This window comes from Haemaphysalis longicornis, unplaced genomic scaffold, assembly GCF_048455015.1.
Source record: "Haemaphysalis longicornis isolate Haplotype H1 unplaced genomic scaffold, Haemaphysalis longicornis Haplotype H1 scaffold_3, whole genome shotgun sequence".
Lineage (NCBI taxonomy): Eukaryota > Metazoa > Arthropoda > Arachnida > Ixodida > Ixodidae > Haemaphysalis > Haemaphysalis longicornis.
The window spans coordinates 157,851,361-157,921,481 of NW_027526335.1; the positions used below are offsets into that span (position 1 = coordinate 157,851,361).

Sequence of the window (70,121 nt, forward strand, 5' to 3'; positions counted from 1 at the left end):
GCCTTCTCAAGATCAAAAAAGACAGCAAGACAGTGTTGTTTGTGTATAAATGCTTCTCGTACGGCATTTTCGAGGCGGACAAGATGGTCAGTTGTTGAGCATGCTTTTTTGAAGCCGCACTGGTAAATGTCTATAAGTTCATTTGATTGTAGGACAAAATCTAAACTTGTATTCACACCTAGTTCAAAAGTTTTGGCCAGACAGCTCGTAAGGGCTATTGGTATAAACTACTAGGGGAGGTTGGCGGCTTTCCTGGTTTTAATAAGGCTACAATAAAAGCTTTTTTCCAAGCTCCCGGCATTTTTCCCGATACCCACATTTTGTTAAAAAACTTCAGAAGTGCTTCTACAGCAGGACCAGATAGATGAGCGAGCATTTCGTAATGTATATCATCTGGCCCGGGGGTGGTCTGCTTACCAGCCAAAAAAGCCATTTTCAATTCTTGGAGTGTAATTAAAGTGTTGTATGTTTTGTTTTTGCCACCACATGTTGGCACTCGTTGTTTCTCAGCTGTGTTTTTATACTTTAAGAAAGCTTGTGTGTAGTATGCGGAACTTGATACTTTGGCGAAGTGTTCACCCAGTATATCTGCCTGTTCTTCTATGCTTCTTTGCACATCTGTTTCTGTTAAAAGGGGAAGTGTGTAGGGGGAGTACGTCCCGTTTAGCTGATGAATTTGCTCCCATAGCGTCTTTGATGTTACGGAGCTGTTTATGGACGAGACATAATTTTGCCATGAGGCTTTCTCAGCTTTCCGGCGAATGTACCTTGCTTTAGCTCTCACCTTTTTAAAATTTATGAAATTTTCCTGGGTTGGGTACCTTCTAAAGGCTCCCCATGCTTTATTTTGCTGCTTTTTTGCCTCCTTACATTCTTGGGTCCACCATACTTTGTGGTTTTGCCGCACCACTCTCAGCTTAATTAAATATTGCTTTAAATTTTCAGGATATATGCAATTTTGGCTACGTAAAATTTGTTGCTGTCTTTGTGTAGTTTACACATCAACACATAGTATTTAACAGAGGATCAGTTGTATTTTCAGTACTTGAATACACCTCTACTTGCGCTTTAATGGCCACTTAAAAGTGAACGAACAAGAGCTGGCCGATTCACTTTAGAGTTATCGGTTCTAGGCAAGGATTCGACGAAAAACAGTCCCCCGTAGAGATGCTTGTGCACTGCGAGCGTGTCTGGAAAGAAGCAAAGTGGAGGAAGTATGAAAGCCATCTCACAACTTTAAATTCGTGGGCAGTGGCAATCATGAACACAAACTTCTATTCGCGAAATTGAAATGGTGCATCAGTGTAAATGGAAGTGCTCATTTCAGGAGAGTACTGCATCAAAACCATATTGCTATTGGATGCAGAGAAAGTTCATAATGCAGAAAAGCGAAACCCTGCATACACTGGGCGTTGCCAATATTGGGCTGGTCCTAAAGGCTTATTTGTTTGTTTTAATCTCATCTATTTTATCTCATTACATTTGGATCTATTTGATGAATGTTCTTATTTCTATTCGTTCAGTTATTTATTTCAAATAAATTAAACTTATCAATTCATCTATTACTTCGTAGAAAACATTGTCGGGAAGGCTGCCATGGCTAAAGTCTGAAAACAAACAGCTTGACCATTCCCGGGAGACCGTTTCGAGGCAGCGGCAAAACACAGACATATCGTGGTACTAGACGAAGCAAGTGCTGCATGGAAAACAGAAAAAATACAGATACCTGTATAGCAACATTACAGTAATATAGAAAGTTACTTACATACCTATTACCGTACAATTTACGACATTTTGAAGACAGTATAGTACCGATCGAAAGAGCTTTTTAGATTGAAACATAAAGAAAGCAGAGCTGCACAAAAAAGAAAAAAGTGTACAATTGATAATCCGTCTAACTGCAGTTTTTGTTATACACACCGACAGGTGCAAGCAACACAAGGACATACCAAGACAGTACCAAAGAAATCCTAGGTAGCCTTACAATCACATTGTACTTACACCGTACACGCAAAAAAAGACTGAGCATGCTATAAAGTAATTCAAGTATGAGTACTGGTTCTGTTTTTGGAACAAAGCAACATAGTTATGAGAAAATGGGAAAGGAGAAAGCACGAAAAATACAACTTTAGTCTTCTATGTATGCATAACTTCGCACAAGTCGCTTCTTATTATGTCGTAGCGATATTATTAGAAACATGAAAGCAGATATACAAACACAGAAGCAGACTAATGTTAGAGCTGTATAAAACATCACTCAAATTTCTTGTGGTTGAGTCCTGAAAGTTTGGAGAATTTTTTAGATAGTATGAAATGTTTATACGCTAGGGCTTGATATTTGTAAAACGCGTGAAACGGCGAGTTAGCCCACAGGTCTTTACGTCTTGTATTCACGAGAATATTACCATGGTGTAATGAAGCCACGGCTGTTATTCGATTGAATACCAAAACAGGGGTACAAGTAGCAACTTCAGTAGGCGATATTGATTGATTGATTGATTGAATAAACTTTTATAATATTGATGAATGTTTTTGGCATTAGTAATGCGAGATAACTGGAACGAGCCTGAAGTGCTAGCTTGAGTTCCATATTTTCTATGTGACAAATAATTTCTTTGTGCAAAACTGAAAGCCTATTGAGGGTTGCCTCTGTAGTTGTCGACGATACCAAGAAACAGTAGCGCACGTGTGAGCTATATACAGCGTTATATCGGTTAATATTTAGGTTCTGCATCGACTTCAAACAAAGGCTGAACCATTGAATGGGACAAAGATTTCAATTGATCATTCACGAGTTTTTTATAGGCTGGGTTCAATCTAGACAACAGAAAAAATACTAAGAAAGATAAAAGAAAAAAGATCGTCAAGTGTGGACTACATCAGCGATTCATTCTCTTACCATTACTGTCCTTAGCGTACACTAAAAATGTCGGATGTAAGATTGCAAGAAAATGTCCGATCAAAATAGCATTTCAGTCTTCAGGTGGATATAGCTGGAAGAAACGCAGGTATAACCGCCCCGTGTTCTGTCCTGAGAAAACTATCCGACCCAGGGCTCTGGCTCAGGTTCTAACGCTTTGTCCTGCTAAGTTTAGGAGGCCGCTTTAATCGCGGCCGTGCTGGAGGCCGTACAGGAGGAGGCGATAAGGGCAAACGCCCGTGTATCGAGATTTCGGTGCACGGTAAAGATCCGCAGAAGGCCAAAATTAACGTGGAGCCCTTCACTATGACAAGCTTCATACGAACTTGTAGTTACGGTGCCTGAAACCCCACAATCAATGAAAACTATCTGAATGGTGCCGCTAATGGCGAATAGAATAAAATTTTCGACCACCAATCACGTATGTCTTTTACCCGTTCATGCAAAAAAAAAACCTGCGCTCAAGATGAGACACAATAATGGAAGCTACACACATATAGCGCTGCTATGTGTGTGTAGCCTGCTTCTGTGTGTGCAGTATTAGCTCCGTTTTTTGTATGGAGTATGCACCAACAAGCCCGAACACTTACGTTGCATCAGTTAATTTTTATCCGTGACCGATCTCCCATCCGATGTCTGCGCTGTAACACAGTAATTGTGGCAGTTTCATCACGAAAATAACTGGGCTTCGTAAAATAACTTTGTATTTTGACTCATCTTATGACGACGACGTGAAATACATTCCCGCCAAAGCATTAAAAACTAGGCCTCCTCCAACGTCGCTGAAAACTTTCGGACAAAGCTACCAAACTGCACGCCTGTGAAACTGTTATTAAACTTTCCTTCAATACACTTCTACAGTAGGCCACCCGCCCACAGCAGCCCTGACTTATAGGCTCCATGTCCTATATAAATTATGCTGCAAGAGTTTTTTCGTCATGATAACTTCGCCATAAACGTGTATAATTCTTTAATAAAAACTTGATCTCGCACCACTTGCCCTGTTCAGAGAATTTTCCTTTCTATTATTTTTCCTCAGCTGATTCACCATTCCGTGTGCGCGGTTTTAAGGCAGTACGCGGCACGCATTAGCCCTGGTAGCTTTGTCATGCAGGCTGCGTTGTGGCGGTCACGGTTCATTAGCAACAGCATGACAGTTAACAGACTCTCTTGCTAACATAAATGCAAAACACATAATCAGTGTCAAAGCTGATGCAATTATAACAACCTGTAATTCAGCATATGTGTAATGGTTGCATGTTGCAGTGTTCTCAAAAAGGTGCACCAAACAAATGCAATGCCATGTGCTTTCCCGCCACTTCATTCATCTGGCTACGTACGTTACCGCACGCTGCGACCATGCACATTAGATACAACGGATGTTCTGGTATTCTGGTACAGAGAATACCACAATTCATCCGTTGCTTTGCTTTGTAAATGGATGAGCGCAATCGTCTCCCGTATAATTGTCGCGAGCACACTGCAATCACCTGTCCACTGTTCTCTACTTAGTTCTCTTGAAGCCGAGGGGCTATTTCAGGATTGTTGAGATGTGATGCAGTAATTGGATGACTTTGGGTTCTTAGGTGCTAAAGAAACCATGCACCCGTCTGTCTAATGAAGACGATGGTTGAACGTGAAGCTTTCTGGTGAGAGTATCCTTGGTTGTTGCCTGAGTTTGGACTTTGACTCGCAGGCGGTTTGGTCTTTGACTCTTTGAGTTTTAGCTTTGACTCGTCCGCAGCTTGGGCTTTTTATCGCAGCGGCTTTTTGACTCTTTGCCAGTTGTTTTTGTGCGAAGAAAGCGTAGCGTTCAACCATCGTTGTCGTTAGAACGAGGGGTGCGTAATTTTTCTGTCTAATTTGGTTCGGCCATGCCCCCTATCCAAGTTCACCCTGCTTTTGGCATGTCGAAATGGCGCAATGGCATGGATGTCGGCTTCATAAGGCAAGGGACCTATTTTCGAATATGACCACCACTGGTGGTTTTGTTCTTTCATTTCACCCATGGCTACCATCACCTTCAGAGAACGCTGGCTTTCCTGAAGTGCGTTTTCAACGCTACATAAGCCATCAGTGAGATAAAGGAAGCTTCGAATTCATAGCAAGATTAACTGAAGTCGTTTGTATAGCTTGAGCAAAGCTGAAACATCGATAGGGGATACATTGGATAAAAGGAAGACTGGGGACACTAAACTGGACACTTGCGACCTCGTACACCGCGATAACCGTGCTTTGCGCGCTGTCCCAAAGCTCGCGCTTGCTTGATTAACAGCGGCATTGGCTGGTGGTCGCTCCTTCGGTTGTCCACTGGGATTCGCCATCCGTCCTCGTCATTCCTGTCGCCTCAATATATAAAGCTTAAAATTCACTCCCGGAGTCACAGAACCCGCCGAGATGGCCTGCAGCCAGCGCTTCGGCAGAGGCCGGTAGCGAGCTACGCTTCGTCTGGACGTCTCTATGACGAAGATGGCGGCGTATGATAGGCAACAAGAGCGCAGTTACGCGCTCTTTCCTTTTATGTTCTGTCGTCCTGCGTACCGATGGACGGGCAATCATTTTGCCGAAAGGCACCGCACTTGAATTTCGCAAAACATTATTCTAGACGAAATATTTTTCAACTATGCACTAGAGCACGCGCAACGTAAAAGGTTTGAACAAAGGCCCTTCTTGTTAAGTTGAATTGGTAAGAGACTACCCGAGCGGGCGCTTTTTCGTTATAGGGACATTACTGATTTTTGTAAATTATATTTCGTGCACACAACGTTCGCACACGAAAAAGATGTCATACCTCAAATATATTGTACAGACTAGCCCTTACATTCTGAGCATGGCTCTAAAAACGTCGGAATAAAAACTTCACCTTGGCTAGTATAACACGCATAAGAGAATGCGTACGCATTAAGAAGTAATCCACCTTCCCTCACCTGAAACTGTTTCCTTAATCCGCTTCGCAAGATCATATCTCTGCTGCTTCCTCCCTTCTTCTGAGAGTACAATGGCTGCTGCTGCAGCCTCACCGTACTCAGCATGTGGCAAACCGATGACGCATACTTCAGATATCTCATGAGTATGTTTGCGGAGCAGCAGTTCTTCCAGTTCGCCTGGCACAACCTGGTTGTCCATGCATTTAATCAGCTGCTTCAGTCGCTCAGCGAAGTATAGCCGCCCGTCTTCATCGTAGTAGCCCGCGTCACCTGCGAAATGCGGGAGCATGTGTCTAACGCATACGGCATATCCGTTCGTCTTCAAGCTATGAAGCAACACCAGTGAGCAGAAACAGTTTTGTGCTCACATTCCGTGTGACAGTGGTTCTTACCTGCTCTATACCGGTGCCGTTACGTTAAACTGTGTCCCAATGCTCATTCTAAGTGAGAGTGCGAAAGCGTTTTTTCTGGCTCGGTTTGTTACTGCTCTGCTGGGAAACTCCAGTATACCCTTCGGCCTGGACCTCGGTTTAGTCCTGCTACTTTCTTCAGAATCACTATTATAGGCTGCTGCGTCAATTTTTAGACAGAAGCTGAGGGCCAACCGACTGAGGGCGTGATATCTGAAGCATGTGCTTTTCGTTTTGTAATTTTTGTGTCGTAAGTGCATTACGCCGTGCTTCCATACATCTTGCAATATCGGCTCCTCAATTATTAGCGCACCCTGTTTGGAGAGGCAAAGCCTATAATGCAATAACGTACATTAGAAAGTAGGTGCTGAAACCTGACGTGGCAAGAGGAAAGCTGAAAAGAAATTGTCTCAAATCCATGCTGTGAAGGTGGTGGGAAAGCACAGCTGTGAACGACCCCCACAACAATTCCACATTTGACGTCACTTGAATTCACACACGTGGCTCTGGAAAGAGTGAAACCTGAGATTCTGCCAGCCGTTATCTGAAATTCGCGGGGGCGCCGTCCCGAACGCCACAGCGTCGGCCACGGCCGGGATCGATCGGCGGACACCGCCGCTGCAGACCGGCAGTTCGTCGCAAGAAAGAAAACGGAGAGGAGGGTGTTTCGAAGGGTGAGACAGCGGAACCTAGCCATCCTGATGGGCTAGCTTTGGGATACACCACCAGGCGACACAAGCGCAGCCACCGAAAGAATCGGGCCTGTGATCTTAGTGAGTGCCATTTCAACAGTTTTAAAATAAAAACAATATTTTTCGTAATTTTGAGAATTGCGAGAGAGCGGACGGAACTTTGATAATCGCTATTTATCAGAAACAGTTGCTCCATTCGTCTTTTGTAATACCTGTTAAAACACAACCGAATTGGTATTCAGCAATTTTGAAAACCCAGTCCCATGCGTGACAAGCAGTACGCAAAAGGTGGCGTTTCTCTAGCGGCCAGATGTCTGTAAGTGGTCGCTAAATTTTGTTTTCCCGCCCGGCAAACCAATCCTTAACGTATGTTTGCCGTACGACCACGTACTTCCGTCGGGTCCGGGTTACCCCGGAGGTGCTGTCGAACATGTTATTCAAGCCATGCGAAGTAAGCCCGCAATGTACGCGAAGCTGCGCCAAAAAAGGCCCAAAACCGTCGCCAAAGCCGACGGATGGGTCCCCATGACGCTCCCGTCGGTGTGAGCACGGGGAAAGCTGGGTAATAGCGCCCTATTGCCGTTCCATCTACACTGTGCTCCGTGAGTGAAAAGCGCTCTCCGCCTCCCACACTGTGTTGGATGTTCCCTGTCCCGCACGCCACGAAAGAACCACGGTTTACGCGATACTAAAGTTCCTGGATATAGCGCTCCTAGGGTAGCAGAGTTGCACGTCCATCCACCATTTGGGTTTCAATGTCGGGCGGGAAAGCCACCCGTTTTGTATTTAGGGGCCGCCGCAGAGGTTGCAGCGGCGGGGCGAAGTCGACGCGTGTGTGTGCAGCCGTAGTCGCTGACCTGCGCACAACCTGAAAAGGCGTTTGGCGCGTTGCACTGAGAGCCGGCATTTCTGGCACGGCGGAACCTGCGGCGCGGCGGGTCGTGGAAATCACACGCGTAACTCAGGCGACGCTTATACAGGACCTCTATGCAATATGTACCTATAAAAACAAGCGGCTCACTGACTGACTTACTCACGGACTGACTCATAAATGCCGAGCCAATATTGTTGGACCTGGAGACCTGAAATTCCGGTAGTATATATCTGTCACGATGAGGCCCAGAGGATTTATTAGCAGGCAGCACAAAAAGAAGGGGGATTAATGGAACCAGGAGGCGGAAGGGGCACACGAGCTGGGAAGAACGATCCAGGGAGAGGCGGCCAGGCGAACGACGATGCCTGCGAAGCCTGGGCATGAGCGGGGCGACCTCGCATCGGCTGTAGCGTCCTATTCGCACCACCAAAGTACGTATCGGAGGCCGCAGCGGCGAGGGTCGGGTACCTGTTGGCCAGCGTCCACGCTTTCTCGACTCTTGCGGCGACGGCCTCGCAAAGCTACGTTCCTCAACCTCGTTGGTAACTACGGCTGCAGCGGCTACCACAAGGGTAGCCACTGAGGAATCACCACTACCGGCTGGAACCACATCGGGACGCGCGGTGCACCGCCGTCCACAAAACGACCGCGAGCATCTACGCCCGCACTACCGAGAGACGACTACGACTACCACCGCGTCGTGTACAGCCTACCAATGTTTTAGTAATATAGCGGGAACGACGACAGATAGGCGTGTCAGCTCCTTATCACGGTGTTCACCGGCAAAATAGGCGAGGGTACGTGCACGCGCATAGAACTGTCTGTTGTGGGAGCGTGCTCCGGTGGTCTTTTCAGGGCAACGCACCGCAGATAGTCCTATCCGCGCGCGAATAATCTCGACTATTTCGCTGGTGAACACCGCGAAAAGGCGCTGACATACCGGTCGGTCGTCGCTCCCGCTATATTATTAAAACTTTGGGAGGCTGTACGTCAGGGCCGATGACCGGTTGGGCCGTTCCAATAGGGACAAGTCGCGTAGGTCTCAACTAGGGAATAGTTGTAGAGGGAGTACTTGAGATACGATGACGCGTAGGCTTCAACTATGGACTAGTTGTAGAGGGAGTACTTGAGATACGATGATTAATTAGTAAGGTGTGACCAGAGGTCCGGGGCTTGGATAGTATAGAAACTTTATTGTGGCGACTCTTGTGTTTGATTTATTATGCGTGTCGTTATATTTAGTTTGGGGTTTCATTGTTGATCTGTTTGGTGGTTTTCTTGCTAGTGTAATGTCACGAGTGGTAATAATAAATTTGTGTTTTGTTAAACCTGCCGACCGCTCTCCCGCGTTCATTTCTCTAAACTGGCCGAGACACCCACCGTCTTACGTGACAGACGGAATCCTAAAACTCTGTATCGTTTGGGGGCCCTGAGAAATGACCAACGCCTTCAGTAAGTTATCGCGGTGCTAAGCAGCCTTCGTTGAACATTAGCACAACATTAAAGGGGCCCTGAAAGGCCTTGTGAGCGCACTAAATGAACTAGCGCAATCGTCAGACTGGGTCGTCAACGTCATCAGTGCCAAGTATTACTCATTTACGCGCAGCGGAAAGCCCACACTTTCGTTGCAAAGTTTGTCGCTCTTTTCTCACCCTTCCCCGCGTGTTTTTGGACGCCGCCATCTTCCCAGATTGTTTGTCATGAGGTAGACATCCTCCTATTGGGCGGCTTTTTCACGCACTTCCGGCAAAGAGATGTGTCGTCTGCTCAGCGTCGACTCGCCGGCTGATCTGCTAGCGGAGTGCCGGAGTGCTTGGACATTTTACGCCTATTCAAACAAGTGTAAACAAACGCTTAACCGTTTATATTGAATGCAACATGGCCATAACACGACATGGATATTCTCTTACCTAAATACATTCCACAAAGAAAGCGTTGAAGCCCCGTGGCACTTATTTCGTGCAATCGCAGTGAACGCCCTGAGCCGAATGCCCGGGATTGACGCATACATTTCATTCAACTTCAAAACATTCCAGAGATGCGTTTCGAACGAACACAACGTCACAACATGCGTTGCAAGTCTGAGCCGCGATTGAGAGACGATCGGTTGGCCCCTCCTGCCCGTCGTAAATTCGGCACTCACCTCGCGCGCGGTTCCCGGGAACGAACAGCAAGTCACTTTACCCTGGCACGCAAGCCGAGAAGGCTGTTAGCTACGCAAACTGCACATACACCATGCGAGGTTGAGTCGTACGTCGCTCGAGAAAGATAATCCAGACCATGGGAAGCACTATCCACCGCAGACGTCGCGTTTCATCGCGAAATAAACGCGTCCACAACACACACACCATCGCCTCCTGTATTTTTACAATGCCAAACCCATCGCGCACTCTCCAATGGGAGTGAGTGGTACGCCTGCTGTGCCCACATGTCGCGAGGTGGGGCCCGAAGCTGAACCGGGATCACGCAACCGTAACTGACTTCGAGGGCGGTTTGTGCCTTGTTGCCAAGGCAACCGAACCTCAAAGAGGCACTCGCGCCGCGGCGGAGCATGTTTTGCCAACGTTGTCGCTCTCCGCCACGGGTCACCCCAAGCTGAACTGGTCACATGATTAAAGCGCTGGGAAGGTGCATCAAAGAGAACGAGCGCACGATCCTCCCCGTGCGGCTGCAGCGAGTTCGCCGCTGATAAAAAGTCACGTGCCGCCGATGTCAACTGAAGCAACGTACGCCGGGAAAGAGCAAGGCCAGGCCGCACACATGCGGCCAGGTCTTTCGTTCGCTTTTCCAGCCTTGAGCGGAGTGCGGGATGCACGGTGTGAACAAAGATAAAAAAGCCAAAAGATCTTGCCCGTATCAGACGGTAGTCTGCGGAGCGCAATAGCGGAAGTACGTCACCGCTGAGGAGCGCAGCATCATGGGAGGGAAGGCCTCCGCGCCGTTAACAGTTGAAAGGAGGAGGAAATGCGGCGCGACGATAATGCGCGGTTCTTCATTTACGATTTCTCAGCTAATACTCTTCGCTTTAACAAAATTCTTGCGGGAGGAGATTGCTACTACATTGCTTTATTTGGTTACATGTATATCCATGCATCGGCGGAAGGTATTTGAGAACCCCTTTAAAGGTTGCAATGTGACCATGTCCACTGCGAGGAACACGTTGCTTCGGTTCACGCTACTGTTCTGTACTAGTTCACTGCCGCCTCCGCGGCCCTCTCAGCGTGCACTGCTGCTTGTATACACATGTCGCAGACGTTCCACGTAAATCTGTGTGTTACCACTAAGAATATGTGTAAAATATTTTATCTTCGCGACTAAGTGGAATAAGCCGAAGGTTTATTCGCTGAAGTGCTTGCTGCAGGAGTGTTGTCGGTCTCGTTCCCATCAGCTGTAGTTGGATGGCGTTGATTTACACAACACTGACACTTTTTACGCAGCTTCATCGGCTTGGTGATCCTAAAGCATGTTTTTATGTTGCTTCACCATAAGCAATGTTGCAAAAAAACTCAAAGTAACCGCGCTGAACCGAACACGCGTCTAAGGCAACCGCGTTCAATAAGCCACACTTTTATTTGTTATTTATGACTTTTAGTTGTTACCAGTCTGATTTCAAAAACCTGCTAAGCACTAATAAATTGGCAGTTTCAGTTTTTAAAAAATTACTCGTGAAGAAAATAAGAGCAATTACCACCCCGGTGCGAGGTCTACCAAAGGGAGCGTGCAAGAACGTGGTTTTGAGAACCTGTCCTTCCAGGTCAGTCAAGACGCGGAAGAACATTCAGGACGGCTTGAGCATTCCAAAAAAAAAAATAAGAAAAATACAAAAGACTTTTGTGAAATTTTACCCATCTATTAACGAAGGATTACAGCAGGAACGACTTTGGTGCCTTAAAATGCGCGGAAATCTCCACCCACGGTCTATTCCGGTTTTCGACTCATTAGAAAGGCAGCCGCCGCGGCAAGGATCAAATTCGCGTGCTTGGGCTCAGCAGCACAACGCCATAGCCACTGAGCCACCAAGGGGTAATATAAAAAAATTGGCTGGTGATTACGATGCTCTCAAATGCCATATTTGGGCGCTACTGTTTAGCTGTTTTGACTGTGCACAATAAATTAAGGCAACAAATTTCAGACGGACATATTTCTATGGTTACAGAAAACGTGTATTTCCAGTGGCTGACGAGGCACGTACACTGGTTGCCTCACTCATTGTTCCGCACTCGGTCAGGGTTGTGGCGTCGGCGGTGCTGAGTCTCCGCTCTGGCAGCTTGTTTAGCTGCAGCGGCTGGCGAAGCGCATGACCGGTTGCCTCACTCGCAGTTCAGCACTCACTCCTTACGGCCGTAGTGCGCTGAGGCAGCACTCACTCTTGGGTTCTCTTTACGGCGACTATAGTGAGCCTCTGCGTCGGCGTCGCGAAGTGCGTCTCAGGAGAGGACCGCGAACTGCGTCTTAGGAGGCGAACCTACATCATCGTCACGCGCACGCCCCCGTCACGTTTTCACCAAGCACGCACCCTTCACGTTTTTTCAGTCCAACACCTCGGGCGGGCACAGCATACAGCCCTCTTCCCTTTGCACACTTTCGTAGAAGCGTCTCGCACCCCCACGCTGACCCGCACTCCTCTCCTGATTTCGCTACAGTCTCCTCCTCTGCTTTTTTCACACTTCGATCTTGCCATCGTTCGGCCGGTCACAACGACGACGGCGACGCCGCTCAGCCCAGGATCTCGCGCCAAAAGGCTGCGCCCTAAAAAGGACCCAATGAAATGCTGCATTGGAGCCATAATCTCGTAATTTCTCTTTTTCTTCAACACTGTACCAATTTTCAAGGTGTTACAGAAACGAATATTGTCATGTTTTTTTTTGTTTTTCATTATTGTAGTTGAATGCCCACAAGTGTTGCAGTAGGGAATATTATCATGTTTTCTTGCTTTTCATTAATGTAGTTGAATGCCCACAAGTATACCTCGAAATACGGCCAACCGAACTTTTCCATGGTTCAAGCCGTTTGCCTTACCTGACTTCATCCAGCCATCCTTGTCAAAGAGCTCGGCGGTCGCCTTGGGCATCTTGTAGTATCCTCTGACCATGCTAGCATTGCGGAAACATATCTCGCCCATTTGATGGGGGCCGAGCTTTTCTCGCGTCGCTATGTCGACCACCTGTAAGGAAATTAGCGAACCATGATCCTATTTCTGATGACCCAAAACACACTAAGTCTGCTGGGCCATGCATGAGCACCCAAGCGGGATGTGCTCTGTTGATGTGCGGAGTTAGTTCCGAGCCTGTCCTATGACAGGCAGAAGATACCGTAGCAGCGTAAATGTTGCGACGCCCTACCAGTGAGACAGCGCGGATGCTTCTCTGAAGCCCTGATGGTCGCTTCCCGGCACTGATTTTGCAATGTCTGCACGACATGCCTTCATACGTTTTTGCTTTCCTGGAATAAAACACGTACTTTTGACGTCTTAAACTGGAGCAACGGATCTTGCATCACAATTTTCATGTTAGTGAAGTTGTCAATTGTGTAATTTTTTTTTTTTTTTTGGCGTGAGCGGCTCAAGCACTAGAAAGTAGCAAATATCTGGAGTTGGAGACAGACTTCAACGCGCACTCGCTACACAACTCGCGTCAATATAGGCACTTCTGTGGGACACGTTCCTAAAGATGTAAGAGAACATTTTCTTAGCAGTGCTCCGCCACGGTGTCACGAAGATATAGTTATGGTGGACACGCAGTCAATTTTCCTACCAGCGCTCCGCCTTACTATCTTGAAGTATAAAATTATGGTGGAAGCGCAAACACGTGCTCCTGCAGAGCCAGAACTCTTTGGAATTGCTTGGAGCGTCGGTCGCACTTCAACCAGAAAGACGGCTAAACAGCTCGATATTTAAAAGTACTGCCAACTTGCGCTTCGCGACATCTCCACTAAACGCAGTTTCATCCTCAGCACACCTCGTAAAAATTGCTTAAGATGGTAACAAACAGCGTTAATGTCACTTCGCATTAGATTTGTGGTCACCAAGGGATTAATGGCAACGACAAATCTCGAAAGGCGGAGCACGCATTCGATCCTATCCAATCGCGTGGTCTGAGATCGCTCATATCCTAGGAAACCATGCCCGAACCGACATCTGACGCAGGACAAATACAAAAAGTGGGTAAGAACCTACGTAAGAGGGAACTGCGAGCCGCAATTTTTAATACCCGCACACGCAGCCTCCACTGCTGCCTAGGGCTGGGCAGGTGCTGCTGCACAGGCTACATTCAGGCGTTTTTCTTGCACCAAAGGTGCTCGAACGGTGGCACTGGTGCCGAAAACGACAAAGAAGGCAATCAAACCATCTGTGTCCTCCTTGATCTTCCCAACCACCAACCCAAAGCCTGCCACCCGTCAATCCAGGTCGACCTACCGAACAACTCAATTGTTCCTACTTTAGCTACACGCCTCATGGCGCCGCATCTGCACTTCGACTCTGTTCTCCCGGAAGGGAGAATATGCTCTCGTCCTACGATAACTGGATGCGGCCCGCAACAGGCTCACTGCACTCAGACAGGGTCGCTTTGGAGTTCATCCTACCTTTCGCCAAGGAGGATGGCCTCCTATAGAGGATGCATTATTCTTTCCCTTCCCGTCCCACCTTCGCTTTTAAGCTAACGTGAGTTCATTTTGCAGGAATAACAATAAAATCAGGTAGTGGAACTTCACTGCATTAGAATGGTCCACCAACACATACGTGGCTTAATGTAGACACAGCTCTGATACTGTTACCGCAAATTAGCGCAGTGTGATAGAAATTGCTGGTTAGACGGGCAGAGTAAAATACTCAATAGCTTGATGCGCGTTTACTTTGACGGGTCACGATCCTCCTGCGCAAGTACAGGCTTTCTGCGGAGGCATTTAGCCAGGATTTCCGTGAGGGCTAGAGAGCTAAGGGCAAGTCGTGCAAGCAGTTCGCTGATAAGCTGAGGGCTAAGGTGGAAGGGTGATCTACCGCAGTGGATCATTGTTAAGGCCTGGTGCTGCTGAGCCCAAGGACGCGGGTTCGATTCGCGGCCGCGGCGCTGCTTTCCTGGTGGAGGCGAAAGTGAAAACGCCTGTGTGTTCGAGATTTCGGCGCACTGTAAGGATTCCAAGGTCTTCAAAATTAATCGAGAGCCCTCCACCTCAGCGCCCTCATCGCCTGTGTAGCGTCGGTGCGTTAAACATCTCAATCAATCAATCAAAGATGGAAGCGTGGCTCAAAGAGGCAAAGACTTTCGGAGATCACGACAATGTGATTGAGTGCTTCGGTTTGGGACAGTTATACCGCCGACTACCGGAAAACGTGGACAACTCGGTGGAGGACCGGCCTGGGGTAAGCACTGTCTCGGCTAGCTGACGAGTTTGTAGCACTTCGCCGTGCGCAGATGCCGAAAGGTGGCCGAAAAGAATTCAGGCAGAGGCCTGGTAAATCCCCGCCGCAATTCATAGCTTCCCCGGACGAAGTGGAGGTAACAAGGTCGTTGACTCGGAAGGATAAATTGGCCGGGAAAGCGAGAAGGGCGTAGACGCAAAGGAGCAGCGCCGAATGAACACTTTTCAAACGAACAAACAGTGTGGGTGTTATAAGTAGCCAGACGGGGCATTTTGCTGCGAATTGCAAGAAATACAAGCTCGTCTCTCACGTGGTAAACCATAGTGGGGATAGCAGGCAGTAACTGGAGATTTACGCACGTGAGCGCGTGGTCAACGGGAAACCGTGCCGAGTTATTCGCGAACCCACGGCGACGGTAAACATGATCCACCCTTCGTACGTCGGGCCGGATCAACTGAAGGGACGGAGTGTATGATGTTTGGGTGAAACAGTCCGTATCAGCGCGGAACGTGCGCCTGCCGGTTGCTTGAGTGAGCATCAGTTTGGTGAACTCGTCAACCAGGCGGCAGTATCCTGAAAACTTCGTGAAAAGATACCTTTTATAGAACAGGTCCGATCAGGTGTTGCGCGAGGAAGATTTTATTTCCGAAGCACAGGCTATAAAAAACAGTACTGAGATCTTTGCGAAAGGCGCTGTAAAGGATATGTCGCCACCACTGAGAGGAACGGGGCGACTGAGTGAAATGAAGAAGATTGCGCATTAATGAGGGCTCACCACCGAAAGCATAAGTACAGTCAGCACGATCAGGTGCCGGCGTTCCGTTAGAAGTGCTCAGATTCACTGGATACATTGTAAACGGCTACCTACCCGAACGCGCAGAGTTCGCGAAATTAGGACGTTCTGCAGAAGCGCGCGAACGATCACGCTATCGAGTCTATGAAGATGAGGTCGCACGCGTCCGCTGAAATGGAAAGTGTTGCTTCGTGTGCGAGTTCACACTCGAGCAACGTTGTGGCCAAGGCTGCAGTCGAGATCCCACACTGTTTTCACAGGGCGGCTTTGGGGTAATGATGATGATGTCGCGTGTTAGCCAGTCGATTGCGGCCTACCACCAGCTCAGGTACTCGACGTCCAGCAACGGCCAGCGGAGCTCGTAGATATTCCGGTGTCACATGAGGCTGAGCCGTTTTGTGAGACCGGACAGAACAGATCTAGTGTAGCCCTGAGATCCGGAAAAGAAGAACGATAACAGCCTTCGGTGCTTGCCTAATAGGCCTCATACGCTGCCCAGGTGGCGCTGCGCAAGCGGCTTCCGGGCAGTATTTCCAGGTAGTACAAAGTTGTGCGGGTCTCATAGGATCCCGTGTTGACACAAGCAAAATGAGCTTGACGCTACCGATTGTTTTGCGACATGGTCACGAGCCCATCCCCGACGCGTATGATCTATTCCAGCGATCAACTTGACGTTATGGATTAGCTCTAAATACGTTTACAGCACCGACGAAGGTGCCGGGACGGGACGGTGACGGCACTCTTCCACTCGCAGTTCACCGATCGATGGCGTGTGAAAGGAAATTGGAAGTGAAACTTCTAGTTTAAATCAATACACTTGGTGACAAGGACTGCTCAACAACAGCAGACCAAAAAAGAAGAGTGACGCCATCGGGGATGATCGCGCATTAAACAGCCAGCGAGTCTGGCGGACTGCAGGCTAGTCTGCTGCGGTGCGCCGCTCTTTTGCATATCTGCGCACTATGCGTGCACAGTGCTTGTTTGCGTCGCCGTTACGAATACATGCGAAGCGCTAGCTTGCCGTTTTGTTGCGTGTCTAGGTGACAAAATGCAGCGAGCGTCAGAAGCGTTAAATCTGTTTTGCGATTCCGAGGGTAGTGGCCGTGAAGCAAAGTGGTATAGCGAACTGAGAGGCCGCTCGCTTTCCTTGTTTGCTCTCACTTTAGTTAATTACGCTCTTGCATCATATATTCCCAGTTCGCATTTAGTAGGCTAGAATAAGGGCCAGCAACGTTTTGAATTGTAGGGCCGAGTTGCATGCAGCCGACACGTCGGAGGGCTGGACGGCAAATCGGGTAGGAGGGGAAGGGAGGGCTTTGAATGCAAAGAGGAAAAATTCAGCGAAATACCAATAATATTTGGCAATAATCTGGCGATGTGTGAAGATGGGAGACAATTCAACTGAAAGCGATCAATTCTCTGTTCTTGTCTCGCTGTCTAACTCCATTTGTGGACAAAACTGGTGGGTCGGCGTTCAGATCGTAAGCGACGACCCCTGCACTGTAAGATAACCAATAGAGTCAGTGATGGTAGTCTGTAAACATTCGGGGCCGCAGGCCGTGCATGCGCCTGTGTTATGTTATGCAAATATAGAAGTACACATCTCTGCAGGCAGCGAGCGTGCGATTTGGAGCTTGTTTTGCGTCCTTTAATAACCCTTAATTTGTTTATTTGAAGCTATTGCCTCACCTACTCGCTAACATACATACCCTGCCGTTTGTAAATCGTCCGGCGTAAAACGTTACGCAAGAATCATTTTGTTTGCGAAAATACGAAACAAATTTCGACTCGGTTTCAAGGCGGTGCCAGGCCAGCAGTTTCAGCTGAGTCGGCTGCGCAATTATTGCGTTCGCTTGCATGCTGCCGTGGAAGCAACCTTTTGCAGTTACCTCAGGCGATAGGATGCGCGCGCGTTCCGTGTTTATGCTACTCGTGAACTTTCCTTTGTCAACCGCACGCAAGAAGAATGAACGATAATTGTCGTCAGGAAGTTAGACCACCCGACCTGGCGATACTCTACCACGCCGCGACGACCGCGACAGCTCGCTCAACAGAAAGCCGATAAATCGGCTTGTTTTAGCGTATATTATTTTGTTTAGCCTCTGCAGCTACTTTAAGGGCTATTTCATTCAGCATCTAGTCATTTAAACGAGCCACAAAGCGATTAAACTCAGTACAACAAACTTACACTCCTGCTTGTAATTGAAAACACATGGAGGGCGGCGAGGGTAGTTTGCTTTTGTACTACCCAGACCTGTCGGACACGAGGGGGCGCTGCATGCCGCCAAACTTCAGCGCAGGAGCCCTATGGGGTGCACGTGGCACCTTACGCAAAAGCGCGGGAAACTTGGACAGAGACAAGGCAAACAGACTCGAGCGCTCTGTCTGGTTGCTTTCTGTTTGTCAAGTTTCCCGCGCTGTTGCCTAAGGTGTAATATGTACCAAACTAGCCATACCGCAAGCCTTACTGACAGTGTCAAGGAAAAGGAAAGGGACGACCAGAAACGTACAACTTCCGGGCATACGTGCGGGATGAGTTCCAATTCGTGTATACCGACTGGCAGCGGCGTACGCTGGCTTTCCGCCAGTTCTAAGCTGACCTCAGAGCGCCTGAAAACAAATGTGCACGCTTCGCACTATTGGTGGAAATTGTCCAGTTTTTCCGCGTTCTCGAAGTGTGTCTCAGGGAATAACCGATGTCCTCTCAGCCGGCCGCAGCAGACTTCAAAGAACGGGCGCACCTAAAGTGGAATTAAAAAAAGGGGGAAAGCTCACAGAAATGCCGAGAGCTCAAGTCGTAGCTGTCAGCGCGGGAAGTGGCCTGCAGTGGCGGAAGTGGCGGAAAGTGGCCCGACCTTTTCGCTTGCCTTGTTTTTGCTGATGTAGGTTTCGCCCTTACGTTTGCATTTGTTTTCGTGTGGGATATATCCATTGACGCGAGATGTTCGCCATGTAGATATATGCGCTTGACTGAAGTACTGCTGGTTTAAAATATCAATAGTGTAGTTAGTTAATCGCGTTTTTTTGTCGCAAGCGAAAGCCTGGTAATGCTTCAGCGGGGATTGTCTTCGCACTTGCCGGCCATGCGGTTGTGGTTTCGGTGTTGTTCTCTCGACCAAGCCAAAGACACTCCCAGGAAACATTTCTTCCTCCAGTGACCGACACGGTGAATCTCAAGCGCGATGTCGTTCGACCCGGGCCTGAAGTGGAGTGTCTGTCGAGGACATCTCTTCAAGACCGCTTCTCTGAAAAATAGTGGCGCACCTTTCTCGATCGGTATCTCGGAACCCCTGGGGGAGACGCTGTTACGATTCTGCGCGCCGCTACCCGGATTGCGCGTGCTACAAGATGGTGTAGCGTGGTAAAGCACCTGCGCCTTTCGAAAAGCCGGCTTTCCTCAAACGTGTTAAGACAGGCCCCGCCTGCGGTGTCTCGAGCCGTGGCAGTAACATAATACAAAACAAACTGTTCGGCATGCCGAGACTTGAACCTGCTAGCGGACGCCGAACTGGGGAAAGTGTGTTTGTGTGCCTCTGAACTGTGTTCGGGCTGCAGGAAACGACACTAGGAGTGTTGTTTAACTGTTCGCGCTTCGGGGATATAAGTAGTCAAATGTAGATGTAAACAAACCCGGTCTTGCAAATTTTCCAATCTCAAAAACAAATTTGCATTCCCCTGCAGGTGCATATACGTATCAATGCTTTTGGAACTCTAACTAACGAAATAGTATAAGCTACATTCCCTCTTTAAGTAAGTATTTTGAGAAACAGACGCAATTAGAAAAGGAGAATTTTTTAAGTGTTTAGTCAGAACGGCTTGATGTATATTGCGCCACGTCAGAAAAGGTACACGAGCATCTAGTTTTCTTTTTATGCAGCTCTACGAGACGAGTCAGCACTCGCGTGGCCGCTGAACACGGCGTCCTGACCAAGAGGCTTCCAACAATCTTAGAGGGAGAGATTCCATCATTCATCCCACTTGGTCTGGAATTGCGTCGGCAAAAATAACATCAAGACCACTGCGCGCGAGAAGTGGGAGGAAGCCCTGTTTACCTGCTTCAAGGACATCAGTGCCAATACCTTTTGGCTCAGCGGGGAGGTGGTACAACATAACGCGATGTTTTTCACGCGTCTGCTCGGGAGAGACCACTGAACGCAAGCCCCGGCTGGGCTAATACTTTCACCGCGGACTTTTAGCGCAGTGTTTAGTTATCGGACGGCGAGTGCCACGGCCGCCGTAATTGCCATTTCCTGGTAGCGTCTTATATGCGCCTCCATTTAGCAATGAAATTTATGAAATCAACTGGTTGTGGGATGACAGTTTTGATTTTACGAAGTTCTCGATACAATGAAATAATTTGCGGTTCCCGGTTACTTGGTTAGATCGGGTATTAGCTGTACGCGGTTTTTCCAAGCGCAGACAGCATTCGATTGACAGCAACGCATCCTGTTGCCGCTTTGTTCGAAAGCCTGTTATAAGCTTGCCCGGAAGGGTGATATTCCTGCGTCGTCGCTGATCATCCCTCGCCATGCATTACACAAGTTAAGTTTTGCGTTCGGTTTTTTGTCATTATTCCCCTAAGCAGGTACATGGACGGAGGCGAGGGAGCTCGGTTCGGGGACGCCTTCGCGAATGTAACACCACCTATTCAATTGTTCATGTTGTTTTAACGCAAAGTGTTGGTGAAAAAGCGTTTGCAATGATAGCGCACATTTTTCGAAGTCACTTCGAGGAAAAGATGCAAAGGCCCATTAAGAAACCCTGAAAAATACCTTAATGCTCGTGGTTGTCATGGGAAAGCCGTTGTCACTTCCACGCTGTGAGATGTCAAGGTCCATAGGCTGAACGGCAACAAGGACGCACGCCTCTGTCGTGCCGTAAAGGGGTTGCAGTGTACGGAGGCCTCCAAAACTGGAACACGCTTGCTCGGCGAGAGTGCTCGTGAGGGCAGCGCCCGCAATACTGATGCATCGCATAGAAGGCAGCCGTCGGCCAGTTTGACGCATATTCCGCACAAGAGACTGCAGCTGGGTCGGAAATGACACCATGACAGTGACCTGCACAAAAATTTAATGTGTCGAACGAAAGGCTGAATTTTAGAAGAAGGCAAAATAAAATCGCACGCAGGCATTTTGCAATACTTCATTGTTCAAGTTGGAGATATGATTAACATGCTAACCCAGTCGGAAATTGGGGTGTTCCATCGAGACCTTCACCCATACGGTACATACGATGTTTGATTATACATCCCGCATTATACTACACTCGCTGACCGAAAACACGCTAGCCGCAGATTTCCGTAGCCACAAATGTCAGCAATTTTTAACTGGCTGCAAATCATGTCAATAATTTTCCCATTTGTTGAATGTGAGCCAATACTTCTAGTTGGTTGGTTGGTGAAAACATACACGATGCTGCTTCAGAGCTCTCTCCCACCGGGCTGTAGGTCTACTACGTCTGGACGTTGAGTCCTTGCCTCTCCGCCGCCTCGCGGGGAGAAGTCACTGCCTAAGTCTCTCCTCCTGGGAGAGAGTTAGGCCGAGACAGTTTAGCTGCAAGAGCAGAGGTACAGCGCGGTTGGACAAGGCTGTTTTCCGCGTTATTTTATATAAAGCTTTCCACTGTTTCGCTAGCCATGGCTCCTTTTGGGATCTGACAGGATAAGTTCCGGAACTGCGGTCTAATTAGAGTGAGAAGGTTATTGCATGGAAATCGAGAGGCTGCACAGTGTACGTCGGCGTACGACAATATACAGGCCCCCGTAACGCATGCTTCAGTCGCTGCTATTCTTCCTACTCCTGCACGGCCAGAGCTTGAGCAAGTAGCTCCTGAAGGGATGCCAGGTTGAGTCGTTGCGAATCGATCTCAGGCTGCAACATTTTGGTGCATTCTGACAGGTGTGAGTGTCTTGACCCGTGCGGTGACCTGTTGGTCTTTGAAGTCTCCTTTCTAGAAGCTGTGACCGCATAGGGGCTGCCCGCTGCTCAGTCCTACAAGTAGGAGGTGCGAGGGTAGTATAACTCATAGGCACCAGTAGTGTGTGTGTTATTTGAGACTGCAGCTGCGGAAAAACAGCCTCACTTGGCGTATCGTGTGGTGGCGTGTGCGTTGCTTGCTGAACCTTTGCCGCATGCTTACGTACTGTGTGTTCTATACGGTCACGCACTTGCTGCAGCCTTCTCGTTTTGGTTGATTATGTGGAGTAGCGTGCCGCTCGTTCCTTCCTACGACACAAGTGGCAGTATGACATCGTATTTAGGCAGCCGTTTTCCTTGTGGCCTCCGCACAGGTAGTGACCAACGAATGGACTGGCTGATACTATAGCCAGCTTATGCGGACACATCAATATCTTCAAGGGCTATGTTCAGCTGCATAGAACATACGTTAACCAAATCGTTTTTCTCATTGTTCATAACACTGCGTGCATTTGTTGCGCTTGTTCTCCACCCAAACTGAACAATATTGCGCCGGAACAGCACCGTTTCCCTACCCTATCCACTATTTCTCCTACTTCGCTAAACACTCAGGAGAGCGGAACCCTCTACCAAATTCACCTAAACGCCACGACAAAAAATAAAGAAAAACCATTTTGCACCGCCTGAAAATTCGTAGTTTAAGAATCGCTAATTGGGCACTTATTATTTACACTTATGTCTTGATAAAATGTTCAATATTCGTAGCGGGGTTGTCATGTCAGACGAAGTAGGAAAAAATAATTGCTTACTGCAAATAACGCATGCGATAGTCACAAACTTCCAACCCTCTAAGCTATGCAAGGCTGTACAAAACTGTCGGAATTCAAACCCCCTGACATGATATTACACGAAAAATAATCGTGTCTAAATGCCTCGAACATAAGAAGAGTTCAATGCATTCTGGAAAATCACGGATACCCCGGAATATATTTAGATGGTTGCGGAATTACCAGTTACGTATATTTCTTTACCGTGTGGCTAGTAAGGCAGGCTTGTGGCATCCATCTTGCGCTGAACAAAGTGGTAGGCAGATATAGTTTTTTTTTATTTTGGGGGCTCTAGTTCTGCTCAATATTTCAGGAATATTGAGACCAAGAAAACAAAATTATTGTTGGTGGAAGTGAAGCCACGTCTCACTTTTCTGCTTTGTACAGCTTGAAAGTGTTTTACCTTGTATTTGTCGATGGCGTTTATGACTTCTCCCGGAGTGGACTTTGAAGATAAAATTACGCTGACGGAGCCATTCAGAGCAGGCATTATTGACAGCACCATCCCGGACATATGCGTGATAGGGTTTGCCGAAAGAGCAGTTTCTCCCTCAGCCCATGGCATGTGCTCGCTGCGTGAAAATTTTCCCGTAAAGAAACTAGGGAACTACCATGAAACGTCGTTGATTTTGCTTCAAGTATCAAATAACACTTTTATTCAGCAAACACAAATTTTCAGTATGAAAGTGATGCTGCTGAATAAAAGTCGCGAACAGGATAATTGAAACGTGATATCGGAGCATTTTGTTATAATAGAAAACCATCGATGGAAATTAAATTCAAATATCTACTACATCATAAGTAGAGTTTTAAAGCCATTCACACAAATCAATTGGGGTGACTTAAGAAACCAACAATGCAGGTGGCGTAAATACAGAAAACAGAAGAAGACCTAGAACTTCTGTGCCCCTTACGAATTAAATTTATTTGAGCGTCAATTGAAAAGCAGCGGATCAAACAAGTGGGGAGTACAATACGGGCGTATTACTACTGTGGTCAGATCCAAGTGATTGATACACAGATTAACAATCAAAGGAAACACAATTGTTGCATCAGTCATATGGGATTTGCCATTGCACGTATAGAGCGCCCTAATCGGTCCGTATACCCTTTTCAGGTATCACCCCCAAACGCAAAGAAACTCAACGTGTGCTACCTGCGTCTGGTCGGCAAGCGTATATTTTCGAGCATTTCGTGGCTTCAAACCTAAATTTTTTTTTCTAGTTTTGCTTCGCAGTGAGGCGCTTTCATTTAGCGGAACCTTTTCGAGTTCAAATATGGAATTTCCTGGATGGCTTTTGCGAACTTGTGACTAAGCACCTTCGGCGGTAATTTTGTGTTTGACCGCCCCATCATTTTCGCCTAAATACGTGCCTTTCCTATTAACCGCGTTCCGGATGCACTCTTTATCTATGACTTAGGTCCCTCCATTAAAATAACACCCATTTTCGGAGCCGTGCTTTTGAGATAGCCTACATGTAGAACAATGATGTGCGTTTTAATGCAGCCTACCACTGTGAATGCTTGGGGTGGTAGATGTCACTATCTTGCAGATGCCTTTCAGTAGCTGCTGCTCGAGTACCGAAACGACCAGATATACCTCAGCATCCCCAGTATCCCAGTATCCCAGTACCCCCGTAACTATCCCCAGGTAATGAAAATATTCGAAAGCCATCCATTACGGCGCGCCTCGAAGCCAGAAGAGTAACTTCGGGGCGTTAAGCGCCGCAATCAATCAATAACACAGACAGATAGTCTCGCGCTCAATACGTGTGTACGTCCTCCCCAATAAACTTGTACAGAAAACGTGTTGAGTACCAAAGAAAGCATGACCAAAACGCACTCGGAGTGGGCAGGTACGCTGAGCGCGCGAAGGGCTGACACAAAAAAACACGATCGGCGTTATCAGTGAGGACCAAATGTAGCGCCAGATGGTGCACTGGCACACTTGATGCTTAAACCGTCACGAAAGCAACATGAATGTGTCGCATAATGCTCTCGGAGCTTAGGCTCATCGTGATACATAAATGTAGTTGTCAGTGGAGGTCAGTTGGGAATGTGATTTATCCAAAGCTTGAAATTCAAAGGTCTCGAACATTTCTCATCGGATTGCCATTGGCGAAAATGCGTTTAAAAACGAATGACACGCAATAGATCCCTGACCATACGATAACATTCCACGCGTATTGCTTGATTTTATAATGGAATGCGTTTGCTCAGGTAATAAAAATAAAAAAAACACGAGGAATTAATCTTTCATGTTTTAAGTGTTCTAATAAATAGTTGCTACGATGACACCAAAGAGGTATACTCTCACTATAATGCCAAAGAATTAACAACTAATAATTAGTAGCAGGGTAACATAACGCAATGCAAGGTCAATGACGCGCTTGAGATATCGTTGTGAATATGTCAAGGTTGTACTGGATCGCAAGCTCTTGTTCTTGGTTGTTCCAATCAAAACAAGGGATTTGAATGTCGAATTTCCACAGGATACATTTTAAAACCAGAGAGGCTAAGAGGCTAAGGCGTTGTGCATCTAAACACGAGGACGCAAGTTTGATTCCCGGCCGCGGCGGCCGCTGTTCTTATTGAGGCGAGCAGCAAAAAAAAAGGCATGTGTGCGAGATGTTGGCGCACGTTAAAGATTCCCAAGTGGTCAAAATTAGTCCGGAGCCCTCCACTACGGCGCGCCTCAACGCCTGCGTTGCGGCGGCGCGTTAAAGGGACACTGAAGTGGTATGTAAACATTGCGGGATTACAAGCGCAAATTGTAGTCCGGAGTCCCCAGGCCATGTTTCGACCACTCTGGGCGCGTTTACGCGATTTTATTTAGTAGAAAAATTAATTCGAAAATGCTGTCCTCCTCTCTTTACGCTCGCCCATTTTCTGTGGCGCTTTCGTGTGACGTCGGGAGGAGCCGAGCTCGCAATTGGCTGCGCTACTTCACGGCTCTCCGGCCTTCAGACAGAGTCAGTCGGCCCAGCGTTTCGTCCGCCGGCCGCCGACGGGTCGTCGCAATTCGTTCGCTCAGTTGAAACGAAGCCAGGACACGTTTGTGAATGGAAGAATGTGCCTTTCTTTACTTGGTAAGTTTGTACACTGTATCTAGCTCCAAGTCAAGGTCGCTTCACAAGGTCGCTTCAAGGTTGCTTCACGCCAGTAGGAAAATATAAGGCCTCTTGAAGGCGGGAGAAGAGTCAGTGAAGTCAATACAGGTACTAAGGAAATAAAATCAACTGATATATTTACCGTACAGCGTAAACCTAGGCTGCGGGAAGCACTTTTTTGCGCTGGGCGAACAGGCACAGCGGCCAGCAGCACGACTACGCATCTGCGAACGCTTTTCAGTCTAAGAAATGCAATTGCTAGACGTGAAATATTGTGGAAACTTGGGGGATGCTTACTGCACCAGCGCAAAACAAAAAATAGTCACCTAAGCTGGTTGGAATGCTAAAACTAAATAAAAGTGTAAACTGGTTATCATTATATACCTTATATTTCCAAGGCCGGCAGCTCTTGCCCGTGGCCCAGTGTTTTGGAGCGCTAGGTATGGCAGCGCAAGTCTTTTGCAAACCGTTCGAATCCCCGCAGGTACGTGCGATTTTTTTATAAGTTAACTTTTTCGTTTTCAGCCGATGTTTTCTATACTGAGTTCACCTTTTTTTGGGCCGCAACGTTCATTGCTCCACGAACTAGTTCACAGAACGCGCGCAGGCTGGCACTGGCGCGCTAGCGAGTTCTCGTTGGCGTGCTCTTGCCATAAGCACCGACTGCTTGCGGGCAGTGGGCACAGGCCAGAATCAACAGACCCTTGGCCTGGTGCGAACATGCTTTTTACGATACAAGCATGAGTGAGGCAAGCTCCAAATATGGGGGAAAAGCGCATGGCATTTGAGCGTCTGCGGGGACGCGGAGGGCGTTCATGCACTGCGTAGGCCTCGGCTAGTGAATGCTACGATTCCAAGCCGTCCTGGGAGGCTTATCTTATGCATTTTACAGCCGACAACATGGCAGAAGCGCGGTACGATGATTACTGAGATATTGAGAATGCCCATCCAACAACGCCATTGGTTGTGTTTTACAGAACCGAAACCGAAACTTGTTTGATTGCTAACCTTGGGCATCGTGCTATCACGGTGCCCCCTCCTCCCAACGTCACAGCCTTAGTTGGTGCGGCCGCCGCAAACCGCGCATGGTAGTTTTTCTTCTTTCGCGCTTTGTAAAATAATTACCGATTTGTCAACCGGATAAACGATGAAAAGTGTGCTAATTTGAGCCAGTCTACGCAGTGCAAGCAAAAACGGGAGCTTGACAAATTCACTTCAGTGTCCCTTTAAACCCTACAATAAAAATTAAGTGAAATAAAATCAAAGGAAATCAAAGGACAGGTGTGCACTGCAAAGCTGGGAGACTCTGTTAGCCTCGTTCTTGTGTTGGACACACTGAACCAAGTCAAAGAGATCTGGATTGAAAGAGTTGGTAATCCGTAGTGACAACTACTGTGCAGCGAAATTGAAGAACGGAAGGGAAGGCACACACACCAAGGAACGCAGGACGGACAACGTTCATCCTGTGCGCCTCCACTGTTGTCTTTTTTTTTTTGCTGCGCTGCAGCGGTCATGACATTCACCAATAATTTGCTGTCGTTGTTTATCCTGCGATGTATGTATAATAGTTACCTCATGACATAGAAGCAGCTGACTAAGTTGTAATGCGTGATCTCAACCCCCTTGGGCATGCCTGTGCTTCCTGACGTGTAGCAGAGGGCTAACGTAGTGCTCTTCGGGTCTGCCACAGGACACTCTTGAAAGTCACGCTCATCCAGAGACGGAAAACCGGCTGCTGACACAAAGCCGGCGGCTGTCCCCATCGCAAAAAAGCCCTGCAGAAGCATAGTTATCTATATTACGTTATTTCGCACACTCTGTCTCACAACTGCTATTAAGAAGTGCCAAGTACGTGTAGCTAAATTTTGTTTTTATTGACACACCGTGAACCTGAGACAGGGGCGCTACAAAACATTCAATAAGCATCACGTTAGGGGCCGGAAAATGCAAAGTTCTGGCGGCCCTTAAAATACCGTTTGAGTAGTCATCATCGAAAATTGATGGCACAAATAAACAAAATGAGTAGCAACGCCAAAAGCAAACTGTTCAACTTGTCGCTGTGGCTTAAACTAAACTGTATTCGTAAACATATGCGGATGCCCGAATTTTAGCATGTTTATAAAGGGAAAGGGGAAAGCGAAAAAGAAAGAGCCGGAGCATTTTCTTTCCTTCATTTTCTGACTGTTGCTGGGAGTGTAGACTGCCAAATTTGCTGTAAACCTGACACGCTCTACATAACTCCATGGGCGTAAAGGCAAGCAATAAAAATCTAACTTGTGTTTAACGAACCTTACGTGCACCAATCTTATTGCATGCCTCCTGCTGGGTGAATGAAAAGATTTGGGGAATAGAAATTCGTACATCACTGCTATGCGAACAGTAGGATTCAAAATTTTTACTTTCGTTCTGAACATTATCTTTCAGAGCGGCCAGAGACAATCATTTTTATTTTTATTTTACACCAGACGTCCGCGCTATTAGACGCAATGATCCACTGAGACTTTGTGCGCCTTTTTAGTTTGTCTAGGCACGGCCGCTCGATGGAAAGCATTTCTTTCGTGTCAGTGACAAAACCATATGACATTCAACAGGTTTCCCTACGTGGCATTCTCGTCGGTGCGCTCCAGAGAATGTCGTTGCTTCGGCCATGGCCGCTCGGTGGAAACTAGGCACAGCCGATCGGTGGAAACTAGGCGCAGCCGCTCGATGGGAATTCATCCAGCGGCCGTGGTCTAGGGGTGTTCCCCTCAGTGATCTACGCAATGCTTCCGGAATATAAAGTTAGCGAAAGTTTCTCACACGACCCTGCCCAAAGTTATTATTTGGTCCGTATAGGCTTATTTTGTTAAGCCTTACCCAGTAGGGTTTTAAGATAAAAACATATTTCTTATGAAAATTTCGACCTTTAATGTCCTGGAGCGATCGCCTTATCAAAAATGCGCCCATGACCGGTAAGTTGGAACCGGGGTTTTACTTATGACGCGTGACCTACCCGTTTCAAAGTTGCGTGCGGCCAGTTTTTGCCATTGCTACTATGTCGCTTCTCCGCCCACAGCACCACTTTTCCTACCCGCCGTTGTCGCGTGTGATGTGCTTCACATAGCAGCTTGCTGCGGGAGAGTTTTCCTCTCCCCTCTATGCTAAGTTTTTACTACCAGTGCCCGAAGGCTCAAGAGTGTGGCTACGTCATTTATAAGCCCAGCCAATCTCTTTTCCCCTACTTCAGACTCATCTCCACAGTTTTCTCGGCGGATACGCATGAGGTTGCACCGGAGGAGCTTCCTGCATACACCGCACAACCAGAATTTTAATTCTCCCAGCCATGCAAAGGGTAGCTTTAAAACCAATCTCCTAGAAAAGAAAAAAAGCGCCAGAGGCGTTCCGCAGTAGGTGGCGTTGCATAGTGCACGCTCTCATTCGGCAGAAGCAAGAGGTGGTCAGGATGGAAAGTTGGGAGAGTTGGTACGTCGACATGATGTAAAAACAGCGCGGTAGGACGCAATACAGGAGGAGAGAAACCAGACAGGACAGCGCTTGTCCTGTCTGGTTTTTTTCTTCGTGTATTTCGTCCTACCGCGCTGTTTTTACATCAAGAGGTGGTCGTTCACACGAGTACACCGAAGGTAAAGGAACTGAAGGGCAGCCGAAGGACTGACCACGCACGCAGCGAAGTCAACCAAGCTGTCTATTTTAACTGGAAAAATGTCAGCGGTAAAGTAAACTTGTACGAACGTTGGTTAAATGGTTGCTGGTAAAAGATGCAATGCTGAGTTGAAGGATACATCGATGGAGGACGTGAAAGTGTAAGACAACGTGAAGGAATGTTAAGCATGTATCTACCTTAAGTTCTTCACCACCCACTCTTTATCGGCCAATTAGTTTTAGGAATAACAAAACCGACCCTGTGAATTCCGGCGGAATTCATGGGAGTTTCGAGTTCAAACTGCCCGCATCCATAGCGGCCCATCGCTTCTTCCCTCTTATAGTTGAAAATGCCTCACAAGTTTTAGATCTTGTACTTTATATTAAAGTGCTTTCTGTTTTCTCATTCATGTATTTTTAATCGCAGCTGATCAATCGCACATGTGCAATTTTGGGAGTACAATGCACATTTCTGACGAGAACCAACTTTACCTTCAAGTTTTTCCGAAATCTTATATAGCCGCACCTGACCCCCTTAGGGCCAACAGCTTGGAGGTGTATTTTCGCAATGCAGTTGCTAGACTGGGGATTTGTTACTTTTGACCCGCATTATACCTGAGCTCTGTCGGATTGTGCACAAGAAAGTACATCATTTAAGTACTTGACGCATCAGAGTGGAGTTTCAATACGACTTTTACTGATGTATTCATTTAACAAGGACAAGTTCTAAATTGCGCCGCTAAGCGTCTTCACTGGTATGGGCGCTGCGTATTTTATTGTTATTGAAAAGAGTACCTTCATCCTCAATGAGGCTGTCGCTTTGACCACCTTTTCTGTAAATTCCACATCGGTAAGAATATGTGTGCTGTCGCTGTCTTCTGCTTGATATCGAAGGTCGTCTGAAAAAAAATCCCGCCGATTACACGCAGATACATTACTACCCAAATATTTTACCCAAACCACTTCGAAAATAAAACAGCGATGATACAATCATAGGATTCCATTGGGTCACGCTGAACGAAAAGCTCGTGTGAGCAATGTATATATCTACGACTAATACGCATGACGAGATATTTGTACGCGTGCTGCTCTACACAAAAAAAAGGAATTTAGGAAAAACAAACGGAATTTCCATGAATGGTATTCCAACACCCCCTTAGTACTACTAAGGCAACTCTTAAACCTCATACAACATTTCGGGCAATCAAAGCACCGCGCCGCAGATGTTAATGGTCCAAGAGCGACGGCAAGAACTATTTTGGTGCACTTTTTGCCGGCTTCGTGTTCTACGGAAGAGGAAGGTTTAATCATCTAGCCAATAAAAGGTTGTCGGAAATCATTTGATGCATTCCTGATGTTTAATTTCTTGTGTGCTTAGAATCTTCCATTTAAGTTTCCTGAAGCAGTTTGCGTAGAAAATATGGTGCTTAGAGAACAGACGGAAATATGGATGTGGCCAGCTTTATATAGTAGCCACAAGGACTTAGAACTATTATTCTAATATCCACAAACAATGTTATTCTGAGCGCTGCTGTGATCTAAAATACAGGCTGTTGAACAGCCTTAAAATAGCTCGGAATGTTGTATTTTAAGCTCTGTATGTTTACATCGTTAAAGATATGAATGCTGCGGTCATTTTCCCTAAAACAGTTGCGTATGTGATAAACTAGAAATTAGGAAGCACCGCGGGGTGATTCTTGTTTATAGCTACACTTATATTGCAAATAAATTTTCATGAACGCTGGTGTGCATGCCACTACACCTGCCAAGAAAATTATCCGAATGTTATCGAGTTTCGCTGTGAGCTATACGTCTGAGTTCTGCGCTTTAACTTGAAGAGGATATTTGTTGGACCAGGTGTTTTAACAGGTTGGCTTTATAGGAGAAAAACTTGACGAAGGTTGCAGTAAGCCGCGCAAGGCTTGAAACATAGCGAATATGGAGGTTGTATTTCTATATAAGCACTGAAGGACACCACCAGCACGCACTGCATCAGGCTTGAAATTGTGCATTTGCATATTCCGTCCCTGCCTTTCACTGTGGTAGTAGTCGTCATCGTCATATCGTCGTCTCCCTCATGCATGATTGGCTGCCAGGATCCATTTTGTCGGCAGGCTTTCACACTTCTCCCAGAGTGCAACGCGTCAGCATGCGCTAGAACCTGTGGCAACCGTTTTCGTGAACAGCGTCTGTATCGCGAGCTGTCTTGTGCTGTCCCCGTGGTGCGCAAAGACGCATGAACTTTTTCTTGGTATTTGTTGCAAGAGCCACTGACGCGCATAGACGACTGTGGGAGCTCCTCATGACGCGCGTCCTCCTTGGCACTGTAAATGGTGGGAGTAACTATGACCTAGTTTTCTGATGACGCCGCACGGCGTACACATTACGGCCAGCAACAATAGCTTTGCTGTAGCAATTTAGAAAATGTTATTGCGAATTCCACAGCACCGCACAGCAGCCTGGCTCACTCGTTTCATCTTCTGTGCTGGGTGGGGTCAGTGTGGGCCGTGTTTGATGGCGTATCGGTCCGGCGAATGCAGCAACTGTTAGTCCAGTACCGACTCTTGGCTCTGTACATGCCCGTGTGTTTCCCAGCAGCACGGGCATCCAATCGAGCATACATTAGAGATCTGCACAACGTTTTGCTGTGTAGCGAAGACACTGTTTTCTGTCAGCACGTTCTCAGACGCCAAATTCAAGCACGTGATAGAGGCTGTAGCCGTGAAACGCTTTTTCTGCACTTTCGTGTGCGATGCGATTTGATGACTGCCGTCTGGTGTAGTACAAAGAAAAACCAGTGGGACGTATGGATAGATCTCCGCAGCTCCCGAAAAGCTGAGAGCAGGGACAAGTTAAGCTTACCTTAAAAACACAGCACATTTGCATAATGGTGCATTGCCCGCTCCATGTGCTGGTAGAAAATACATAGGGTAATGTTCGACTTGAAGAGGTGGGCGGCACTCTAGTTATAAAAAAACTATTCCATACCACAACGCACGTTTCTGCATATTGCACGTACACCTGAGAAAGATGTGGCGGCCAAGGAGGGAGCTCCGCACATCAGCTGTCCACAAAAAATCTTTTTTCGTCTTCCTGTTTAGTTTCGCTTTCAACAAGCTGTCTCTGTGTCATCCTGCAGCGTTTCAAAATCTTACACGCTCTAGAAGATGCTGCGCCTGCAGTATTAGTGACACGAGAATTGTATGTATCCATTGTGAGCTTAAGACAGAACTTCCGTACGTTGTCTCTTCTCTGTAGTGCCTCACTTGGCAATAGAGAAGGAAAAAGTGGCTAGACACCAAAGCGGCTCTCCGCATCTATTTTTGTCATACAATAAAAAAGATGGTAGCCAGGCCGGTGGCCAGTTTATGGGTTCACTTGAAATGTGGCATATTGTATAATTTGGCGTCCTAATGAAAATGATCACAAATTACGGGAACTTTCTTTGAAATCCTTACGTTCCGCGAGGGATGTTTTGGCCATTACGATGGTTGCACCTGCGACGACGCAGCCGTACATGGCTACCATATTTTTGACAGAATCTCTCAGGTGTATGCAGACTCGGTCCCCCGGGAGCACGCCGTGACGCCGGAAGCCCACAGCATACCGCTGCAGCCGCACAAGGAGTTCACTACGGGTCAGGCTCAGCATGTCGTCAACCTGAGAGAAAGCAGTAAAGCCTGTGACTAATTCGCGACAATCAAATTGCTCGAAGGAAATATTTGAATTCTTTACCCTCAAGTACGGCCCTGTAAAAAAATCCTCAGAAGGATTGTTACCCTTTCGCTCCCCCCCCCCCCTTTAAATAAATTTGTAGCTTTGTATGGGATAGACAGATTCAGAATCATCCCCCTGAAAATATGAATGAATATACTAAAGATTTAAGGAGCTTTTTTGTAAATAGAACAGTTACAATTGCGGGGCTTTTTCACGGTTTTTTCGGAAAGGTTTTTTACCCCTGTGACTGCGTTTATACAATGAGCATTTTTTTTTGTTAACGACTTATTGCTTCTTTTCATTTTTCTGTCTCTTTGTCGTCATTGTCGTTTTGTGCTGTACAATGCTGTTGGCTGCAATATTTTACAAAATGTTTCCGTATATTTCTTATGCTTGTTTGTTTCTTGCTTTCGTGCGAGATCCATTATTCCATTTTTCGTCTGTACACATTATTGAATGTGTCTTGCACAATGCCCCGTTAGTGACTGTGACCGTTGCAGTGAATAAATAAATAAATAAATAAATAAATAAATAAATAAATAAATAAATAAATAAATAAATAAATAAATAAATAAATAAATAAATAAATAAATAAATAAATAAATAAATAAATAAATAAATAACTAAAATGATGGTGCTTATTAATATGGCACACAATATGCAGTATCCAGAAGATGCCTTCATCCTGCAGTGGTCATAAGTAGACAGATTGTACTTCGTATCATTACTTTTATTTTTTGAATAGCTTTGAAGAAAACTTGCGCTTGCCCCAGCCCAATTCTAACATTTTCAGAGGATAGAAGTAAGGTATTTGAAACAGTGCTGAAGCCGTGGTGTGGCAGCCCCTCAGTTATCCTCCGTGAGCATTAGATGGGATTTGTCGGCAGATTTTTGCGTCAGTTCGCCTAGCCGCGTTGATCTGTCAGCAGAGAGATTGAAAACACGATTTGTTTGAGAGATTGACAAAACTCAATTTCTTTCCAAAGATCACTGCACAAAGTTATTGTCGATTACGCATTGTTTCTGCGCGGTTCTCATTGGTCAACTTTTTCTTGCTCGTCCGTGACATATACGCCTGCTATAAAATATTGCCACGAACGGTGCATTGGATTTGTTTGTTTATGTTTTTGCGTTTACCGCCCGGCTACGCCAGGATTTGTTATCTGTGTCCCGAGTGAAGCGTATGTTCCATTCTTTCTTATGCCGCACGGATTGTCTCCTTGGATAGGAATTATGTTTCCCATTAATGCCACTAGCGTATAGTAGTCCTCGTTTATGTGTACTGTTCTCGATGTATTTCGAAGGTTCGACGAACAGTCCCGCGCCGAAAGATAACTGCCCACCGATCAGACGCCGCGGCTTTCGATTCGCCGACACTCTCCTGCGAGCGTCACTTTTCTGACTGCTGCTTCGCCGCCTGTGTATTCTTTGAGTTGTTAGGGGAGCACAAGCTAAAATTGTTTTTCCTTCAAGACAGCTGCATCGTCTTTGGCTACGTGACAATAGCTTTGTATGCTCTTTGATACTGACTTATCTTGGAAGACTCACTCAGCGTACATGCGGCGGAAACGTTGGTGTGCTACTTGTGGTTTGTGCAACAACATACTTTATGCGGTCTGTTTCGTTAAGGGTTGACAGTGGATGGGTGTGTTCCATACCATGGATGCACAAAGTCGATTCAATTCTGCGTTTCATGTTAACAAACATAAGCTACGATATAAGTTTTGAGCATACGAGTAATGTGTTCAAAACTTTAGGATGAACAAACACCGATCGTTTGTTATTCAAACTAATTGTTTTAAAACAATTCTGGACAAATAATTTTAAGCGTTGTAATCTCCGACGCGTAATCTCCGACCAAAAGACCCTTACTTGATTCCCCGTTGAATTACAGAATCGCTGTACTGTACTTTGTTCTGGCTGTGTTCAACCAACTCCGTGGCGATAGTTCTAGTATCAATAAAAGATACGAACAAAAGGTTTTGTTAATTGTTTGATTATTGCTTAGTGTTTGTTGACAAAACAACGTTCAATAGCGGTTTGAGAAATCGATATAAATATGCTGCCAGTTTCCCCTTTTAGGTGAATTTTCCATGTACATTTATGTACACTTAGATTGCCTGAAATTGTTGTTCGCTTATTTGCTTTCCTTTCGCCGTGAATGTTCTTAGTATGTTGGGTTTCTTTTGACGGCCAGGCTCTGCTCCTAAGCCCTACGTGGCTTTGGCAGGCCAGAAATTTGGTCTTGTTTCAATAACAAAATAAACGAACTCATCACACAAACGACAAATCTGTGCAGCCTATGTAGCTGCAATGAGCATTTCTGCACTGCACTCACCACCGCGAGTTTGTCGGGCTTGATTTGTAGCCTTTCTCTCATCAAAGAGAAGAACGAGAGTACAGGAATCTGGATGTCTGGGTAGGGAGAGTACACAACCTTGTCTTCGATGCGAGCCTTCATCTTGGATTTCAGATGGCGCCCGGTACTCTGTAGGAAAAACATTTATGATTAATTTCTCAATTACGAAGGCGGCCGGCCGCACTGTAGCCAGAAGAAAAAATCTACAATTTGCTGAGATGCAGCTAATGGGTTGAATCTCGCGTAAGGGCTTGTAGAACGGGGTTGGCGCTTATCCAGTAACAGGTAATCAGATGTTTTGTGCTTTCAGTCCCCACAAGGTCACTTTGTACATGTATTTATCATACGAAAAATCACTCTTTTCACTGAAAAATTATCTTCGGCCAAGGCAGACGTGCTATCATGCCATGCATAGTTTTTCTCACAGGTGATGCAATGACAAGCTGACAAAAATTGTCCTCGACGTCGTGCAGTGGCACTGGCAAGATAACAGGTCATTTTACTGAGAAACATAGGAGTAGTTTTTTTTTTCACAATGGAAGCATCACATTCTCAATTTCAGCTATTACTTTTCTCCCATAAATGAAACGAGAAATATCTTTGTGTTTTACGCCGGTAAATGGTGACCATCATCGCGAAGTCCAAAATATCTTTGATATATCACTAATGAACGTCCATTGCTTTTACTTTAACTTAATCTTTGGAGCAAAAAGGCGATATGTTAATTTCATGTTACACATGTTATTTTCGTCCGTGTGTTCAATTTATTTACATGCAACTTCAGTGAGCCGCCTTCATTTGCGCGTTTATATGCAAACGATTCAAGACAACACTTTACTAACCACTACGACGGAAATGGTTCTTGTTGGCGAAGATTGGTAATGGGCTCCAAAAACAGGCAACAGTGGAATTATGATACCTAACACGCTAAACTATCCGCAAGTATTTAGAGGAGGCAAGGGAATGTCGCAATACTCGCTACATTGGTTACTTGCGCGTACTGATGGGAAGATCAGTTGCAGAACATTGAGGGTTTGAAGACTTCAAGGTGTAATTTTAAACGCGATGATCGACGCCTACTGCGATTTTAAATTTTTCATGCCCCATGTAAGCTGTTCTAGATTAGGTGGATAAATCTAGATTGTACTTGAGCATGAATGCGATAGAATCCGGATCGTTATGTTTATTTGTGAAATTTCTATCCACCGAAGACCGCATTCTCAAGGAATACACAAGTGATAGAGGGGTCGCTCCTTGATGCCGAGCTTTCGCCAGTAGCAGCGCAAATTAAGTCGTATTCCCCAACCGAGCACGCAACAGTCTTTATTACAGGATGAGCAAAAACGACGAACGATGGCATATATTAGCGAGGCAGAATTCCAACTACGATATTGCTCCAGTGGCTAAGTTAAAAAATACAAAAAAAGGGATAAATAAAAATGTGTTCCAGTCTGTTTCCACAACTGTTAATAACACACACAAATTACTGTTGACTATCTACAATCAAGCAACGCTAAACAGAACGAAGCAGCATTCGAAACTGGACATTCGGGCTAGGAAGCAAACACCCTTAAAGGAGCCATGAAGAGAAAATACAACTTCGTTTAATTTGAAAGAACTAGGATTCAGTATCTCACTCAGCTCAATTAGAGCCACAAAAGATGTTTTTTTAACGAGAAAAAAGCAAGAAGTATTTAAAAACTTTCAAATTTTGCGCCACAGTGACGTGTTATGAGCAAGAATGACGTCATATGGGCCAACAATAAAACATAATTTTCAGTGCGTTAACTGCACGTTAGCATTCAAGTGATGCGGTCAAATGGAACTAGAGGCCCCATTACAGACGTCCAGTCATGTGTCGTCGCGACAGGTCAGTTAGGCGGCCGCCAATCGCACAAACAAGGTTCCGTGACGTCATAGAAAAGTTGCGGGAAATTGTCTAGGGGGTCGCCACGGCTTCACACGTTTTCTTTAATATCTCCGTTATTTGTTCGAAGATTGCGATGATATTGGTGTCATTGTTATCGGGACTAAGCAGTCTTTCTAATAAACCCAACTTGTATTTTCTCTTCATGGCTCCTTTAAAACTTAAGCAGCATGAGACATCACGGCCGCAGTGAGACAAGTGTGCTTCTTTGTATGTGGTTCCAAAAAAAGTTGCGTTTGCAGCAGTTGGCGTGTAGACACCGGTGAATCGCAGTGGGAATGGGTGGTTTGGATGGGGTTTGACAGATGGGCCTTTAGAAACAAGCATTGATGTTACGTTCTGCACAACTGGTCACCGCGCTACGAAGTAGACTATGCCAGTGCTGTAGCAGACCTCCTTGTTAGATCTTACGTCAGCAGTTTGTTCTTCTTTGTGCGCTTCCTGCATTTTACAATGGCCAGCGATTACAACCTGGTCGGTGCCTGGGTTTGCACGTGTTCATCACATGGGCTTCAAGCCTTTTGGCGTAATGAATTCGTCATCTATGTTTTCTGTTGGGAGAACGAGCAGTAGGAGTGCCACAGTAATCCTTGTGGAAATTTATTCCGACGCCCCGACCGGGTTCATTATGAACGACAAGTGTGCGGCCATGGTTTGTTCAATTCTGTTGCGTTGGCAGGTGCTTTTTTGTATTACTTCTCTCCGGATTCAGGCGTGCTTCTGCTTTCACCTTCCTTGCTAATGTTTTGGCGTCCTCAGCACGCTCTTTGGGTTGTGAATAAAGAACGTCGTAGCTCTGGAGCTAAAACAAACACTGAAATTACGCGCGATTCTATGACACGAACCTGCGGTTTTGAAATATTACCTCACCAATTCTACAATACACACTTCCACACGAGCAGAACCACTGAAGTACGGGAACACTAACCATAATATCCACAGTCGAATTATAGATACAATTTTAAATTTTGCATCAATTTTAAGTGTCCCCTGCATCTGAGATGTGCCCACGGCGGCCAGGCCTGAACCCGCATCCTTGGGACCACGAGTTCAACGCCTTACCCACTGGGCCATTCGGCTGGGCCCCAATGGAGCTGCGGATACTTCCCTTCGATGCTTATGTAAAATGTCCTTCGCATAAGAACTCAGTAAATACACAAAATACTGGCACGAAATACAAAACCTCTTCGCCATACAGGAGTGAGGTGCTTCGAAATTTTTGTTACAGTGTAGTCATCCTGAAAACGCACTAACGAGGCCTCCACGTTCTATTGGCCACGCATTGGCGCCTTTTTGAAATACGATAATCGTTTTTGGCCTACGTGAACGCGGAAATTTTGGTCTGTCTGTCTGTCTGTCTGTCTGTCTGTCTGTCTGTCTGTCTGTCTGTCTGTCTGTCTGTCTGTCTGTCTGTCTGTCTGTCTGTCTGTCTGTCTGTCTGTCTGTTACTCGATTCAGCCACCTGACCAAAGTCAAGGCAGATGCTGAACAAGACGTTATATAGACAAATACACTGCAAAATATCTAAATCAGGTGGCAGTGCCTTTATTTGTGAACATAGGCGCGTAGGAGGAAAATATGGCGCACATCTGAGGCACAACGTCAGTACATAAGTGGTATTTCACGTGCTCCGTTAATAAAAAAATATATGGATGGTAAATTAAACATGGCTGCTTCATAAATACGCCAATAAATTTAAAAAGGCGGGCGTCCGCTACACTAGCCCTTTTTTGCAGAATTATATAGAATTGTAGGGGCAGCAGTAACGAAAGTTTCTTGTAGATGCCACGTGGAACGCGCGGGGAGTGGTGGAGCCCGGGAAAATTAAATTGACTACAGCGAAACTCCACCTTGTTTATCGTGGGAGGAGCGCGGCGGGAAAGGAAGAGCATGAGAGATGAGGGGAAAGAGGATGGAGGCATTTACGTGGCAAAAGCAGCAGGCGACTATCTCTCAAGCGACATTTGCAACGAATTGAACTGATGCGAGGTTATAAGCGACATTTGCGACGAATTGAACTGATGCGGGGCCATTTTTTATTTCTCTTAGAACACTAAACTATTCTACAAAAACTTCCAGCAACGCCGGGAGAAGAACCTTTTTATATTTCTCTTTGCTCCTTCTTTTAACTCCCGCCAGCACATGCGGCCTCCCTTAGGTTTCGTGCCACACAGGCAAGGTCACCTCACCTACATGTCTGCCTGATTTGTCTACGGAGTGGCGGTTCAGACGACCATCGTGGCAGCATAAAAATAGCCGTCGAGGCGCGAGTGCGACTGGTTGTGAGGCTGAGCTTTTGATTTATAGGCTTTATGGAATGTGTAAAGCATAAAAAATTTGAGCTACAGAGAATCACAGAAAAAAATAGAAGCGCCAGCCTGACACCGCGCGCAAAAAATGGAAATGGGTGTGGTGGAGGAGGGTAGAAGGAGGGCTTTAAGATAAGACGACGCTGGGAACCTCTGCAAAGGAGGTTCGGAAGAGGGCGTTCAAAAAGGGAAGAGAACACAGTGTCAAAGGGAAACAGCAACACCAATCGGTAATTGGCCGCAGCCGCACGCGCAGTACGAGGCACTTAGAGAGGTAAACGCAGCAACGGGGGCGAATAGGCGGCATCTGGCTATGACGAGGCACCGGAGAGCTCCTTGCGTGCCGTTCACAGGGCTCTTCAAGGAGTGCCTGGAGCGCCCCAAAATCGCATACAAACGTCAGCAGCAGATCAAGAGAACGTCCACCAAGGGTTTTATCTACAGATGTTTAAAAAGGTCTGAGCATGCCCAGTAAATGTTTGGCAATAGTTCAGAACTTCCACATACAGAGATATCGGCGCAGTGAGCGGCAGTTAGTTCATTTTTAAGTATTGTAATCAACAGAAGCTAAATACAAGTTGTACGGTACCAGCTGCTCAAGAAATGGCATTGTACTTGGTATTGTGCAAGACACCGTCGCTAAAGTTGCAACCAATTCTGCTTTGCGTGCCCTTTTGATGTGCATCCACACACCTGACCGATTGATTGATTGTAGGGTTTAACGCGCGGACGCAACGCAGGCGACTAGACGCGCCGTATTGGAGGGCTCCGGAATATTTTGACCACCTGGGGATGTTTAACGGGTGCCGAAATCTCGTAGACACGGGCAGTTTTGCTTTTCGCCTCCATTAGAAAAGCGGCCGCCGCGGCCGGGAATCTAACACGCGTCCTCGTGCTCTGCAGCAAAACATACACACCCAAACAAAACAACTCCCACAAATTTTATAACAACACGAGTTTGCATGCTACTCTTTGCTTCAGAGCACCATAACTTCAGAAAACAGAACGCAAGGGCGGTTGACCAATCCCATTATTTCTTTGTAAATCGGGCGTTCTCAACAGCAGCACTGCAACCAGCGCGAAGAAATGGACTGATCGTGCATTTGTTTTTCTCAGGAGCAATATAAAATTGGTTTGCTTTAAAGTATAGAGACAATGTCAACGCCCTCAACTTTTTTTGTGTAAGGCCTTCATTTTCGTACCCTTACACCGAATACCACGTCCTTTTCGTGTGAACGGTAAAAAAGTATTATGTTTACGTAACGTAACTGGGTCATTCCATGCCAAACGTCACAGCCGTAAAGAGGCCATCACGAATTCCTTCAGTAAAAACAGAGGCTTATCCTTGCATGGCCCGCAATGATTCTTCCAAGTAACTTTTTACAATAACTTTCACTCTTTTAATAGACGCCCTTCAATGCCCAGGGTTTAAAGCAAACCCAGGTCTGTCAAAAAATTCTTAAAGGAATCGCTTTTTTAAAAACCGCCAAAATTTCTTCGTTGACACCATGTTGAGGGCCTGGACTGCCCCAGGCCGCATTTGAAAAAGATATCTGCTTTTTAGCTCTCGTTACGTCATTCAGAAGGTACACAATGTTGCGCATTTTGAAACACTTTTTGAAAATGCAAGCACACTCTCTCGGACAATTAAACATTTTTTTCTGAATTTACCCATTGTGGACGACATGCAAAAAAATATTACTCTGAAAATAAGAAAAATGTGGAAGAAAACATTTCTCAACTTTGGAAAAATCTCCTTCCCCGGCCATTGTCACCCCTAAATTACGCATTATTGTGCTCGTAGTATCAAATACAAGGGATTTAGTCATGCACATCACTCCTACTATAATTTATAAAGTGTAATCCCAACAGCTTTTGTTTTAGCAGAGGAAAACGTTTTAGGATATTTACTATTTACACCGACACTTCACCACATTATTCCACATGACATCTCAGCACGGGATGCGCCTGCCTTCATGAAAGACGCGCGGACCAGCGGCTTTGCGCTGCAAGAATTCCTTTCCCTGCAATAACCTGCTTAAGTTAACGCTCAAAGTGCAGTTCAAATGCTTTACCTGAACCATCTTTCCCTACGCTTATTCCGATATCGCTCAACAGAGCTTCTTGGCCTCCTTTTAATGAAGTCATTCATTCCATTCCCTCCAATGGTATTTCGCAGCTTCAATACTAGAAAAAGGGATAGTTCGCCTGTTGGTGGGAACAGTACAACGTGAAGCTAGTGGTGCTGGCTCATTCTACGAGTACGCGTAGACACAACAGGTGGCTGGACAACAGACGTGCATTTAAGGCATCAGTATATGTTATGCATGTTATGCATGCCTTTGTACATCGCACATTAGGAATCCAACTCCGGGCGAGTCGTCCAGTTAAATTGAATTTTTTGCATGCGCTAGTGGGAATGAGGTACAGGTGGTTGCAATGATTATGATTAGGGTGTGTGTGCTTTGTTATTGTGTGTTTCAATGATTAGGGGTGTTGCAATGAATATAGCGTCTGAGCATTTGTGATGAAAACTTGCGATTGCGTGTCGTGGTGGGATGATCGTAGGATGTATAGTTCTTCAATTATATGCTCAGTTATTAGTCCAGCGAATGTGTTGTCGTTTCTTTGACTTGTGTGTTCGTCGGTTTTTGCTGGTTTTTCCAAAGCGCCTTAAGACCACATAAGCCGAAGCAGTATTATCGCTGATAAGAGTTTTGAGCACACAAAATATTTTCAAGTGCGTAAAGGACATAAACTTGCGTTACTGCCAACTGAAATTAAATTTTCAAAACAACACATATCCGCGCAATTGCACTAACAAGGTACGAGATTTCGGCACATGTTAAAGATCCCGAGTTGGTCAAAATTAATCCGGAGCCCTCCACTACGGCGCGCCTGCGTTTGTCGGCGCGTTCAACCCAACCATCAAATCAATAGCAGTAACAAAAAAAACTAAAAAAAGTAGCAGCGAAGTGCTCAGGTGCCCATTTGTTTCTTCTTTTCCTATGTCATGCGCGCACCCAGAAAGAACAGCTCTTTCGTGGCCAAAGATAACAAGGGGATGAGGTCATGCTGACGTAATCTTCGCCCTCGCGATACATTTCAGCTGCTTCCATATTCTCGCGTCTGCACTGATTGGGTTAACAGAACACCACCGTATGTTCGTCAAACAGACGCGCGCACTTCCATCGTGGCCATGACTATCAAAGTTCCCATCTGTGCCCTTTTTCACTCGACTGGCATGTTGACCAAGATTTGATTGCTTGATTGTAGGGTTGCTTGACCGACGCAACGCAGACAATGAAGTGCGCCGTAGTGGAGGGCTCCGGATAAATTTTGATCACCTGGGCCTCTTTAAGGTGCGCCGAAATCTCGTACACACGGGCGTTTCTGCTTTTCCCCTTTATCAGAAAACCGGCCGTTGAGGCCGCGAATCGAACCCGCGTCCTCGTGCTCAGCTACACAACGCCTTAGCCACTGTACCACCGCGGCGGGTGATTTTCATGATGGCGTTCATTGAAACCCTAACCCGTTTGCGCCGCGTAATCCCTATGGCACGACAGTGTAAGCCCATACACGATTCCCTCAATGCATCCACGATGGCGGCACAGCAGCGACAACGGTGCTGCTGCACCGGTATTGGGGTGCCACTGGTACTTAGAACTCCGGTTGCTAGTACTCGTAAAAAAAATGTGTTCGGAGAATTTCTGGAAATAGAGGGAAAAAACTTCCAACTGGAACCTATTCGTTGAAAAGCAGCTCGGGAAAATTGTCATCTTCAGCCAGGCGGTGCGAGGAAGTTTTTATTTATTTATTTATTTGTATTTTCATTTATTTATATATTTATATCTTTATTTTTTAAGATAGCTTACAGGCTCGTGGTAGGACATAGAGTTGGGGGGGGGGGCGCACACAATTACAGAGTTATTCCTGAAATAGCAAAAAGAAATAAATGTGAAAAAGTACCATAATGCAGGAAATAAGACACAAGGAGGCAAAATGCGGTGAAAACAACGAGAAAAAGACAAAAACTCCCTAGTCGATTACTTTGAAATGAAGTAACAAGTCATGGTTTACAACGGTGGTAAGTATGTGGGTGTATCACAAAGTAAATGAAGCCTCAAAAGACACAGTGACCCCGCATGTGCAGTTCAAAGATGGCGCCTATCACCAAACGCCAGAATCAGGATAGAAATAACAAGTTCATAAACAGCGAAGCTGAGCGACAGATGGCGCTGCATATGATACGAGGCGTGGAAAAGTTTCATCACATGCGAGAAATGCGATGTCGTCGGGGTGGTCATTTCAAAAGGGTATGGCACGTGGGAGGGCCGATGAGGTGAAAGCTTGAGTGGAACCATAAATGCGGGAGTAGCTGTACGGTTTGTACAGGATATGTGGCATGGTAAATGGGTGTCGAAGATTGAACGGGTTGAAGTCGAAGGGTAAACACACTTATGAAATCGGTATAAGAGTGACAAAGTGGGACATGTGTGCAGGTTTGGCAAAAACTGTTCCCGTTTATTCTGCGTGATGCCTGCGCTACGGATGTAATTAATAGGTATGCAACGGGCTTGTCGATTTTGAATCGATTCGATAATGTCAATACGATAGTTTTGATGAGGAGACCATATGAAGAAGCAAATTTTAGTTAGGGGAGAACGAATCTTAGAAAAGCAAGCTTGCGAACACTAGAAGGAGAATCCCATAGGTTGCGTCGCAAATAACCCAGTGATCGGGATGCTTTTGGGGAAATTCTAGATATGTGGTCCGACCAAGGTATATAAGGACTGAAAATGACGCCTAGGTATTTGTACGACGATGTTCGAAATAGTAAGTGATCTTTTTAAGTATACGGAAAACTCGGGTTAAGCTGTTAGCGGTTAAAAGCCATGACTTTATTTTTATCTAAATTCAGTGACATCAGCCAGATGTCCCACCAAGTTGAAATGGCATCAAGATTTTTTGACGGGTGAGATGATCGTCAGAAGTAGTAATGTTTCGGTAAATAATGTAAACAACAGCAAATGATCTTCTCTTGATGTGAGATTATTTCCCAAATCACTGATGTATATTAGAGAAAAAGCAGAGGACCTAATACGCTGCGTTGTGGCACTCCAGAAGTTACGTCCGGAAGGCTAGAAAAAATGGCAGCATCTCCACTCCGTGGATGTTGACGACGGTGTGGAGTATGCGGACTAGAAACGACATCCAAGTTGCGCCCCGATTGGCATCCGTTTTGCGCCCCGACCGTCATTCGGTTTGAGCCAGAAGTTGCACCTTGATTACTCCATACATGAAACTGCAATCACGGCTCAAATCGAACTTCGCTTGATTTTCGCTTGATGGTGGTGTGCGCACGGATGGACGCGGACGGACATTGAGAGGTCCTAAGGTACTCCTCACCATTACAGGTGAGGGAGTAAGCCGTTTGACTCTGATACCAAATCACGGTCGTAGCCCGATGGGTAAGGAGACTGACACTAACTCTGTCTGGTCTACCAGACACAGGCTCGAATCTTGGCGATGCCTGTGTGATTTTTTGCGATTGTAAATGCTATGCGCACGGATGTGGACGGACACTGTGCGGTCATAAGGTACTCCGTGCCAAATAACTGAGTGTCGCACGATAGACCTTTACAGAAACCATATTGCTCACCAACGTAAAATTGGTTGATTTAAGAAGGCTGAAAATGTGTGATGCAGTTATATATTGGAGCATTTGTTGCGTACGCAGGGTAAAAAATGGGGTGATAGTTGTTAGGCGTGCCTTGTTCGCCCATTTTATGAACTGGTATTATCTTATCTATTTTTTACTGTGATGTTAACTGACCTGATGCTCAATTTGGCGAACCATAAGGTAGAGGTATTAGCTTGCATGAAACGCGGTGCACTATAGTAACTTTGCATTGATATTGTCAATGCATGCCAATATAGAAACTTTACGTCTTTTTATAACATGTTCAATGCCACCAAGAGTGACTTCTCTGTATTGCACATATGCCCAATCACGTTTAGAAACATCGGAGATGCTGTTGTAACTTTCCAGCGTTAATACGGAAGAGAAAAATTTGTTAAACACAGTGGGTGACTCTGAATCGAATACCGAAGCAAGGGGGTCTTTTTTCCAAGGGATCTTATTTGCAACACGTGAGGGGCATATTTAGTGCCGAACTTCTCAGGATTTCATATGTGTAAGGCCGGGTTCAGACCGTTGCTGAAACTGTCGTAATAACTTAAAAGACTGCCGTCATTTCCCGTCTTAGTATACCGAACTGCGTGACACGCTGTTTTTTTTACGTCCATAGATCGCGATGTGGCTTTTGCGTCGGTAGTCTGAACAATGCCTAAGGAAGGGAGGTCATGAGAAGGGTATACACTTCTAGCGGCCGTTATCTCTGAGCAGTATGTGTTCAAGAAACTTTTGTATTCCTGCCGTGCCTCGTCTGCGCCAAACCGCTTCCCATAGTTTTAAAAAGGCCTTTTCGGCTGCGCCGCTTCCGAAGCGACTTCGTGAGCCAAGAATTGGAATTGTCATTTTCCATCGTAATTATTCGAATATGTTCACTTACAAAGCCTGTTACTTAATTTTTGAAGATTAGCCAATTTTCTTCAATGTTTCGAAACTCAAAAGACTGCATAAATGTTAGATGAAACAGTATTTTTAATTCCGCTATAATAAGGTCAAAATTCTCTGTATTGTAACCACGAATTGCTTTGGTGTGGATGCCGGTGATCGGTAAAGGCACTTGGAATTCAAGTTGGAGCATGTTGTGGTTAGTTCGACCGCCTAAATTTGATACTGAGGTAATGCTTTTCGGGGCCGATGTAAGAATTTAATATAAAATGTTTGGATCACGGGTAGGCTTATTGAATATTTGAGTGAAGCTGAGCTTAAAGAAAGGTTGATGTATTCGATGTAAGTTTAGCAAGGGGATGAGAGCAAAGCCGAATCAACGTTCGGCAAGTTAAAATCGCCATGGAGGTAAATGTAAAAGGAAGGGAACAGCATGATTGCTTCAGAAATACTACTTTTAAAATTAGCTAGAAATAAATCATCGCAAACAGGTGGTCGTCCACCTTTTTCGTACGGTAGTACCTGATTGAATTAAATTACAATGGCCACTGTGGAAAAAAATTACAAAATTTGAGATGTAACAAACAAGATCCCAAACTTCAAATATATGCTCCCTTGCGGGTAATCATAAGTTATTGACTGCTGTGTGAAAAGCGACTTGAGGTATAAAAGTTTTCAAACAATATATAAATTGTTTGAATAAACAATATATAAATTGATTCATTACGATGAATCAAAACCAACTAGCCCAACTGTCAATTTTATTGAACATATAAAGCCCTAGACGGGGTGTTGTTGCACACTGTTTTTAACCCCTTTAACTACCTACTTGCATTCCGCGATTATCATATTGTCACGTAGGAAAAGAGGAGGCAACTGTCTTAAAAGAAAACCAAGTTTATTGGAGCGAACTTGTGCTCCCCTAACATTTCAAACAATACACAGGCGGCGACGCAGCAGTCAGCAAAGTGACGTGCGTGGGCGAGTCTCGGCGAATCGAATGCCACGGCGCCTGCTCCGCTTGAATTTATCCGTGGGCGCGAGTGTTTGTGGAACCGTCGAATTACATGCACAACAAAGAAGGTATTCTAGGCGGTTCACGTTAGTTCGGAACGCTCTCCCTAGCAGAAGAGATAACACATGCGGCATAGAAAAAAAGAATGGAACACGCGCTTCCCTTGGCACACAGTAACCCAGATAACACAGACCGGCGCAGCCGGGCGGTAAAAGCAAAACATAAGTAAACAAACCAAATGCATGGCGCGCGGCAATATGCCGTCATTCCCACTTCGGGACCCTCCTCCGACAACCTCAAGCACCCCGGAAATGCCGAGTTATCCCATTTTATACCAACGGCGTCACTTGAAGGCTCTGCCGTGATTCTTCAGGCCTGTATAACAGATAGCAACGCAATCAAATTTCAATTCCTGTTTTGAGTGCAACGTTTTCTTGGGATCAAGGCCACACCCCAGACAACTTCCTAGACGCTTGCTCTATTTAGATCTTAGCTCCGTCGGAAAGGCTGAAACATACTTATATACCATCAAGGCACTTTATTGTTCGGTGACACAAGGGGTTGAGCATCTGAAAATTCGACAATACCCAATGCTGATAGCCTAGTGACTCCGCAGAAATGTTGGCCACCACGCACCCTTAATATCGCCAGTTTTAGGAAAAATCGCCAAAGCTGGCGATCGTGGTCGATAGTAACGCAGCGGTAGGCGGCGGCACGAATCTGAGCTTTCGGTGACTGACAAATGAAGCAGTCATCAGCCTGGTCAACAACTCAAGATATAATGCTGCAACCGCCAGGTTATGCCGTGGTGGTGGAGTCACTGACAAATCTGTCACTAACTCCCTAGATCCTACACGTTTTAGTTTTCCCACTCGGGGTGACATTACGAGCAAACGATCACGACCCTAACATAAAACTAGCAAAGGGGCTAATTAAACAAGATAAGCCCACGCCAAAAAGTACTCACGTATATCGAAAGCCGTTCACGATGACTACATCTTAAACGTGACAAAAACGTAACGCCAAAATGTCGAAAAAAAAAACATGGGAGGGGCATATCAGCAATAAAAAAAAAACTGACAAACCCTGTACCAAGGACACATCATGGTTCTCGGGCAAATCATCCCTTCGAAATACGCTGCATTCACCCTTGGCATCAAACCAGAGTTATGTATCCGGCATAACACCAGTAAAATTAGTTAAAAGTAAGACAACCAGACAACACATTAAGCCGCAGTCTCAACGAAGAAACTCCCACAATGCCATACTTCCAACAAGGGGCTTGCTTCCAGAAGCCAAAAATTAACACCGAAAATCACAGCCACACTTACGTTGCAAGCCGTAGAGAGCGAACTATGGCGTGTGGGCTAAAAAGAATAGTATTGGGTAGCCACGAGTCGTGCATTTGTGGTCCTTTCGGTGCGCCAAAGACCCAGCCCTGCTGCAGTTGGGGCTGAAATTATCTTTTAACTTACGTTGTTATTGTAGTCGCTCTACACACCGACGCATCAGAGTCCTACCTTGGCGTTCCGCAAATGCAGGTTTACATTGTGCCCTTGTTTTTTTGCCATACCGCCCACCTTGATGCCTTGATCAGCGACCGCGCGTGTGGAGGTCGAGTAAATTTCCACAAGTGCTGCATCTAAAACCACAATCTGGTGAAGTGAAAACACACGCGAGTACTGACGCGCTTTCCGTGAACCGCACGCAGCGCAAACTGCTTCCGGTGGAATACAGATAGGCCGTCACAGCTGTCTACATCCGTTCGTGCACAACGTGCAGCTTGCGGATATCCATGCGGCCTAACTGTTTCGCTTTTGGGAATGCAACTAGCGCTTTTTGTGAGAGGGGTGTTCATAAGCCTTCAGCATCAAGGTATCAGATGTGTGATTATGTAGGCCCAGCATCCAGCCCGAATAACTATTTTCTGACATACTAAGAAGCAGCACGCTTTCGTCGAACAAGATGTTCGAGCAGTCCCCACCCTCGGCATTCATCAGGGCTCGGCTTATTAATGCCGCCCCCATAGAAAATGTGCAGGTGTGCCGAGCGGATAAGCATATGGGGACTGCACACGCGAATCCAGCCTAACCTCATCCATATGAACGGTCTACGTTCCAGTCCAAGCAATGGCCCAGAAAGGAAAATGGTTCGGAGTGGGGAAAAAAAAAACAAAAAAAAAACTGACCGCGTATCTGCTTACTTCGCTGCCTAGTGAAAATGCTGTTGTCTAGTGCCGCTGCAACTGCCACGTAAACGCCTATGTTCTATCCCTCGCACGTGTTATGCTTTCTGTTCCCGTCTCTCTCTCCCAGAATTGCTAGCGTCAATTCGCTTTTAGCGCATTCCACTGGTCGTGCGCCATCCGCTGGAACCTTTAGTTACTGTGTGACTGTCGGACTGCCGCCACAGGGCACAAGCCGCAGGCGCTGGCGCTTTTTGCATTTTTGAGAAAAACATTTCTCCCGACGCCTGTCTTCAAGCGAAGCTTTCAACGCCTTGGTGACGTCGTTTGATGTCTCTACATAACGGACTGCAGGAAAGCCGAATTAACATAATGGATTTCCTAAAACGATAATGGTGAAACGCGAAGGTACATCAAGAAAATATCTAGAGAAATTCAAAGATTGTTCACTTATCCGTAGCATTCTTATGCCGTTTGCCTATATTGTGATATCATTGCAGCCACATTTGGGCAATAGTATCCAGGCACATCGGGTTATTTTATTGTTTAAGTTTTCTTTTGTCTACTTTTCTATATTCACCAATTATGGAAATGTACACAATTATAACGACTAAATTTGTTACTTCCTCCAGTTATGCATTTTTGTGGAAATGCTGAACCTTACACTCGTTGCCCATTGTTCACCATCATCAAGAGCCTGCTCATGTCCACAGCAAAAAAAAAGAGGCCTCTTCCATTGACCTCCAATTGCTCATATCCCGAGCTGCTCGATTGCATTCTTTCCTCCCCGTTTTCTTACTTCGTCCTTCCATCGAGGTATGGGCCTTCCCCTTCTCATAGTCCTGACTCTCGGTATCCAATATGTTACCCTGGTGGGCCATCAGATGTCCCTACATGGCCAGCCCAAGTACGTTTGTGCAATATCAACTAATCGAGTTTCTCCCTTATCTAGGAAACCCGCTTCCTGCCTTTAAGGATTACCCCTATCATTCTTCGTTCCATGGCCTTTTGGGACGGCCTCTGTTGGCATTTCAGTTGTGTAGTTAGACGCCATGTTTCCGCTCCGTACGTCATTACTGGGTGGGCTCATTGGTTGCATATTTAACTTTTCAGTGATAGAGGTAGCTTACCGCTCCTTATTTGGGAGTGCTTACCGAGTGCACCCCAGCTCATGCCGATAGAGCGCCAGATTTTCATCTAGTGGTTTGGATCCACACTGACAACCCTTCCTGGGTAGTTATATTCCTCTACTTGTTTATGGGTTCCGTTTACTAAGCTGAACTGGGTGCTTAGGCATGTATATTTACGACCGCTTTTGATTTCTCCGTATTTTATTTTTGCCCCACGACCTTGTTTTGTTATTTTAGATCTTCACGTATTCTTTTCATGTGTTCTACCGACTCGATAAGCAAGATAATGGCGTCTCAAACTTCAAATAGCTGAAGTATTCTCTGTTTATCCGTAATCGTGCGTCTCCATAGTGGAGCTTTCTAACGGTCCCCTCCAGATACCCTGTGAACAGTTTTGCTGAGAGAGTATCGCCCTCTCGCACACCCTTCCTGATCAGAATATTTTGTTTTTTCTGTGGAAGTACATCTTTTCTTTACAAGTACATCCTCATATGTGTATGTTTTCTAAGAGTTTTTCCTAGGTATCCTCAATTTCCGCGCCTTTCAATACTTCAACACAGCTGCGGTGTTTACGAAGTCAAACGTTTTTCGTCATGTACAAATGTCATGCAAAGGGGCTTACCAAACTCCGCCATTTTTTTCTTACATGAATGACGACATGGATGTGGTCCACGGTTGAATATCCTTTCCTAGATCCAGCCTTCTCTCTGGGTTGTTGGGAATGTAGGCTGTCATTTAAAAGGTTAACTATTGCTTTGCTAAACAGTTCGCATCCAACAGATGCTGATGATTGGTCTGTCCATCTTAAGGCCTGCGGTATGTCACATGCTGTTAATCATAATTATGGTGTTTTTCCATCCTGTGGACACTTTTAGAGTGCTTAAGCATTCCAAGAATAGTGCAGCAAGCTTTTACTGTACAATATTTCTTCTTTCGTTTAATATATACTTTGTTAGGCCACCTTCACCTCCCTCCTTTTCATTTTCATGCCTTTGAGAGCCTTTAAACTTTTTCTTTATAATTAGTGAGACATCGCAAGCTAAGTTTGTACGCTGAGTAGTTTCCCTAGAACTAACGTTTTTGGCGTGGAACCCCTAGTAGGATCATTTTTCTATGTTAATTATATACTCCATGCTGTGCGCAATTATGCCCTGCTCGCCACTGAATGCGAAATTCTGCTTTTGCTGCTAGCTATCTTCCCCTTTGTTGCATTTAACCTTCCTCCTATATAAAGCATTTCCTTCATCGGTGGCGTATTCTACGCACGAATGTCATTAGTTTTATCACAGTTAATCAGTTTCGACAGCTCTGCTAATTCTATTTAATTCGCCGTACAAGAAACTTTCATGATCTTAGGTTTCGCAATTATTTCCTTGGTTTTCTGAGTTATATTTCCAGTTCGTTTCCTACATGATGTTTCTGCCACGGCTGCAGCTGATTCTGTTATTCCCGATCACCCGCGTAAACTATCCTGCTTATCCTCGTTTAGGAGCGCATATTTGTTTCGGATGATTATTTTGAATTCCTGCGTTCTGTGTTTCAGTGATCTTATGCTGGTTTTTTTACTGCTCACAAGGTTTCTTCTTTAACGTCTGAGATTCAGAGTGTACTTGTTTCTATTTTATAATTCGTATTTCCACTTTGTTTCCCAAACTTTACAAGATCATTTTTTTGTTTTTTAGAAAAGGTATCTAATGCATATTTGTGATTTTGTCAGTTTGTGTAATTTTTAATTATTTTTTTCTTTTGAAGTCCCGCTAGCGCAATTTTCTACCTTTACGCTACCATAACTGGTAACTGTGTTCCTTCTTACAATTGTGCATTTTTGCTGAAATACAGGGCCTTACTCAATTTGCCCATTTTTGCAGCTTTCTCATTCGTAATTCCAGCGTTCTTTTCCGGACTTTTTAAGTTTACTCTTGGTTTTATTGGTGGAGATATTTGGGATGCTTTACCTTCGTTTGGCAAGTTCATTTGTGTAAAAATTTTCTTCTTTTCAGCTTTTCTTGGTTTTTCTAAATTCTTTTCGACCAAATACGCTACCACAATACTTGCGCTACCATATTAATTTAAATGTGCGACTTCCACCAATTCTGCACTTTTGTGAAAACACAGCGTGTTACGCGGCTTACTTATTTTCGCTATTTTTCTTCGTACTTCTAACGTTCGTTTCCGAACTCGTTTAATTTAGTTCTGTTTCCCGAAGCAGATGTTAAGTTGCATAATTTCATTTCACCAGTTCGCTTTCGTAAATGGGCATTTTTTAGTTTCTTATTTATATGCTTTTCTAAAATATGTTCATTTACAATCTGATCTCCATTTACGAGATATTAACAATTAAATGTGTTACTTCCTGCAATTATGCAAATTCTGCCAATTCAGGGCGTTACACGGTCCTGGCAGCGGCAGTACTCGGCAAAGTATGCTACGCATTAAAATGCGAAGGGAGTTTGCTGGTACATGTGTCGCATTCTTAAGCACTTCTACTGCATAAGTGCGCTTGGGATAGCATGTGGTCCCTGGCACATGACAACAGCTTCAAAAACGTGACACTGTCGTAGTGCGCTCAACTTTGGTTCACTCCCAATTCCCGAATTTGGCAAACCAGTAAAGGGTTTTACCGTATGGCTGCCGAATTGCGCGAACCGAAAGCCGAGGTGTGTGGTGCCTATGTATTTGTGCAAGGGCGCTGTCATTTCCCGATGCATTCACTAGAATCTAGAATCTTTACGATCATTCGATCATTAGGGTCCGTGGCCTGTCTGGAGGGAGTGTGTTTGTTTTACAGCAGGCTAAAATTATTTTTTGCGCGCACCGCCCATGGTTACCAGTGGTGGAGCTTTCAGTCAACGCAAACATCACATTGTCCCGGCTGTAAAAAATATTCAGGAAAGCTTGCACTAGCACGCAAGACTTGAATGGCGAAGCTGTTGTAGGTCATCATTGACGCACACAAAGTTGAGTTTTAGTATCGTTGTGTTGCCGTGGTTGATGTCGGCGGCAGGACCTTTCATTGGCCTTATGTTGAGCAAGGCCAGAGTGAGCTCATCGTCTTGATCGACGTTTTAGTACGCCACCTTGCAAGCGCGACATATCATCTCTAGCGGATGCTTTGAACGCCGGGCCTCTCGAAACGCGGCCTCTTCTCGGCCCTGCGAAGTATACGCGGGCGGGCCATGTGGAGTAAATGACCCCCTACAGCACATTCGACATTCACGTCGCAGCTCTTCTACGGTGCAGAGCGCATGCACACGACGACACGAGGACAAAAGAAAGATGGGCGTACGGTGTGACTATTGCGACAACCTGTATTTCCTCAAAAGAGCCTCTTTGACCTCGTCGTAGCTCTCAAAGGCCTCGTTCGACAGGCACGTTATCACGTCCGATGCCCCTCCAGGAAACAAGGCTAACAAGTTTTGTGCCCACAGAGACCGTTCGATGTCGTTTCGCTCGCAAACGTGCTCAAACTTGACGAGGTACTTCGCCATGCCCTCGCCAATAACGAACGGAGGCAGTTGGTCCTGAATTCTCGGACCGTTCGCCGGAACCGTTGGAGAAGCGCCGGCGAGCCCTGCGCCGGCGAGCCCTGCCGGAGCTCTAACCGCTTCAACTCGAGCTGCCTTACGGCTTCCCGTTCCTGCCTTTCGGCTTCCTTCCGGCGTTCCTGTCTTTCGGCTTCCTTCCTGCGTTCCCGCCTTTCCGCCTCCTCGCGCTCACGGCGCTCTTTCTTTTCGACTTCCTCGCGTTCGCGGAGCTCTTTCTTTTCGGCTTCCTCGCGCTCACGGCGCTCTTTGATTTCAGCCCTGGCCTCATTGACTTCCTCAGCCATTACGTTCTCCTTCCGCAAGACCTCAAGAATTGCTTGCTTCCGTTTCGCACGGCCTAAGTCAAGGACCAGCTCCTCGCAAATTTCGATGAGTTCCTTCACTTTAAGGTACTCCATCGTTTGCACTGGCCTCTTGCTGTTTACCCACGTTAGAATTCCCTTGGCGTTCCTATACTATCGAACTACTAGTAGGGCACGCGCAAGTAATTCTCTACGCTTCTTCGTTTACACTCTCGGCACTAGCTTTGGTTTGAACGCACTTTCTCTAGGCTTGAAACAATCAAAGCTACACACAGTGCGTGCTTCACACAGCCCTTCTCTAAACTACCATAACCTGTGCTAGAGAAGTCTAGGGAACTGAGCGAAAACGTCGAGCGCTTACCACACCAGGCAGCAGCCGTTGCCGGTAGATCCCGCAGCTCCCATCCACTGTTGCAACTGGCCACCCGAGTGCAGTCACCGGTGTAGCGACGTTGCCTTGCTCCGTCCGCTATCGACGCGGCGCAGAGCAGAGCGATGAAGTCCTTGCGCCGACGAACAGTTAAAGGAGCCATGAAGAGAAAACACAAGTTTGGTTCATTCGAAAGGTTGCCTCGTTAGAACCGTAACGACACCACTTATAACGGAAACTTCACTCAAATAAGCTACATAATTAGGAAAAAAGGAAATGACCATGTGACCCACCAGCTCATTTTCCGCAACAGAACCTATGATGTCACTCGAGAATGCTCTGCGATTGGCGGAGGCCGGCAAAAGGAAACGCATGTTAGGCAGGGCTTACAGTTTGCATATCGAGCTATATGCCCGTGAAACATACTGCACATTCCTTTTATGACAAAGAACGGTAGAGTAAACGGTTGAAGTTCAGAACGAACACGCAAGCGTGTGCGTCAATACGTACGGAACTACCGCCGGCCGAGCTCGACATCTCGCCGTCGCGCAGACGAATTTTCGGGTTCGAGGCTCTTAGGGGTCAACGAACCGTTCCAGCTCGTACTGCCGCGACCTTGCTTTGGTATCTTAATCCCTTGACAGGAGGTTGGCCGTCATATCGCCAACCAGCAAAGGTAAAAATTGAAAGGAGGGGAGTAAGGAACAGCAACAAGCGACGAGATAATGCCAGTCGTCGTATAAGTTTTGAATGGTGTTGGCTTGCGGCTGTCGTTACGAGCTCGTTTCTAGTTTACAACCACTGAAAACTTCAGTTTGTTCGAGTACTTTACAATGAAATTTCGTTGCAGCGTTTTGAAATGCCCATTTTGGTACGGGCAAATCGTCGAGGGAGTGCGACATCCCCGCCGGTGAAGAGATCGCCTTTCATGTGCTGCCAAACGACGAACCGCGGCGAAGCAATTGGCTACGTTTTGTGAACTTTGCAAACGGGGGAGAAAGGGAGCTAAAGAAAGTACGAGTGTGCTCGCTTCATTTCCGACGAAGTGATTACGGCAGGGACCCTTACGTTAGCTCACTCCTGCTACATGCTGGCGCTCGTCGCCGACTTAGTCAAATCGCCGTCAAAGCGCTCCGACCTTGGGGGAAAAAATGCCGTACACACCGCGCATTGACGCTCGTATCTTTCTGGTCGGACCAAAGAGCTCGCGCGGACAGCTTTCCATACACGACACCGGCCAACTGGCATAAGCGATACTGCTACTGAAATTGAACTATTATTAACCGTAATAAAAATACGGCACATACGTACCAGTCTGTATTCGTCCGTCGCGACGGGGCTGACGAGGTGCCGACGGCAGGGCGAACGTTCGTCTGTTGTGGCTATCGCGGAATGGTCGCTTTTCGGTCCATCCGCGTATCCCACAACTCCTGCCGCTCGTGCACTTAGAAGCATTGAGCGTTCAAATGGTGTGAGGTTGTTAAATGCAAGCCCTAGCTCCTCGGCGAGAGTTTTGTTCTCCGGATCAGGCGATTCCATGACTAGGGCTGCGGGTGCACTAGGTTTTAGTAGTATTTTTAAAATGGCCGCCGTCTCGGTTTCGGCACGAGTTTCGGTTCCTGTCTGACTCCCGCGTGTGGGTGCTATATGGAGTCGACATACTAAGTATCTGTTTCATGAGCCGGCTCGTATGACGCCATTGTTCACGTCACCAAATGTGCAATTTTAGCGGGAGATTTAAAATTTTGGCTTAATTTGCCTTATTTCTCAGTTAATAAATCATCATTTGCTTCCGGGAAAGCGCTTGGGGTACTATGAAACACCTAATCTTTCGAATAAAACAAACTTTTGTTTTCTCTTCACGGCTCCTTTAAGGCAACATTTATATACAGTATGTACAGGGTAAGCAAACGTTACATGATTCGCACAAAGGCGAGAGCACGCTTTCACTCGGTGCCTCCGAAGAGACTGGTGCCGGAGAGAAGCCGCCGAGGAATGCCGATGATGAGAGCCTCCGGGCTTCTTTTGTACCCCGGGAAGTTCGTTGGGGCCCCGAGAAGTTCGAATAGCTCCAATCAGAGCTCTCGCTGCCTGAAGTTTGAATTCCGACGAATGGTAGCGAAGCGGTGAGTCAGCTGCGCCGCCAATGGGGAAAGGGAGGGCGATGCCCCCGCCGTCTCCGTGACCTCGTCTCCGGGCGTAGCGACATACGCTTATTTGGTCGTTCTCAGATGCGGGATTCGGCCGCGCCGCAGCGACGAAAGGGATTACTCAGCCTCGCTGTCGGCGCGTCGCCTCGTGCAACGTATTTGGGCCAGGCGCTCTGTCACAACAGTGGTAGGTATTCACCAGGCATAAGTAATTTATGAGTTACAGGGTAGTGTGGTGGAGCGGCGCAAAGGCGTTTTGTTCTTGTATTGTTAATTACTGGCGAGAACATTCAGCAGCGAGCCTGCTCTTTTTCTTCTGCTAAAACCCGAATTCAGATATTCAGATTGAGTATTCAGATGGTGATTCTGAGGTATAGGTGCTTGCTTTATTCCAGCTTTCTTTATTAGGCTGTACTCTCGCATGCCAGATAATTTCACCGTTATATTGTCACGTAGCCAAAGACGACGCAGCTGTCTTGAAGAAAAAAAACAATTTTATTGGAGCGGCATTGTGCTCTTCTAACAACACAGGGAATACACAGGCGGAGAGGCGACAGTCAACAATGTGACGTGCGCAGGCGAGTGTCGGTAAATGGAATGCCACGGCGTCTGCTCTGCGGGCAGTTATCTTTGGTCAAGGATGTTGGGGATGCCGTGAGCCGTGTAATTACATCGAGAACAGAAGACTATTTTAGGCTAGTGTCGTTAAGGCGAAATATTCTCCCTAATAAATAGTATAACCCGTACGGCAATTAAAAGAAAGAATAGAATATGCGCTCCACCTGGCACACAGAGAACACAGCCGGGCGAAGCCGGGCGGTAAAAGCAAAAACATAGATAAACAAATTCATTTCATGAACGCGAAGCCCGCATGGTTCGACAAGAAAAAGGTCGCACTCAGACGAATGTGTCAAGATATTGTCAGGGTAACAATTATTCTACACTCACCGCATTTAACCACACGTGAACAGCTAACTTGCCCTTTATTTTCGATTCAAACTATCCAAATCAGAAATTCGCAATCTATGGACGTTGCTAGGCTACCCATATGCTCGTGTACCAAGAGCTGGTACCTAGTGCCCGCCCCGCCCCTCCTGCGATAGGAGCAAATTGCGGCAATCATGGAGTAAATTGAGTGGGTGTCATCAGCACCCAAAAGTTGAAGTATTACTGAAGCACCTCCACCTACTTTTGTGTTATAACACGAAAACTATACAAACATACCCACACGCTACATAATTTACTATTTTTAATTTGAAAAGCAAGATACACTTCGTTACCTTGCGCGATTAAAAAATTAGCAGTGGCTTAGCTCGGCTATGCCAGGATATACGTAGCGTGAGCTAAGGTTCAGCTGGCTATTCTTAGCTTTCCTGGTTGTCGAGGATTAGCTTGATTATCATGCTTACTGCTGCTTCAACGACACACACATGTTATACGCATTATGTGACACAAGAGCTGGTACCTAGTGCCCGCCCCGCCCCTCCTGCGATAGGAGCAAATTGCGGCAATCATGGAGTAAATTGAGTGGGTGTCATCAGCACCCAAAAGTTGAAGTATTACTGAAGCACCTCCACCTACTTTTGTGTTATAACACGAAAACTATACAAACATACCCACACGCTACATAATTTACTATTTTTAATTTGAAAAGCAAGATACACTTCGTTACCTTGCGCGATTAAAAAATTAGCAGTGGCTTAGCTCGGCTATGCCAGGATATACGTAGCGTGAGCTAAGGTTCAGCTGGCTATTCTTAGCTTTCCTGGTTGTCGAGGATTAGCTTGATTATCATGCTTACTGCTGCTTCAACGACACACACATGTTATACGCATTATGTGACACATGTATAATTACCAAGCGGCTCCGGCGTGGCGTCACCAATCGCCCCAGAGCTAACCTGGTTCCACAGGCGCACGCCGGTGTTGCTGCGACTAACGAGCCATCGGTTCCACAGCCGGCCAACCCTGGCATGATCATCACGTGGACCGGGCCGCCACGTGGGGAACGGAGGTCGGCGAAGACGCTGGCCGCGTGGGGTGTGCGAGAGACGCCAGTCAGCGAGGAACGTTCTGTGCGCCCTGTGACGCCACTGCACCTTGCGCATGCGCAGCATGGTTCTCCAGGAGCCACGCGAAACTGCTCAACGTCAGCCAGTGTAGCTCACGCTATAAAACTATTCTTAAAGTTTAGTCGAATTAGGGCGCTCATACTGCCCGGATTCTTAAATGGAGTTTTGCCATTGTTATATACTGACGCACGCTGATTTGAATAGTGTAGCTAACCTTCAGCACTAAATTATTCTGAGTTACATGGGCACCGTGGTGGAGCTACACCAGTGCGTTTAATCTAGTATGGTATAGGACCAGCGAGAATGTAAAGCAGTGAGCAGCCATGTTTACCCAAGTGCATACCTGGGCGGCGGCGCGTTGATTGTTTCGATGCTAATGCTAAGACATAGGTGGTTGCTCAATTTTCACTTTTTAATACTGACATAGGTACGCTCGCGCTCGGAACCTTTGAAGATGTATACTTCATCAGAGTGGTTTCTTGGGCGAGTTGGTCATTCATCGTGTAAGTAAGCGCAAAATGAACAAGGACGAACGAAGTGAACGCAAGCGCCGTGTCCCGTTCACTTCGTTCGTCCTTGTTCATTTTGCACTTACTTACACACTTTGAAGATGGTCGCAAAACTATTCTTCGTTTCTTCGACAAGCAACCGGTCGCATTCAACCAAATGCACCATGGTTGGGATACCGAGATGTTCTCTACTAATGCATTTTGACCCCACATGAGAAGAAAATTACCATCTTGTTTTGGTTTGACGCATCCGAACACCTTAGCTAATTTTCTGCAGCGAACTCTTGTATGAGTTACAGAGGCGCCGTGGTGGAGCGGCGCCTTGGCGTTTTGTTTCCGTATGGTTATTGCCAGGCAAAAATTGGTAGCAGTAAGCCTCCTCCTTTTTCAGTCTTGATACCTTAGCAGCAGATTGTTGTTTTTGAGTAGTCATTCTGAAGCATTCCTTGCCCACTTTTTGCGTTTCTAAAATGGCAGCAACATGGCGCTTTATATATTTTGATCATAATACCAACATGAAGAGCGTTTCTGCAAGCAAAGGTCGCAGTATTACAAACGTACCAGTTTAACCTTACAATGTTGGTTCTCCACTTTAAGTCGTTTGACTCAATATGATTAGCTTATTTGAAATCGAGTTTAGATTATACTTATCGAAACTAGGAGCACTCAATACATCCCGGGTTAAAAACTCCCTATGCGACTCACATATCAAAAGGTATTCTACGGTTTGTCGTCTGCTGTTCATATCAAACAGAGGCAAGCATGGAGCAGGTTGAATAGCGAGACTTCCTAGCATATCGCTACTCCCCATTAGGCTGCTGTGTGCGTGTGTTCTTGCTTCTGACATCCGCACAACGCAAACGTGTCTACCCGCCATCTATTCCTTATAATAGTCCCCTGTGACTGCTCCCTTGACGCGACTGCATTATTCTCAAACGTGCAAAAGCGGCTTCTGCAGGTCTAATCGTTCTACTCGCAATTTGTGTCCAGTGAGCGCTCCGCTGCTTTGTCTCAGCAATGCTTTCAGTCATTTCCCTATTCCAAATAAGCAGTTGTGCGAACATGCATTTTGCTGTTGACTGCAGCTCAACGTACAACTGTCGCCTTTTACCCTGTATGTTGTAGGCAATTGTGGATGTTCTTTGCGATGTGACAAGACGCTTTTTGAACTTGAGACAGTGGCTTCGACGGGTGTCGTGGGCCTCAAATGTTTTTATGGTGAGCGCTGTCGGTGTTTTGTTTCTGTAAAAACTCCCATCTCGTCCCTATTCCCACACATCAATAACTCGTGAATGATATTGCGGGTGATGCCTCTGAAAATGATGCGCAAAGCGTCGAGTCGAATGTAACCGTTCACGGTGCTGATAATCAATTTGGGTGGTAGAGAACGGCCAAGAAGACGAAATGAAGACATCGATGGCTATTAGTGGAAGAGAATTTCAAAAATATGCAGTGGCCGCTGTCGTGGTAAAGGATTAAGGATGTTTAACCTTGTCCCCGCCAGAACACGCAAGCATGCGCAATACTTTGCACATAACTAGGGGCCACAGTACTGTCCACTAATTTCACTGGTAATACCGAGGGCTACCAGCAGGCTGCGCTGAATGCAAAGATGGCCACGTGTTCGGGCGTTGTTATTGGCACCTCTGACCTCTGCACACTTTGTCGTTGTTGTACGTGTCGCTTTTGCAATCTTCAGGAGGAGGCCGCAAAATTCGGGAGGAATCACCCCCCTTACTTTGGCAAGTTTTTATTCTTGTCAAGACGTTTCGATGTACTTGTTCAACACAATCAGCTGGGAAAATGTTTTCACTTCTTGAGCTGTTGGAGTAACATGCCGTTGCGAGGAACATACGCCCCTTCACTTGCCACCATTTCGGTTGCCCAATGTGGTCATTCTTGATTTGTAATAACAGGAGTAAAGAAGACAACTACAGCAGGGCGTTGTCCTCGCAAATGCGCTGTACCGTCCCTGTAAATAATAAGAATGCGACAATGTGAGTAAATAAAAACAACTGCGGAGTTTGAACCTTCGCCGTCCCCAACAGCTTCCCCTTCCCATGCGCATACAAAAATGTCCGGCTGTTAGGCCTGTATTTCTTCCCAGCAAAAAACTGACGTCTGCTTTTACTACATGTTTAGAAAGCATGCCTGATCGATTTTTCTAGAGCAGCAATGTCCCCTTTTGATAGAATTGTTCGTGTACATCATGCTGTGGCGTTGGATTAGGCATGTAGCTATTGTCGCTGCAGTTGGTGTGGTGGAAGCCGGTAGTTTATCGACCTTCGCAGGTCTAAACAGGTCGTCTTAAAACCGATGAAGGCGTTCGCGATAGGCTTCTTGCTGTAAACAGGACCAGCTGGTGCTTCAGCGATGTGCTACCCAACGCTCTGCGCGCACTTCTCAACCAGCTGTTACTCAGGGTGGCGGCGGCGGCCGCTGTCGGTTGTCTGCATGACTGTCACTTCGTTAAAGGGAAGGTGAAGCGGTTTTAGAATTAAAAGAGATAGTACGCATTGAATAGTTCATGTGTACGAAATATTTTCGCAATACATGCAATAGAAGCGGCGCAATGAGCAAACAAAAGTGGCCCGATGCCCCGCCCCCATCTCGCCGCGCGATGCCGGAAGACCGAAGAGCGCGGGCGAAAACTGGCTGAAAAACGTCATACCTGGACTTCCGGCCGGATCGGCCGCCTCGGCCATGCTCTTTTCGCCGTGTTTCCTTGTGAATGATACTTGTTGTTGTGGGTGATAGCACTCATTTGTACAATTTTCGTGTTCGAAAAGTATGCACGAACGCCAAACGAGGCATACGTTATCATGCCGTATTCCTAAGCAGTATAATGCCACGCCGGGATGCTTCATAACATACGGAAGCGAGAGCCGAGGTGGCTGTGCTTTATGACAGAGAATATACTACACTACGCTAAATACTTTGTAAACCGCTCCAATGCGGTTTTTTTTTATGCGACGGTCGTGAATGTTCACATTAGATTCGAGATTTAGGAAGGATGGGGAATACTGCTGTACTTTGGCCGGGGATGTTTCGTTCCATTCCAGAAACCAAGTCACATTTGTTCACGAAATACTTGTTTCGTTAAACGCGTCGGTTTTCTTTCCCTATGGGCTCAGGACAGTGTTCAAAAAAACAATTTTTTGGCGAAACTAAAACAAGGGGCCAATCCTGATAGAAGTTATCTCCCGGCTAAGAGGTAAACAGTATTCCTACAAAGTAAAAGAACCAAGACAACCAGATTACTTATTTTGCAAATATACATGTCACGATAAGGTGATGTTTGTCTGGAATTAAAAAAAAACCACTCCGAACCACCACCGCGCCATAATTTGTGTTGACTGCGGGGGCCTAATTTTTTGCCCAAGATTCCGCGTGGCATGCATATTATAACCTGGCAAGCACTTGTTGTCACTGAACCTCAAGTGTGCTCCAATGATAGTCGGTGATATATATATATAATGATGATACTAAAAAAATTAGGAGCGAAGAGTAAATATACGGCCTCTGTCCGACTAGCGCGGTAAATGCTTAATCTAGAAATGCTGAAACAGGCCAACAATTCATTATCACAAACGTTTGGTGATTGTTACCTAAAGTAACGTAACTACAACGTAACTGCCTTGTCCGACTGGTCTGTTAATTATAACGAGTTGGCCGTAATATTTTAGCAGAATGCGCAACGCACAAGCGAAAATCAAGCCCTACTACAGCCAATAATGCTCAGCAGGCACTAGTATGCTGCAGTGTTTTCAGAATAAATGCATGTGAAGCAGTAAGACGCCACTCATCAAAGTGCAGCTAGCAATCGCGGAGGCGCCGTAGCGCCGCTGCCGAAATGGCGCGCGCGTGTGGGTCTGTGTACGGGGATGAGTAACGGGGCTGGGGTGGGCGACAACGAACAAAGGAAATGCGGAAGCAGAGTCTACTTGTTGGTTTATGCGTATACCGGCAAGATGTGTCTCGCATATATGTTTACAGCGCATGAACGTTATTTTTTCGCGCAGTGCACGTACGTGCTTTTCGTTGGTAGATTGTTTATAAAACTCCCATTCTTCGGCATAAATGGTTTTGTGTATAATAAGAAACAGTTAAGGCAGTACCTAATATTAACATAAGGCATAAAATCCCCGTATGCTGGTTGCCTAATTCAAAAATATTTTGATGGAACCCACTAGTCGACGTCACAGTCACTGCTTTGGGGTTCTCTGTCGTGTAAAGCAAATTTAAGCTCCAAGATAATTGAACCAACAGCACGGGAAATTATAAAACGAACTTCCAGTCATGTGCGAAAATTAAACTGCAAGCTAAATTGCCGCAGAGGCAACCATGCGATCGTTCGCAATGCTTCCGACAACCCGCGCGGCCGAAGGGTGTCCTCCTTTGACGTCATGACGGGCGCAACCAATCAGGGGCGTCAAAAGACGAAAAGCGCGCGTCTTTCAAACGGGGCCGCGCTTTTTGCAAGATAAATGCCACTTGGACTCATGTACGATAAATTTCAATGTGATATTCGGAATCAGCGCGCAAGAAACTATATAACTGTTATTCTAACTCAATTTTTTTGGAAAGCGCTTCAGCTTCCCTTTAAACTGGTTAAAAAATATTAAAAGAACACTGAAACGCATGCAAACATTCTTTAAGTTTTTGTGTGGCACGAATGCCCACGTTCAACGCCGGCGTTTATGTCTTTTTTTCTCTTGTAAGAAGTGTAGCCACAGTGTGACCTATAAGAGCAGATTTCATATAGGTAGATCCTTTGATCGATCTGCTAAAGGGTGCGCGCCACAAAGGGGTAGAAGCCGGTTCCAAAACCCGTCGCGGCCTCGCATATACCGATTGTTAGAGCCACCGATAGAGCGCGCAGAGATCTCGAAGTGATAGGAGGGGGACATCCGCCCGCTGATGTTTAGCTGCCATTCCGTTGCGTGAACCTCAAATTTTGCAAGGCGACGGTGCTGCCGTTCTCAGGAGAGCGCCCGTAAACTTTCGAGCCGAGAGAAGAGAACCACAGCTCCTCTCTTTCAGCAGATCTTACGCCGGAAGGAACTGGGTTTTATTTTCGCCTCAAGAAGTTAACAAGGACAAGATTTGAATGCATTGGTGGCTTGGTTGGTCATAACCGTATCTGCTAATATCTAGGCAATGGTGCTAAGATTAACGTTCTTTGTATTGGTAGCTAATGGCGCCTTTGTAGCTAATGGCGCCTTCAGCAACCAGAGGGGGGGAAGTGGCGCTGCTCTTGCGGAGGCTAATTTCAGGGCTGTATATCTATTTTGCCTCCCTTTGTGTACCGTGCACCACTGTTTCTAACCCTTCAAAAATACCCGACGTAGTTGTACGTGAAATTCCGTGTAGAAAGCTGTGACCATGTGAACAATACGTCAGTTGTATTCATCCCGTTGCCCAAGCAATCACTTTATGTGTAAATGCCGTAGGAGAAATATATAAATTGTGCTGGTGTCGTTAAAATGATCGCAATGAACGCAGCAGTGTGCCGTTCTTAGAAGTATACTCACGCTTCCCCAAAGAGAACGGCAGTCATATTTGAGTAGTACCCTCAGCTCGTTTCGGAAGTTGTGTTGTTTTTAAATGCTGAGCATTTCTATAACTCATGATGTCACCAGGCGTTGCCGTGCCTCGGCGTCCGCAACAGCCGTTCCAGGTGCGCCCTCTCCCCCACTCCTCCTCTCCCGCATCACGCTACCCTCCTCGCTCTCAACAACAGGTCCGCACCCCTCCCCCTACACTATACAAAAAAATAATACTTACCGGCGCCTGGTTTCGATCCCACGACCCTGCGGGCGGAACGCAATGTACATGGTGCTCTACCCACTGCGCCACAAAGCCGACACAGAATGGAAGGCTACGAACGCGCCTTATATCCTTGACTCATTCAAACTACGTCAAGAAGCTGCTGATACAACGCATTCACTACCTGTGGGCGGAACGCGAGGTACATGGTGCTGTTCCCACTGCGCCACAAAACCGACACAGAATGAAAGGCAACGAACGCGCCTTATATCCTTGACTCATTCAAACTACGTCAAGAAGCTGCTGATAAAACGCATTCACTACCACCAACTCCCCAAACACTAAACGTTAACGCAATACACCCACCCCCTATGCGACGCATTTACTCGAGTCCACCTCGCGGGGTGATGGGCCCTTCTTTTTATTATATGGGCATCGCAGTTTTCTGCACGTATTCATGGATCCTCACCTCAATTCAATATTTGTACCTGACCTCAAGATATTATTTATTTTGGGGCAATCGCAGGCTACGCGTGAGTAATGAATACGCAACATTCGTACCGCTGCTTCTATAGTTCAAACATTAAACGGCGGTTCTTGAAAAGTTCTTTGCTGTTTGCAGCACTTGCATGCGCGTTTACTTACCCTTTAAACAGCACGTAATAGTGCACGAACAAGAACTGGTCGGTTCACTTTGAAATTATCGGTTCTCGGCAACGATGCAGTGAAAAACACTCCCCCATACAAATGCTTTTGAACAGCAAGGTTGCCTGAAAAGAGGGGAAATGAAAGAAGGGTGAGAGCGCATTTTGACAGTTTGAAATAATTGATTAGTGATAAGGAGCAGCACAAACTTGTACTTGCGAAATGGCAATGCTGCAATAGTGCACTGACGTCGAACTGACATTAGGGGCTAGTTGGTTCTTCCACATAAGTGATTACCGCTTGATGAACAGGACTATAGGCTCCGGACAGCGAAGTTTGCCGGGCGAGCGCAGCGCCATCCGCGGCAGACCCGCGCAACCCTGGGTCGGTCCCGCGGCGCACACCGCCTTCAGCGCCCGTGAACACAACTTTTCAAAAACGTGTGTCATACCGTTATTTGCTTGTATATCTATTACATACGGCAACAAAGTCATGCAGAAATTTATGATAGTTGGGGGAAGCCTCCAAATTAAACGGGGCCCCGATAAAATGCTGCCGCGTTGCTGCCGAGCCGCACGTTGACGCGACTGGGAAGCGTGTGCTCAAGGCTTTGCATTCTCCCGCGGATTCTTCTCTCTCTCTCTCTCTCTCTCTCTCTCTCTCTCTCTCTCTCTCTCTCTCTCTCTCTCTCTTGGCAGATACGAAGCGCTGTTACTGAATCTTGATAAGCCCGCAATAGGCGAGCGGATTGCATGCTGCAGTGGTGTACGAGCAGCTTGTTAGTATGCTGATTAGCAGGTGCTAAATAAACATAAGTGCGCGTTAAATTTGGTAAGAAAAAGGGCCACCAAACACAGTTACAACACGTAGTTTATCACCCAGCGGTTCTACCCTGCTTCATCTAATATTTCACGTGCTTATATCGCCGTATTAAATGCATATAAATACATATGGAACGGACACTTATGCGCGTCAACGCTGCTAATGTTTCGCGAGCTGTTGCATAGCATAAAATCACCGCCTCTTCTTGCAAAAGAAGCAATTAAATTTTTGTCTAAGCCATCGAAAAGCAAAGGAAAATAGAGATAAGACGTGTCGCAATAAAAGTTGGAAATATATGAACGCAGGACGAAATTTTCGCGCTCCGGGAGGCGTAGTAGGAGGCCAAAACCTATGCGTTGTGATTCCAGTCACTCCGAACCAGTGAGGGGTGTCCTCAGGGAACTAAAGTTTTCTCCCGTGACTTTTGCTGCAAGGGTGTTGACGGTAATAAAAGCGCTACTATTTCTAAGAGAGGTCTCACGCCAGACCCGTTGGTGTGGACAGAAAATACGCGAATATGAACATTCCGTAATTTGTTTCGATACGCCTATTAGATGTTCTGACCCTCCCGCCCAATGGAATTTCTTGTGATAGCCTTTTCGTGGAGAGTTTCTTTTTTGGGGCGTGTTTTTATACAGCTGGCGTACTGGGCTACACCTGGATGCCCAAAAGTGTCTTGGCAGAGCGGGAACTTATTAGCGGCAGGACTTTCGCTATACAAAAACAAATGTTAATTTCATACTGTTGCATGTATGGAGCATCACATTTGGATCAAAGACCCATATGTAACACCCATGTGGTCACTTAGTAGTTCTGCAGTGGCAGGTGCACTCACATGGATGGAATACCTCGCTCGGAAACATCGCGCAACGTCTGATATATTTGCAGACAAAGCCTCCTGTTTTGTGGATTGAACAATCTAAATTATGTTTTCTTATGAAGGGAAACATGCTGATCTTGAGAATGTTTTGCCTGCAGGCAGGCTGTGCAAGCGTTTCTCTTCTGGGCATCACGCCTATGCGGCCTTCATATGCCTTCCCATATGCGAATTCAACCGCATAAATCCTTCTTAATTCACCTGCACTATGTGGCAGGATTACTGTACAGTCTCTTACTTCGTTTAAAACCCAAAAGTGGGGAATAATAAGCTTCATCCGCGCTGCAATAAGAGGACCGCCCCCAGCCAGCACCGCAACGGCTTGCGGGGACCGACCCAGTGTTGCGCTTATCTGCCGAAGCGGTCGCTGTGTGTCGCAGGCTCCGTGTCGCCCTCTGGGCGCTGTCCGGCGCCTATAGAAGCGCCGTCATGTGTATCTTCTATCGTTCTTCTCTTCAAGCCCTATTTAATGAAGTGTAAATGGGCGTGAATATTTCAGAAAAATGCTGGTCCAGAAACTACATTGATATGGGGAGTGGGATATTTTATCACCCAGAAAAGACTTGCCCTGTGGACGCAGTGTTGTCGAATTCAGAATTGCCCGCACGGCCAATTGGTTTACTTGCATGCATTACTTGCATGCAAATCTCATGTATTTTTTTTCTTTTTATTGATGAACACCCATTTGTTAAAGATTTATCCTTTTGTTCCTTTATTTATTCCTTTGTTCACCACTTCTGTACTTACTTGCAAGATAGGCTAAGGCAGTAAATGGGACATGGTAATCGAAAGAATATCACTACACTTTTTAGATAGCTTGGTCTAACCAAGTGCAAAGAAAAGAACTAAAGGATCCCACTCAACCTACTAGCAACAATGCATAATCAAGATTTTGTGGCAACATAGGTTACCAATTACTTTAGAGAAACCTGTGCAGCGCGCGCATTTAGAACCCGCCGCGGTGGCTCAGTGGCTAAGGCGTTGCGCTGCTCAGCACGAGGTTGCGGTTTCGATTCCCGGCCGCAGCGGCCGCTTTCTGATGGAGGCGAAAAGCAAAAACGCCCGTGTGTACGAGGTTTCGGCGCACGATAAAGATCCCCAGGTGGTCAAAATTAATCCGGAGCCCACCACTACGGCGCGCCTCATTGCCTGCGTTGTGTCGGCGCGTTAAACCCTACAATCAATCAAATCAATCAACGCGCCTTTAGAGCGACTTGAGTAAAAGTCTAGTATGAGGCCAGATACCATTAGGGTCATACTTGTAAGAATTACCAGTGAAAAATCGGCGTGCTCATTCAAATCTATGTTCCACCAGTCGCTTGGCACAGGTTATGTGCGTAAAGACTTGAACTCCGGATATGTAATAGCTAGATACGCATCTGGTGTTCAATCTTGGGCCAATAATTACTAATAATCTCTCTTATATCTATTTAAAAACTATACTCGGCCGTTCCTGACCGTTCCTGACTGCTATCCGTTACCAAACCTCCAAGACTTCACCGCCACTCTCCACGGGGCCACAATATTCTCTAAGATAGACTTGGTTCGTGCTTACCATCAGATCCCCGTGGCAGAAGAAGATATCCCCAAAGCTGCCATCACAACCCCATTCGGTCTGTTCGAATTTCTGCGCATGCCATTTGGACTCCGCAACGCTGCACAAACATTCCAGCGTTTTATTGATGCCGTCACACGAGGGCTAGCGTTCGTCTACGCCTACGTTGACGACATTCTGGTGGCCAGCACATCCCTGGAAGAGCATCTGAAGCATCTTCGCCTTCTCTTCGAGCGTCTCGCTGCTCACGGCATCGTCATCAACGTCTCTAAAAGCGAGTTTGGTGCCACTGCCCTCGATTTCCTTGGTCATCGTTTGGACGCCACTGGCATATGTCCACTTCCCGCCAAGGCTCAGGCAATCATCGACTTCCCCAAGCCAGTGTCGGTGACAAAGCTCCGCCAATTCCTAGGGTTGGTAAATTTCTACCGCCGCTTCATTAGGAACTGTGCTACGCTGCTCGCACCTCTCGATAGGCTGCTTTCCACCAAGCGCTCACCCACTTCACTTGATTGGGACGATGCCGCAGACAGTGCATTTAGAGCCACCAAACGCGCTGTCGCCGACGCTGCACTGCTCGCTCATCCAAATCTGAGCTTTCCGTTGGCACTCCTGACCGATGCGTCAAGTTCTGCCGTCGGAGCTGTCCTTCAGCAGCGAGTTAAAGGTGGATGACAGCCGCTAGCGTTTTTCTCCAAGCGCATGACTCCGGCTCAGACACGCTATAGCGTTTTCGGCCGCGAACTGCTGGCCATGTACCTCGCTGTTCGTCACTTCAAACATCACCTCGAAGGACGCACGTTCACGATCTTCA

The 70,121-nt window shown here is 46.3% G+C and overlaps 1 protein-coding gene across 2 annotated transcripts; it reads right to left on the minus strand.

Annotated features, from left to right (window-relative positions):
* Window positions 1-1,028: 1,028 nt before the first annotated feature.
* LOC144173482 (putative 4-coumarate--CoA ligase 1) lies at window positions 1,029-49,041 on the minus strand. 2 transcript variants are annotated; one of them, XM_077701885.1, is made up of 10 exons: window positions 48,853-49,041; window positions 35,526-35,675; window positions 32,929-33,130; window positions 30,266-30,369; window positions 27,401-27,603; window positions 23,122-23,290; window positions 20,749-21,033; window positions 12,843-12,987; window positions 5,848-6,117; window positions 1,029-1,190 (listed from the first exon to the last, which is right to left on the minus strand). In XM_077701885.1, the coding sequence occupies exons 2-10, from the start codon at window positions 35,646-35,648 to the stop codon at window positions 1,069-1,071; spliced, it is 1,623 nt and encodes a 540-aa protein (XP_077558011.1). In that variant the 5' UTR covers window positions 35,649-35,675; window positions 48,853-49,041; the 3' UTR covers window positions 1,029-1,068. The 2 variants fall into 2 exon arrangements, with proteins under 2 accessions (XP_077558011.1, XP_077558012.1); XM_077701886.1 differs by lacking the exon at window positions 48,853-49,041 and adding an exon at window positions 48,709-48,848.
* Window positions 49,042-70,121: the final 21,080 nt, after the last annotated feature.

Coding starts and splice junctions, on each gene's coding strand:
- LOC144173482 (XM_077701885.1), bottom strand. CDS start 35,648: ATGAAGGCTCGCATCGAAGACAAGGTTGTGTACTCTCCCTACCCAGAC. Junction 23,291..27,400: donor AGCTGCTTCTATGTCATGAG/GTAACTATTATA, acceptor ATTTTCACGCAG/CGAGCACATGCCATGGGCTG. Junction 12,988..20,748: donor TGACAACCACGAGCATTAAG/GTATTTTTCAGG, acceptor ATTTCCTTACAG/GTGGTCGACATAGCGACGCG.